Here is a 72,089-nt window from a genome sequence, read left to right as displayed (position 1 = left end):
GAAGCATTTTAAATCATCATATGAATAAGGAGGGGAAAAAATTGTTACTGGAAAGGGAGCAAAACCTTTCGTCTTTGACCCAGTGTCCCACAGAGTGGAAAACATTTACTTTGAGATTCCATACACAGGTCAATGCACCACAGAAGCCAAGAGTGGTTTTTAAAAACAATAACACTAACCATAAGCCACCCAAGAATCAGAGACACTTTTATATAGACCAGTTTCTTCCTTCACATACTCATTTTCAAGGCCACATGGACTGAGGAAAAATTGTGCATCCTGCTTAAGTGGTTTTCAGTGTGTATGTGAATGTGTTTTAGTCCTGACATATTTTCCTATCAGCAAGCATAAAAAAAAAAAAAAAAGAATGCCAAGGAGAAGAAAAGGTTTATTTGCTGCAATTTAAATGTATAAAGAAAAAATTTCTACCACCTTAAAGAAAAGTTTTCTTTTATTTTGCTATTTGCACTTTAAATCCTATTACCTAACTGAAGGGTATATTTAAAAAAACACACAAAAAATAGTCTTTCTATAAAAACATCCCAATATAAAAGATTAATTATGTACCCTACCTTTAATACTTGACAGCTTCTTAGCCAATGTATGGATTTCATTTTTCTCAAACTTTGACTCCAAGACTTCCCTGACCATCATAAGTCATTTGCTCTTGTTACATTGCTCCAATTTTTCAGTCTTATTTTCTAGGTGTTTGATTCTTTTTTTAAAAAAAAAAAATATGTTTTTGAGAGAAAGAGACAGAGACAGAGACAGAGTGTGATCAGGGGAGGGACAAAGAGAGACGGAGACAAAATCCAAAGCAGGCTCCAGGCTCTGTGCTGACAGTCTCAATGTGGGACTCAGATTTACAAATCATGAGATCATGACCTGATCCAAAGTCAGATGCTTAACCAACTGAGCCACCCAGACACCCCTCTAGTGCCCCAAGTCAACCTATCATTCAATCTTTTACTTTTACATATTTTAATATAGTAACATGAAAAAACCCAATGAATGAATGAGCACATGTATTGAGTAAAAATATGAATGAATAAGTAAATGAACCAAGTCTTTTACTTCCACAAATTCAGATAAATAGTTGTTTAGATTAATGTTACCCTTTGATTTAAGAACCACCTTAATATGAAGATAGAAATAAAATATCATAAGAAGAGTAAGTGACACAGTCAGTTTTGGGGATCATTAGTCTAATAGTTCTTCTCTAGGTACATATTAAAACATTTGGAAAGGTTTTGGAGACCAGTAAGTTACCATTTGGTACAATGACCTAGTCATTTACTAAATAATACCCTGTATGTGTGAAAAAGTCATGTAATTTGACTCTTTTATAATCAGAAGGCTATTAAAGCTCTGGAGAGTAAAAACTGCCTTTGAGAACTATGGTAATCACCAAAGAGCTTCTTTTCCAATTTTGCAGGTTCATAAGAGAAAAGAATTGTGTTTTGCAAAAAATATCAGTAATACCAAATGAACTTATGTAATTGGTACATTCAATGAAGCCTCCTTATTTATTCTCATTTTAATAAAATGCTATCTTTGAAGGAGATTGCATCAACAATTCCCTAATATTTTAAGTGATAGAAACTGCACTTAAATTCCACACTCTGTCTCTCTCTCCCTCAGAAATAAATAAACAATAAAAAAGGGTTTTTTTTTTTAAAGAGGTGCCTGGGTAGCTCAGTCGGTTGAACATCCGACTTCAACTCAGATCATAATCTCATGGTTTGTGAATTGGAGTCCCGCATCAGGCTCTGTGCTGACAGCTCAGAGCCTGGAGCCTGCTTTGGATTCTATGTCTCCCTCTTTCTCTCTGCCCTTCTTTTACTCACACTCTGTCTCTCTCTCCCTCAAAACTAAATAAAAAATAAAACTTTTTTAAATAAATAAAAATAAAAAATAAATTCTGGAATATTATTCATTTCATTCTCTTCCAAAAAAGCATTATCTCATTTAATACCCACAATAAACCTAATATGAAAGTATTATAATTATCCCTAACTTATACATGGGGAAAGTGAAGCATAGGGAGGAATAGTAACTCACCCAAGATAAGTGAAGTTAGAGCTGAAATGTGACCCCAATTCTGTCCTACTTCTGGACTCAAGCTTTTAGTCATTAGAATATATTTTTCTTCATCATGTATAACCAAAGAATGTAAGCTCCCAGAGGGCAGGTTTATTTATCTGTTTGGTATGCTGATATATCATAAGTGTTTAGTTCAATGCTTATCTCACGGAGTGGGATGAGACAATAGATGATAGACAATATAGATGATAGATAGATAGATAGATAGATAGATAGATAGATAGATAGATGATAGATAATAGATAGCTGATAGATAGGTAGATAGATAGATAGATGATTACCTTCCTATTATAGATAAAGGCATTTAAAGTAACAGAGGTACAAGCGTGCCTTCTTAACCAGTTTAGCTATGACAGGAGGTCTGTTTCCACAAGCCTTGAAGAATGTGCTAGATTTGAATGGACAGAAAACAGAAGAGGATTTTTATACAGGAGGAAAGTTATTTTAAAATTTCAGAAGGAGAAAACAGATGAAATTGGGTTAAGTACTGCTAGGAAGATCGATTACTAATAACAAAAGAAAAATAATATTAGGGTCATAAGGTACTACTTATTCTTTCTTGGATGAAAGAACTCCAAGGCCAAACAGATGACTTAGTACTCTGAGATTAGCTTTAAGACTCTGAGGTGCCTAATTATGGGAACAGCAGGGTGAAAAGGATGTTCATTTGTCAGCAGTATTCCCTTCTCATCTTTCCTCTCCATCTAAATTGTAACTTCTTTTCAAGGCAAAAACAAGACTACTTAGAGGCTATTTGCAAGAGTCATTTTGAAGACAAAAATTTCCAAGAAACCAACTCCAGCCAATAAAAATCTGAATTTAATTATATGAGGAAAAAATCAAAACTTGTGTAAAACAAAAATAAATGTTACAACTGGCACACAGTAATATAGAAAAACTCACTAATAAAAAAGCACATTTTTTTCAGGCAATAAAACTTAGCCAATACTTATGTGGTGGAAAATCCCAACCTACATCCACTTTGCCAGTATTATTGGATAGTTTTAATTATCAAGACTCCAGAGACTTCCCTCATGTAAGGAAAATATTACTTAGAGATATAGGATATCAACTTTCACCTTATATATTATAATATATAGATGTTATTTTCATGAGTTTTCACCATGGAAGAAAATCCTTTCAAACAAATTACTTTCCAGTTTAGAATATTTTCCTGTACATCAGGGGCCAACTCAATAGTTCTGAATGCTTTGAGAAGTAAAGCACAGGAAATTCTTTCATCTTTGAGTTGGCACGCTTCCTCTTCTACACCATAATATTGCACTTAGTACTGGTTGGATAAGCCCAAGCTGGCTGTCCCTCTGCCCTCCACAAACCACAACCATGATCATATTTATCTTATTTGAAAGGCCAAGTTCAAGTAAAAGGTTCTCGGATCAGGGTTAAAGGCACTAGCAGGTTGGCAAGATTGATTGCGGTAAAACAGAAATGCCCTTTGTAAAACAACAAAGAAGGAAAAATGTCCATTTATTTTGTGTTTTGGTTTAAAAATAATTTCCTATGGTATACCAATTCCTTATTAAATACCAATAGCACATTGTCACTAAATTCACCAAATCAAACATAATTTAAATCCCTTAACTGTTTTCCATATTCCATTTCATCACCGACACAATAACCGTTGCTTTATTGCATAGTCTCAGAATTTGAAAATCATATATTCTAAAAGTCTTTATGGATCTGAAGATGATTTTTGTCATAACTAATATTGAGATGGACTTCTCCCTAGATGGAACATTTTTGTTCTACTGATTAGTAAAATATTAAAATCTATTTAGACTTGCATGAGAGTACATACTACTTGCACTAAAGCTTAGTAATTAAGTACCAGAATGGCACCAAAAAAAAAAAAAAAAAAGTTTTATATTACATCATAGGGAACTGCACCTTACTTCATAGGATATAATTATTTATATATTTTTATATATATTACTTATTTTCAGGAATACTTATTTTTATTTCAGAAACATGAATGGAAATAGAAATTTCACTGTCCATGTTAAATGGATCAGTTATAAGTTCTGGATATACTAGAAACAAAAACATATAGATAAGTAAACAGGTTTGGCCTATATCTGTTGAACATTTTAGATAGATTTTTTCTTACTGCAATCGAAATTTATAGTTAACAATCAAAGATTATTATAGAATGTATTCTAAAAATAGACTTCCCAACTCAAAAATAATAATCTAGAAATAGAAATCCTCTTACTTTGACAAAAGCGATTACACGCATATCCCCATTTCACTTTCAAGTTAGCTACATATTTTGTGTAAGGATTAACACGTCTCCCTAGTATTCCTTGGGAGAATCATTAAATAAATAAATCTCAGGTGCAGTTGCTAAATCACCCTGGATATATTGGAGTTGTCCATTTGCAAAGCAGTTCATTTGCAAATCATTAGCTGCAAATCAGGGCATCTGTCCTTGACATGTTTCACTTAAGGCTCTGTTTGCTTGCTGTGTCTATCATACCTCCACGTAGGCCAGTCCCTTAAGATTTCTGTGGTACTTCAGTTTTAGCTGCCCTTATAGATTATAAGTACCACACAAACTTCACAGAAATATGCACATGAATCTTCTATTACATGTCCTTGAAGAAATCCCGAGAAAATTCTAGTGGAAACCACTGCTTTAGCATCTTCAATCAAAACCATTTGAACTAACGGTACGTTGAAAGCTATGAAAGAATATTATTTTTACAAAAAGTCTTCTAAACAGAGTGATATTAGCAAAGGAAATAGAAACATAATTTGTAGTCATTAAGAAATATCTAATACATTTAAAAATAAGTAGGAGGACAAGGTTTTCCAGAAGATGGGGGTCTATAAAATTTTTCAGCTGACAAGAATGGTTGAGTTGGATAAAGAGAGTCAGGGAGGGGGGAGTTAAATTTGCCAATGAGGGCAGCATTAATAACTTGAAAGAGAAACATTAGTAAAGATTTCTAAAAGAAAAAAAATCATCAGATCTTTTCTCCTATATATTATACTAGCTATCAGTGAATCTGCTAAAGAACCATTAGAAATTTGCAAGGTAATATATGTAAAAAATATTTGGTGATAGAATCACCAGATCGTCCCCTTACATTCTCCCTGGAACCATTAGATACCCAGTTATTGCAGCCAGATCCTCAGAATACATCCTAGAATCTTTCTTTCTCTCATCCTGTATATTTAATAATTCATCAATTTTTTCTAAATCTCTTGAATCTATCTCATATCCCACACCAACCTCCTACATCAAAGAATTCTCTCTGCCAACTGCCTACATCATTAGTATTTCTCATTGCCCCTTCTCCTTTTTCTCAATATGTCTCCTTTTCCCTCTAGAGTTTAATATTTTTTATATAAGATCTTTTCTCTCAGAAATCCATACCCTGAGGTGAGTTTGTGCCCCACTTTAAGTACGGAGATCACTTAAATGAATAAATAAACAAAAACTTTAAACAAAAAGAAATCCATGTCCTAAAGGATAAAGTCTTATCTCCTTACATTGGTGCCCTATGTTGTCTGTCCCTTTGCCTAAAGCAATCTCCTCCTCTGTATCCCTTCTAAACAATTAAGCCTACAGTGGCCTCTCAAAGACAATATTCCTTTGTAACTTTGAGAAAAAAGGAACACTTTTTTTCCCTTTCTTTTCTAATGGTCTGGTAAATTCCCCCTATAAGTATGTAGCTTGATTGTCACCTCCTTTCTGAAGCCTTCTGACCGTACCTCACGTCAGACTTCTTGCTGTTTCCTCTATCACAGCACAGATTACTTTGTAACGGCCGGTCATGAGTGCTTCCCTCACCAGAACCTCAATGCCTCAAAAGCAGGAATTATTTCTTACTTGGTTTTGTATGTGAATCCACAATGTCTGCAATAAGTGTTCTAGAATTGAAGGAGTGAAATCAATGTTGTCCCAGATCCAATGGCCTCAAGGCAGATGCTGGAATTGGTTTCCATGCAAGGAATTCACTGGGGCAGTGCTCTTGGAGAAACCTGTTGGACACTGAATAAACAGGCCAAGAAAGGAGCTGAGCGAAGGCGTGATTTTAATGGAGTCCAAGCCTCAGCCTGATGGCATCAGGAGCTCTGGAGCGTTGATGGCATATGAGAGTCGTATTCCTTTAAGCCAAAGGGCAAAACTTTGGGACTTCCGTGTTAGTAATTGGTTGCACTCTGCCAAGGGCTGGAGGGCAGTGATGGTGAGCATGAGAAACTCCCTCTCCATCTCTGGGAAGCAACTAGTGGCAGCCCAGGGGGTAAAACAAAATAACGGTGAGCCTCTAGCAGCCAGCACTTACTGCCTCTGAACCATGGGTACTTACACCTAGGAGGAATCTGGGTAAAACACCACCAGCTTCTACTACAAACATACCACAACTACATACCTCAGGTTATCTAGAGATTTTCTTTTTATTTCATACCTGATTGCTCTCCTATTCCTGTGAGTTCATAGCTCCACTCCTTGAGGCAGTGGCTTTTTAACCAGACATACTGGGGTGCTTTCCATTACCTGAAATATATATATATATATATATATATATATATATACACACACACATATTTCATTTATATATGAATCATGTATTTCCATTACCTGAAATATATATATTAAATATATTTATATATATATAAATTACATAAATTTATATATATATATTTAATATATATATATTTAAAAGTTAAATATATATAACTTTTAACTGTGCAAACATACCAAGGACATTAGTGAGCTACAGTAGCGGTGGTGTGGTAGTTCTTCCAAAGGAAATTTCTAAACAAGTCAAATAGGAGAAAGCTGTGTTTTAATATCTAGTGCGAAGTACAGATTAATATAATTGAAAAAGACACCAAGTCCCCAGCAAATACTATGAATATTTCTTTAAAACATTTACTTTTTCCATTTGCCATAGTTACTTTCTCTTTTTATTGATGTGTGGAAATCCTATATTTTTTCCCTCATTAACTTCACCATACATTAGAGTAAATAAATGATTGGCCACAGTACATACTCTTAAAGCCCTTCTTATAGGGCTGAGTCTGTGTGAGGCTTTATAATCTTTCCTAGACACTGGAAACTAAATAAATGGCATATCATCATATGCTGGGCATGTATCTCAGGATAGAAGCATTTGAAAGGTTTGCAGCCCACAAAAACATTAATGTGAATAGACATTTATTAATATTCATGCAACATTTATACATACCAACCCACACAGATAGACAAACAAAACAAATGGAAATTATCTTTCCACCACATTTTAATATCTTTTCAGAATTACTGTGTTATAGTAAACAATTATTCCAAATATTTTCTAAAATCAGCGGTATGGGGTATCAAAGGGCACTAGAGATAAAAGTAAGTCCCCAAAGGAAATACTTCTTCTAGATTATAAATAAACAGTGGAATTAAAAATGAGACAGAAAATTCCTGCTAATACACATGCCAGTTTTAATCACTAGTAATGCAAAGATGTGTGTAGCAATAAGAAGCTGCTGACCTTTTAAATGTTGATTTTGCACATTTTTTGTTTATTATACTGGATTCTGACCACACATTCCTATTAAGATCATCACATATTGATGAAAGAGAATTCTACTTGCTTAAAGCTAATTTGGAGAAATATTTGTAAAAGTACAATGGCATCTTGTGGCACATTAGCAATGGGTACAAAAGGTACCCAGCAAATGTCAATGGCAGTCATGTGTAACTGAGGGCAGAGAAGAGTGTGTATTAATTCAGGAAAATCTGGTCCCACTCCAAGGATTTCTGCAATCCCTAGACTATTTTTAAGAAATTCTCAAAATTGAATCACACATTTAAAATGGAAAAAACAACTTAACTGCATCCAATTCAGGTATGAAACTAAAGATAAGGAAATTCAGGCAGCCCTTGGTAGTGTGGCTGCAGCAGATAAAAATGGAAAATGTCCAAGTCCTCTGACTGCAGAAAAGTCTCAACATTTGCATTTTGTTTCATTTCATTCTTCAGGCAGTATATTAACACACAGGGGATCACTATTATAACTTCTCTGATGTGGTGGAATGCTCCAGATTTCAGTTAGACACATAATGTATCATTGAAATCTTGATTCCTAATTTTTAATAATTGCAAAAGCAAGTGATTGTATCCTTCTCCAGAACACTTTTTAAATGACGTTCTATTAAACCAGCTAGACAGAAAAGAATTACTTTAGTAATAAGAACCAAAATCAGGGTGTTTCTACCCAGACAAAATGAGGGGGTGGGTAAAATGCATCAATAAAATCAGTTATGTTAATTCAGACAAATACATTTTGACATTAAGACAAATACAGTAGTGAGGTGGATAGAGATTAGAAAAGCATTATTTGAATAAATTAAGTTTCAGACAAATGAAGCTTTGATATGTTAAGTTCTGGAACTTTCACTTTTCTTCATAAAAACATTTCTAAACTATATTACACTATTCCTCATTATTGTATTTAAAGAGATTGAGTGTACTGATCTTTCCTGAGTAGGTTAGGATTATTTTACAGATACTAAATATTTTCATGAATTAAGGGAATTTCTAAATTTGTCTCTAGACTGATCAAATTTTGCTGTAGCATTTAAAAGTGGCAAAGAGGGGCGCCTGGGTGACTTAGTCGGTTAAGCGTCCAACTTTCGCTTAGGTCGTGATCTCGCGGTTCGTGGGTTCAAGCCCCGCGTCGGGCTCTGTGCTGACTGCCAGCTCAGAGCCTGGAACCTATTTCAGAGTCTGTATCTCCCTCTTTCTCTGACCCTCCCCTGCTCACGCTGTCTCTCTCTCTCTCTCTCTCTCTCTCCTAGAAATAAATAAAAAAAATATTTTTAAAAAATAAAAGTGGCAAAGAAACATGTTCAAGATTCTTGAAGTTAAGTGTTAGACTTCTCTTCGGCGACATGTTTCCAGAGCTTGAAATTTTTCTGGTCCATTCTCCTTCCTCCTTCAGACACCGGCCGCTTTTGTATTCTTTGCTGTATTTTGCAGTGGCTCTCTGCTTCTTAGCTCTGCTGCCGTTTCTTTTGTCTGTCAGTTTCTTCCCTACTTCTACTCACATTGTTTGCTTTCTTAATTTCCTTTGTATTTCTTCAACGTTCTCAGGTCTTCACTTTTGTCTGATAAAACTGATTTTGAAAGCCTGCACCATACATGTGGATGCAGGATATTTTTTCTCCTGTAGTTTTTGCATCGGTAACTGTTTTGGCAACTTTTTTGATGTTACACTCAGTAGCATTACTTTCAAATTATTCCTGGGTTTTGAGTAAGACGGTTGAAAATGCCAAACACCAGAGGGGCTCTGTCTACAGTGACTGATTGCCTACCTTTTATAACACTGCTAATATGTGCTTCCCTCCAAGGGCTGTAAAGGGTTTCCCAACTTTTCCTCTAGGTAATTAAGTTTCCTCTTGTTTTTTTTTTTTTTTTCTTTATAAGTGTTTCCAATGCACTGATGTTTCATATCAAAATATAAAAATACTTATGGAAAATTCCTTTCCCTTAATTATATTGCTTGTGTCAGAAGAAAGTTATTCCTAAAAGACTTTGGGAGGTTTTGGTGTGAATAGGTCAGAAATATCATTTAAGTTAACGGAATTTATTACACATCAGTCACATCCTCAGAACTAAACTGGATGCCATTTAAAAGCAGGGAAACAAGGGCGCCTAGGTGGCTCAGTCAGTTAGCCATCCAGCTTTGGCTCAGGTCATGAGTTCACGGTTCTGGAGTTCGGGCCCCCTGTTGGGCTCTGTGCTGACAGCTCAGAGCCTGGAGCTTGCTTCGGATTCTGTGTCTCCCTGTCTCCCTCAATCCCTCACCTCCTCAAACTCTGTCTTTCTCTCTCTCTCAAGAATAAATAAAACACTGAGAAAAGTAAAAATAAAAAAGCAAGGAAACAATCTAGAACCATGTTAGAGATCTTAAGAAATGCCAAAATAAGATCATTTCCTTAGAAGCAGTTTTTGCTTTAAAAGAGTTGTATTCCGGGGCGCCTAGGTGGTTCAGTCAGGTGAGCATTCAACTCTTGATTTCGGTTCAGGTCATAGTGTCACGGATTCGTGGGATCGAGCCCTGAGTCAAGCTCTGTGCTGACAGTGCAAAGCCTGCTTGGGATTCTCTCTGCCCCTCAAAAATAAATAAACATTAAAAAAATTAAAATAATGGGGTGCCTGGGTGGCTCAGTCAGTTAGGCATCTGACTCTTGGTTTTGGCTCCGGTCATGATCACAACTTTATGCGTTCAAGCCCCGTATGAGGCTCTGTGCTGTCAGTGTGAGCCTGCTTGGGATTCTCTCTTTCTCCCTCTCTCTGCCCCTCCCCTACTCACGCTGTCTCTGTCTCTCTCAAAAATAAATAAAATTTACAAAAATAAATACATAAATTTTTAAAAATGAAAATAAAAAACCTATATTCCATCTATTGATATTGGCTGATTAACTTGTTGATTGAACTTCCAAAATGTTGTTAAAGACACTCATTTCCCATTAAAAGAAAATACAGCACTATACTCATATTATTGAGACTAAAATAATTTAGGGACTATTTAGGAACTATTAAAAGATAAACTGAGGCATATTAAAAATTCTAAAGACTTTATTTCAGTAAAAATTGATTGACATCAGGCAGCACCAAACCGAAAGTGGTAAGGAACATTCTACAAACAGGCTCTAGGGAAAAGACTTACACAGAGAGAAGAGTAGAAGCAAAAAAATAAAAAAGAAGAAGAGGAAGAAGAAAATTTATCGGATTGGACTGGCTATAGTTTAGAGTCTGGTTGGCTGTTTGTGATTGGTAGTCTTTGGTGTTTTGATTCTATAGCCTTGAGGCATTTACAGGCTTAGATTTTGGTTCACTTCTTTAGGCCACCAGAGCATTACAGCCACCTCAGCCTACTGGCCTCCCTGTTTAATTAATTTAACAACATTTAAATATGTTGGTGTGTTGTTTCCTTTCAGTGGTTCGTGCCATAAAATCCAACCCTATTAGCTAATTTAAAAGGACCTTTGAAGCTGGTTTCTGCTTACCTGTCCTTGTTGACCTCTACCCCTGTGCCCAGGATCGATTTCAGTTACCTCACCCTGACACATCACTTGATTTCTCTCTACAATCTTTCCCTTTATTTATTACCATTCTCCTACCTCCCACTCTCGTCCACTAACTTTGGCTCTTCAGGTCAATTCAGATGTTAATTCTCCAAGAAACCTTCCAGAGCTCCTCCTCCCCTGAAGCCCAGGCTTTAGGTCAGCATTATCTTAACTTTCTGTGCAGTTTCTGCATTTCATAGCCTGCAAAACCAATCAAAATTGACCCTTTCCTGAAAGGCACACTAATGACAATTCACTTAGGGTTAGATTTGGTTTCCTTAAAGAAAAGGCCAGACTAATATTTATATAAACTTCTATTTTATCATAAAAGCTAATGAAAAAAATAGATATAATTTTGAGCACAGGGCAGAAGCTAACATTTATCATTGAGGATCTTGCAAGAATAGGTATCAGAAAAAAAGATGGTAGGGATGTTAGCTGGGGAGGGGCAAGACAGATACAAGGGAAATATTACTAATGAGGTGGTTTTTGCCACATTCTGACTAAATGTAGTGGGAATACATTTCATTTTCAACTGAATCATTTATATGTTAATAAGGTATCTAGAGGAGTGATGTGGCTACCAATGGAATTAATCACATGTTTTCTACTTAATCCAAAGACACTATGGGATATGCAAATATTCAAATGTAATATTAATTGAAGCAAAATAATATGACCTTGGAAAAGTGGTTAACCAGAAATTAATGTTTATATATCCTAAAACTCCATTGCTTGGAAAGAATATAGCAATGAGGGGAAAGGCAGAGACTTGATTCTACAACACATTTGTGGATTAAAATCTGAGATTCTCTGAAGAAATACCCTGAAAAATACAATACTGTCAAAAATAAATGAAAAGTTGGAGCGTATATAAAAGAGTATATATGGACTCTGATTTCCTACTAATGACTTAGAAATATGTAAATGAAGCTGACGTGCATAGTGGATTCCCTAGAAATAAATAACATGAATAAAGAATGAAAATCTTCAGGGAAAATGAGTCATCACTTATGTCTAGTGAACAGCAATCGGAAAAATGAAGAACAATTAATAGATATGTTTCTTTCAGAAATATCCTAAAATATTTTTATTTTAAAGTTTATTTTTTTATTTGAGAGAGAGAGAGAGAGCAAGCAGGGGAGGGACAGAGGGAGAAAGATAGAATCCCAAGCAGGCTCCATGCTCTTAGCACAGAGCCCTATGTGGAGCTCGAACTCCCGAATTGTGAGATCATGACCTGTGCTGAAGTCAAGAGGGATGCTTAACCAACTGAGCCACCCAGGTGCCCCAGGCTATTTTTAAACTTTGGATTAGAATAAGTATGGCTATTTAATGGGGTGAGTATATGTGTATTTGCCTACATGTGAGTGTAGATTGACAGATTGATAAAGACAGATAGATAGATGATGCATAGATATTTTCATACACGCATGCATACACACATGCATCCCTCTTATACTTTCACAGATAACTTTTATTAGATATGGAGCAAACTTCTCAAGTCTCAATGAGATAACAAATCTATTCATGAAGTCACTGTTCAGATAAATTAATGTCTGTTCTGTGAACTCTTCATCCCAGTCATCTGTCTCTTTTGACTTCCAGAACTCACTAGTAGCCATTAGTGTATCTCAGATTCTTTGCTCTATATTCCTCTTGTCAATGTACTAAACTAATAGGAAGCACTATTATCCACAGTTCAGGTTTTTTAACCTCAATCTTTCTTCTAAATTGTTTATAACACCTGTCACTATTAGTCCTTTGAAGGTAAGAGTAATGGCTGACAGGGTATTGCATGCCTGCCAACCTAAGGACAGTTTTGAACCTATAACAAGTGATTTATAAATGCTTACTGACTGATGCAGCTTGAAATTCTTCCTTAAGAATCCAGCCCCAACAAATAAAAATGGTGACGATGATAAAATTTAGCTATGACTTTTGAGGTAACAATAAAATTCATAATCCCTAGGCAGAATATTTTCAGAATTTTATGTTGAATATGAAGCCAGTAAAACCTGAAGAGCATGCAGGGATTCTGGGGGTTGGAGCAAAAGGAAGGTAAGGCAGTGTGTGGGGGAGGGGAAGAGAAAACTGCATAATAATGCATTTTGGAGAGTCTAAATTGAACAATATCTTTGTGACAGTTATTTAGGAAATTCCAAGTTTTTCATGGTTTACTTAAGTATGGGGTCTGGCAATAAAAAATAATCTGGCATTTATCTTGTGGAGTTCAGGCAGCCACAGAAGTCCAAATAAATCTAATTTCCATGATTCCTGTGATTTTAATAGCCATTTGCAGCATGGAAACTGTGTGTTTGCTATTAAATTAAAACTATAAGTATCATACAATCTGTATACCATAAATATGTAATAATTCTGGAATGATCATGTGACTTCAATTCTTCCAAATGTAATCAAGGCTCTGCATTCTCACTAGATGGAGGAATCGAATTTCAAATGGGGCAAAGGAAGTGATTTCTTTACACCCTTCTCTCAAACCTCATCCACATGCTCTTTAAAACCAGATTAAAAATATATAAGAGTGTGACAAAATGTTACTTTCATTAAGCTTCATGTTATATATTAAGTTTATGTTCTACATCTAAGTTTTTTAAAAAAAATTAGTGGACAGAGAAGTGTGTCTAAAGTGGAAACACAGGGCACAAATCCTGAGGTTCCCCCCAAATGTAAAGCTCTAGAACTTCCTTGTTACTCAGTATCATGTAAACCTTGCCTACCAAATTCCTTACCCATAAACCAAACGCTGAATTCCTATGTCAGCAGTCACCATGTCCAGATAAAAACCAGTACTTTCTATAGCAGGCTTACAACGTCCCTGAAGGGAATAGATAGGATGAGAAACCCTGCCCTGATTCACAAATGCTGGGACTCATACAGAGCTCTCTGCTGATATAAGAAAACACAGGGATAGAAACTGGAGTCACTGATGTTTGGCATCATCAAGCAAAGAGAACTTCACCTCTCCTTATAAAAGGAGCTATATATCCTGTTCTCCTTACTTTATGTTCCCACTCCAGCTCAGAAAATGACACATTGTTTTGAAAAAGGCATTAGTATTTCTAAATTTTCATATTAAATTTTAATGTTTCAGTGCTAGAAGAGATCTTGGACATTGACTAGCCTAGGTCAACAGATTGTGAGCACATAGAAGGTTTCCATTCTGCACACTGACTCCAAGCTTCTTTCTCTTCCCAGAGATTAAACTGGCAGATTAGTGTGATAAGACTCCGAGGAAGAGAAATGATATCAGAGAAAGACCTTCATTCTTTCACTGATAGAAATTCAGGAATGTTTGGGCTCCTGGGTGTCTCAGTTGGTTAAGTGTCTGATTTTGTCTCAGGTCATGATCTCATGGTTTGTGAGTTCAAGCCCCTCATCGGGGTCTGTGTTGACAGCTGAGAGCCTGGAGCCTGCTTCAAATTCTGTCTTCCTCTCTTTCTGCCCTTCCCCCACTGGTGCTCTGTCTCTCTCTGTCTCTCAAAAATAAATAAAAACATTAAAGAATTTTAAAAAAAGAAATTCAGGAGTATTAACAAATGGCATTACCCAGATACCACAATGTCAAATCTGGGTTAGAGAGGCTAAAAAAAAAAAGAAAAGAAAAAAGAGGAGGAGGGGGTTCCTGGCTAGCTCAGTTGGTGGGGCATACAATTCTTGATCTCCAGGTTATGAATTCAAGTCCTAAGCTGGGTGTAGAGACTACTTAAAAATAAAAAATCTAAGCGCTCCTGGATGGCTCAGGACTCTTGATTAAGTGCCCAACTCTTGATTTTGGTTCAAATCATGATCTCACTGTTCACAAGTTCAAGCCCCACATCAGGCTCTCTGCTGACAGTGCAGAGTATACTTGGGATTCTATACCTCCCCCTCTCTCTGCCCTCCACTTGTGTTCTCTCTCTCTCTCTGTCTCTCTCTCTCTCAAAAATAAAGAAACATTAAAATAATAAAAATAAATAAATAAATACATATTTTTTTTAAAAAAACTTTTTCAATACTCTTAAAACACTTCTGCTATGGTCCAAATGTTTGGGTCTTCCCTAAATTCTTTGTGAAATCCTATCACTGGAGACCTCAACAAAGCTGGAAGGATTAGAGTTTTATACTACAAGTTACATTAAGTTATAAAATGAAGTTAATGACAGTTCTTTGTTCACCATCTTCAGAACCAAAATAGCATTTAGAGTTTTTTTTAAGCAGGCCACAAGCTTTTAGAGGGGAAAAGTAGGTTGTAAACAGAGAAAGATCAGAAAGCCCTGACATAATCTAACTCTCCAAATGAGGAAATACAGAAAGAGATTAAGTATCTTGCCCAAGGTCACAGTGCTAGTTAGTAACAGAGCAAAATCTAGAAGCTGGTCTTTCAGAAGTGAAAGCTTCATTTCCTAATCAAGTCTTCTAAATCTTATTTAATATATAGTTCAGTGATCAATTTCCCAGTTGAATCCTACAGAAATATATACAACTTAATCAAATGATTTTCTTACCTTGCCCACTGCACATAAAGCTATGAAAGGCAAGGTCAGAGTTGTCCTGGCTTTAGGCTAAAGCACAGTAATTTGCTGCCTGCTAATATTTATCTCCTATCTCATAACTCATATAAGGAGATATTAAAGCGATGATTCATACAGGTTTTCAGATTTCCTAAAAATTACTTTCCTTAGAACATTCCATGTATCTTCATTGAATCCAGCATCAACTTACTTGATAGTGGTAACTTTGACAGTAACTTGCCTGCCTTCCTCATTCACACAGCCACGCCGGAGGATCTGAAACGTGCTAAATGACCTCAGAGAACTAGCACACACTGGTGTGTCAAGCATAGAAACAAATACATATAGATAAGGCGTGCTCATCCCTAAGCACATTTCTCTGGAATTCTTACCCAGATTTCAAGGTCTAATTCACACGAAAACTATTTCATGAAATCTTTCCCAGCAAGTCTGACCACAGCGATTTTTCCCCACCAGGATGTTCTACAGGGTTCGGCTTAAGAACTACATATTCAGCATTTCATGCTCCCTGGCTTTAGGTCAGAAACACCTCGAGTATGCTTAGAGCTCCACCACTTCTCTCTAGCATTGGTCTGCTGGGCAATCGGGACCCTCACACTAATCCTTTTGTTCTCCAAATTTAGGCAGGGAGAAGAGGGAGAAATCTTTTTATCCCATAATTCAGTTGGGATAGTACTGGACTTTTCAAAAGGGGCTCTCATAAAATGCTAAAGGAAAAACAAAATTGGAATAACAACAATATACTAACAAAATTAAAGAAACAGTCATTTTCATGGTGCGCATTTTGTAACCATCACACAAATTGAGTCTAACCACAGACTGGCTTGGCTGGTTTAATTCTGGGCATGCAGGCCCTTGGTTCTTGTCCTCACAACTCTGTCCACCCCCAATGCCATAAAGCTAATTTGAACAGTATTCACACTGGAGCCCTTGTGCTGGTATTTTCTCTGGGTACCGGGTCACGAGTAGGTTCCTTTTGAGTTCAGACTGCCCTTTCATCTGGGCAACTACTCCCACGCAAAAACCCACGTTCTGACCTTCTGTGCCTTGAAGAAAACCCTTTTACAAACTTTCACCAAGGTATCATGACTCTAGCAACTTCCCACCGACCTCCATCCCCAAAGTCAAACGTATTCACTTACCAGATTCTCAGAGAAATGGGACACCTACACAGAGAACATTGCAAGCTCTATCCAGGCACTCACAGACCCTTGAAGCTCATGTTGAGAACCTATATTTTAGAGTCTAGTGATCTCATGGCCTCAGACAGGGAACACCAATTCCCAGAAGTCTCTTTCCTTATGTGATTCCCTGCTTGGTTCCCCCTGCCTCCCTGTTCTGCACCCATCACCGACAGCAGCAGATTTCTTAAACTCTCCACCCTCATCTGGCACGCTCACTGGTTTCCCCTATGGAAAGAATACTTTTAATTTTCTGTTAATTTGTAAAGCAGAAAAGATGGACACTCTCTAGCCCTTCTTTGAAGAGGTTGACAACTCTTCCCCCTTTTCGGATACTCCAAAAGGCCTCCTCCAGGGGCCTTACGAAAATCTACACTTTACAATTACACAGTGTTAAAATGCACTTACATACACACACACACACACACACACCCCACACACACACATGTCCATAAAGAAAAGGTCATTCTCCTATGCTTTCTCTTATTTTTTAGTTATTTATCAGATAAAGTTATTTAAAATATTAACTTTTTTCTCAATATATTTCTCTCTCTTCCCTCCAGTTAAAGACAATGCAGCCTCTGTGGCTCATTGCTTCAGGGGAGGCAGACTAAGAAGCATTTTGCATGCCTTCCTTACTTTGGAATTTCAGAAACCAAAACCCAGTGGACAACTTAGAGAATTCATGAACATAAACAGAATAGCTTTGAAGAAGCATGAAGGGAAAATGATTCACCCCAGACTAAGGATATATCCTGGACAAGGAGATCAAGGCAACAATGACAATTCTTCAGAGCCCAGAGGTCCCAGAAGGCACCTGGCAAAAACTCTAGAACCCAGATAGTGTTTCCCATGTGGGAGATGTCACACATTGGCACACAGCCTTGAAGAAGTTCCTCATGTCTCAAACATGACATGGAAGCAGTGGTCTGGGACAGGAGCTGAGGATGCCGTGCAGGGTGGAACCCTGAATTTCCTGACATTCACGTCTGACCTGCTAACTGCATACCAGAGTCCCCCCTAGCTGACCAGGTACAGGCCCCCACAGCTATACGTGGCACAACTCTGGAGAAGGGTAGGAAACCTCTAAAGTAACAGAGATAAAATTTTTCATATTAAACTGCTTTTTAGAAAACAAAAAGTTGCCTTATTCTTTGTACAGTTGAGTTGGTGGCATGGGATTTACCCTTTTTAATTTAGCCCTATACCTTGTTTTTCCAATGACTTTTATGACACTTGAATACAAAGATCAGTTTTAAACTTGTATCATGAGAATTTGTCGAGCGCCTTCAATTTGTTTAGCACTCACTGCTAATAAATTCTGTTTGACTAACATTATCAAATCATAAAATCTTTTAACTAGATGCATTAGAAAATCTTTTATTCCAATCTCTTTCTTTCACTGATAAGGAAACTAAAGTCCCAAGGTTTAAATTTTTGAGGTCATACATAAAGCCTCCTGTCTGTTTTCCTTTCAGAATAACTTTTATCTTCTAAAGTTGGAGGGCTGTATTGTTGGCTATCTTCCTGAAGACTGGGCCTTATTAACTGATACCTTAGTAAAGCTAACGGATAGTGCACATTTACGCTATCCACTCAAATCCCACCCTAGTGTTCAAACTCCTTTTTAGAAATACTAAGGGCATTGGTCCAGGTTATCTTCTGTACTTCCTACTGCTGTAAGAATGTCTCCTTCCTCTAGAATGCTGTCTGATGAGTTATTGTATGTGACCAGCTCTTTCAGCCTCCCTTCTCTTCAGAAAAACACCAAGAGCATCATTTTTGTCATGGTGTATTCCACTTGGGGATGTCCTCAGGGGACAGTAAAACTAGGAGAGTGAGAAAGGGCCCAGGCCTTGAGGGGGAAGATGTGGCTTTGCCAGATGGTGCTAAATAAAAGCCTGAATTGTTACACAACCCCTTTGACAGAGATCAAGTGCATAGACTCATCCCATTTTTTAACCAACATCACTTTGTGTTCTGAATGCTTGCTGTTTCTTTACATTCCCTTCTCTCAAGTCTATGTCTGGCTTCATTTTAATTTCATTTAACCTATATGAAATATCTGAGGAGACAAAAGACTAAAATGTCATGAACTGGGGACTCTATTCTCTCATCTTTTCCATTCTCCGCTTTCCTCTTGGGCTTATTCCTACTATAAGCAAGTTTCCCCTAAATCTTCAGTCTTTAATCATCTTCTTCTTCTTTCTTCTTCTTTTTTCTTTTTTTAATATCTGAAAAAAGATATTGAAACACCAAGAGCCTAGCACAGGGAGAAGGGGAAGAACTGACAGGTTGAGCACAGAGGACTTTCAGGATGGTGATGTCCCTGTAGGATATTATAATGATGGCTACCTGGCATTATAGTCTTGTCCAAACCCACAGGATGTACAACACTAAGAGTGAACCCTAAGAGACACTGCAGACTTTAGGTGATTGTGATCTCTCGGCATAGGTTCATCCTTGGTAACAAATGCTCCTCCGAGGTAGGTTTGCTGGGGAACCGCCAGGCATGTGCGGGGGTAGAGGGTGTATGAGAAATCTCTGTACTTGTCTCCCAATTCTGTTATAAATCTGAAACTGCTATCAAAATAAGTCTTTAAAATTAATTTAAAAAAAAAAACAAAATTATAAAACACTGAGTCCTATGAACATGCACACTACAGTGGAATACCCAGCATCTCTACAATATTCCTTAGACTACTGACTCCAGCTTCAAAGTTTTAGGCCAGATTTGGGTCTTACCTCCTACCCCACTGTCGTGCACGCCGCAGCTGCTGTCCTTGGTTCACAGCCCAGACAATGATAGAGCTTCTGCTCCAGCACTTCCAAGAGCACTGTTAACCCAAGGTTATTGTATCTACTCATCAAGGTATTGTATCTACTCGTCTAAAGGGAATAATTGAGGGAGATTATAGCCCAGGACCAAATAAGAAATTAAGATGACTATTTAGACATCATTTTTCTTTCAAAATTCCTTAATTATCACCACCATGGGCAATTTCTCCAGTCACTTGTGTTTTTGCCCTTGTCCAGCAAAATTTGCTACATCCCATTCCTACCTTCTGTCCCAATATCTGTCTCTTCTCTGCTGTCTACTTCTAGACCCCTTCAATCTATCACCCCTTCCAGAGACCATATTAGAATCTGCATCTTCCTCTTAACTTAATCATGCCGCACAATTTATATCACATTTGTTTAATTCTCTACTCCAGACCAAGTTCTAAGCCTACTTTCACGCAACAAAAAGTCCTTGTCATGAAATTTCCTAGACAAAAAAGCCACATCGCCCGCTCCCAGGTTAATTACCATATCCCTATGTGACGGAGAAACAGCAGTACTCATTTCTCTTTCTAATAGCAACTATTGTTTCCAAATGTGAACACTTTGAGCCTCTGTGTCTGAGAGAAACAGAATCATTCTAGAAGGATTTGCAAGTGGAAGTACCTTCCTTTGAACCTTCCTTTGAATATTTCTGTTTAAGAATGATGAAGCCATTCTGAAGATTTTCCACTGTGGTCTAGTCACAACTGGGCATCCTACATAAAGTCTTGCATGGTAGGCCATAGTTCAAAACAGATGTCTCGGATAACTTTAAAAGCATTAGTCTGAGGGGCGCCTAGGTGGCTCAGACAGCTAAGTGTCTGATTCGTGATTTCGACTCAACTCACAATCTCCCGGTTCCAGAAATCAAGCCCCACGTTGAGAGGGTTGGATTCTGCACTGACAGTGTGGAGCCTGCTTGAGATTCTGTCTCTCCCTCTCTCTCTGCCCCTCCCCTACTTGCTCATGCACTTTCTCAGAATAAAGAAATATTTAAAAAATAAATAAAAGCCATTATTTTGAATTACATTTTTTTCTCCATCTTAGAAGTTCTCAGATAAGGCTGGGGCAGCTTATCAAAACTCTACAAGTTAACCTTTAAAAAAGGTGGCCTCGCGCCAAAGTCTACAGTGGCAGGATAGTAGACAGTGATTAGCATGAGGCAGGCAATACTAGCTGCCCCTGGGAAACTAGCTGCTGACATTACTGGATGGGAGGCAGACAGAAGTTGCCCTAAAAAAATGGTTTTGTGTGATCAAAGGTGATGGTATCATTATACCCAAGGGCAGCCCCAGGCCTCGCTAGTTCCCTGCAGCAGTAATCTAAGGAACTCTTTGCATCAATGACATGCAGCCAACTCCCAGGCAATTTGAACGCTGTTCTGAGTGATCACAGACAAGTGCATTCGAGTCTGTTCTCCCTTCCAGTACTCCTTGTTGCAAAGGAAACTGTTTTCCCATTAAATTCACCTCTTTTATGAAATAATTTAGAGCATTGTATGCACATGGAAACCAAATAAGGAAGAGTGGGATTGTCTAGTGAGCTAGCTCTAAGGGTGATGCTTCCGGGTACATATGTATCGACACTTTTGTCTCTTCCCTTACCTTTCCTCAGGTCATCGGTGAAAGATTCCCTTCTCATTCCCTGGCACAATGTCTATCACCGAAAATTGTGTTTTTCCCAATAGAATGGATTGGATTTTCTTATCAATAGAATGATCACCAGGCAGCAGTTGTACTTGAGCTAGTTTACAGACCAAGTACATGGTTAGTTATAGAAATCATTTTAATGCTTTTCTTCATAGCAAAGTTATTTCATAGTTTACTTAATTGTTGAAAAGGTGCATCCATCATGAAAGAGAATTTCAATTCAAAAGACTAAGTCAGTTATTTTCAATATTCTTCTGTGTTTAAACTTACATCTAAATCAGAAAGAGGAGCCCTTTTTGTTGATTGTTGTTGGGAATACAAACTGGTGCAGCTACTCTGGAAAACAATACGGAGGTTCCTCACAAAGCTGAAAATAGAACTGCCCTACGACTCAGCAATTGTGCTACTATGTACTTACCAAAAGATACAAAAATACTGATTTGAAGGGGCACATGCACCCCAATGTTTATAGCAGCTCTATCAACAATAGCCAAATTATGGAAAGAGCCCAAATATCCATTGACAGACAAATGGATAAAGAAGATGTGGTATATATGTGTGTGTGCATATATGTATATGTATATATTTTATATAATGGAATATTACTCAGCCATCAAAAAGAATGAAATTTTGCCATTTGCAACAATGTGGATGGAGCTAGAGAATATTATGCTAAGCGAAATAAGTCAAATACAAATGAAATGAAGAAATAAGAAATGAAACAGATGAACATAGGGGAAAAAAAGAGAGGGAGGTAAAATATAAAAGATACTCTTAACTACAGAGAACAAACTGAGGGTTGTTGGAGGGGGGTTGGGTAGGGGGATGGGCTAAATGGGTGATGGGCATTAAGGAGGGCACTTGCTGTGATGAGCACTGGGTGTTATATATAAGTGATGAATCACTAAGTTCTATTCCTGAAACTAATATTACACTATATTAGTTAACTATATACACTATATCTAGTTAACTAGAATCTAAATAAAAACTTGAAATATTTATTTTATGTTTTGATGTTTATTTATCTTTGAGAGAAAGAGAGACAGAGTGTGAGTGGGGGAAGGGCAGAGAGAGAGAGGGAGACACAGAATCCAAAGCAGGCTCTTGGCTCTGAGCTGTCAGCACAGAGCCTGATGCAGGGCTCATAGTCATGAACCCCAAGATCATGACCTGAGCTGAAGTTGGATGCCTAACTTCACCACTTCACTACTGAGCCACCCAGGCACCTTAAAACTTGAAACTTTTAAAAAAAATAAACAAATCTAAATCAGTCATGAGTATCACTAAAACAATGTTTCAAAGCAGCTAATTTTTCTAAATTAAAATTTACTATAAGGTCCTTTCTAATAGAAAGATGAAGAAGAAAGAGAAAGAGAAAGAGGAGAAGAAGGAGAAGAAGGAGTTTTTCTTTTGATGTTAAAAAAAAATCCTGAAAGCTAACAGGTAACAAAGCCAGAAATCAATTCCAGGATCTCTGAGATGCTCTATTCGGTACCTTTCCATTCATCTGTTTGTTCACACCTTTGATATTTACTGAGGTCCTGCTACAAATAGGGTATATAACAAAGTGATTATGACAACTGAGTAGGACAATGTTCTTCTGCAGTGATTGGTCATTAGACTGTTCCTTCCAGATTTCAAAGAAACAATTTTCTTTGCCAAATCTAAGTTTCAATGCATTGATTACACTGATATGACTAGGGTCAATTATTGAATCAGAGCAGTGGGAAACCAAAGAAAGAAGGGGAAAAATTTGTTGCTTGCACTGACCTTATTGATATAAACTCAATAGTGATATTTCTAAACATTGAGAAATTTTCTTAATATTTTCATCTCACCTCCCACTGAACACCTGAGGAGTGAACTTTTTGCTAGTTGTTTATTTTTTGCCTAGGCAAGTGGAAACCAACATGGTGGCAAATTTACAAAGCAATGTATTTTAGTGCACTGATTTACAGAAACCAGAATTTAGAGAACATTATTCTAGAAGGGGAGCAGGGACCAGGGACAGAGAGAACCGAACATTAAAGTGATAAAAGCTAAAGTTTTCAAATGAGAGTTTTCACTGCTTCAGTTTGTTAGAGAAAATCGCAAATGTTTTTTTTAACACACTGGATATAAACACATGAGCAAAACTGCATAGTGAAGAAAGCTCACATCACTTACAAACCAGAACCGACTGTTTATACACTTGCATGAAAACATGATTTGGCACTACTGCCACTGAATGGCTTTACCCTATCTGTACTTGGATTTAGACGAGGACATGTGGTATAAGCATCACGGTCAAGTCAAGTTCTGCTTGAATTAATACTCAGTACGTCAAGCCTGGATTGTTACAACCTCCTGATTGACTTTCAGCCTCTCCACGGCAATAGATGCTCAGACCACTGCCAGATCCATCTAACAAAAACAATGCTTACTCCAAAGCATGCCTATTGGATGGCTCCCCGTTGTCTAATAAATAAAATAGGAAGTTTTCATTCTGGCATTTGAGGTTCTCCACAATATTACACCAATCTGACTGTCTATCTGATATGTGAGTCTCCCACTCCAGCTGAACTGGGATTTTCACTGTTCCCCAAATAAACAATGCCGATTCCCGTCTCCATGACCCTGTTTATGCTGCATTTCTCCAGATGTGACCACGTAAGAAGTTCATGGAAAAGCACAGTCCCTTGATGAAACTTTCCTATCTCTCCTTCCCACAGTGGTTTTCCCTCTGAATTTCTAGAGCCGTTTCTCAACCTCGAGACTACTAACATTTTGGTCCACGTAGGTTTTATGTGGGAAGCTGCCCCACACACTGCAGGAGGTGCAGCAGCATTCTTGGCTTCCACTCTATTGGTGACTCTATCAATAGGAGTCACTGCCCACTCCCACCCCCCAGTAGGGACAAGTAAAAGCGTCTCCAGACATGTCAAATGTCCCCTAGAGAAACAAAATCATTCCAGCTATTCTAGCTCATTATTGTCTGTATCGCTCATACTGGCATCTTTAAATATTTCATATGTTTTTTTTTTTTGCCTCCTAAACTAGATTTAGTACAAGGATTGCATATTACCTTATCTAGAATTCCTAGTAGAGCACTGTAGTGAATATTCAGTAAATATTTAAAATTTGAATTTAGTACCTAAAACTTAGAAGGAATATGAAAGAGCATTTGACTGAACTACAGGTTTTTAAATGAGGAAAATGGGGGCGCTGGGTGGCTTAGTCGGTTAAGCGTCCGACTTTTGCTTAGGTCATGATCTCGCGGTTTGTGGGTTCGAGCCCCGCGTCAGGCTCTGTGCTGACTGCCAGCTCAGAGCCTGGAGCCTGTTTCAGTCTGTGACTCCCTCTCTCTCTCTCTGACCCTCCCCTGCTCACGCTGTCTCTCTCTCTCCTAGAAATAAATAAAACATTAAAAAATAAATAAATAAATGAGGAAAATGAAAACCAGAAAATAAAGTTATTTTCCCAAAATGAGTATGTGTTGGTAGAATAGTGCCCCTCTTCCCATCGGTAGTATTAACACTATAGCACATCTTTTTTTTTGAATATATAAAGACTTAGTTAATTTCCTATCAGCATGAGCAAATTACAGTCTTAGTTTTATTGAGGGTTCTTTATTTGACTCAGCTTTAATAATGTGCATACACTGTATTGATACTTAAATATTTTTATATTTAATGAAAAAAATTCTAAGGTGTTAATGCTGTAAGAAAGAGATCATAAATTGTGGCTGAAAGATTAGGATTTAGCATGTGCAGGTATGTGATCTTCAGTGAACCACTTAACTTCATTTTGTCTCCACAGCTCATCTTTTATATTTAATGTTTATTCATTTTTGAGAGACAGAGTTCGAGCTGGGGGAGGGGCAGGGAGAGAGAGGGAGACACAGAATCCGAAACAGTCTCCAGGCTCTGAGCTGTCAGCACAGAGACCGACATGGGACTAAAACTCACGAACTGTGAGATCATGACCTGAGCTGAAGTCAGATGCTCAACTGACTGAGCCACCCACCCAGGCACCTCTCCACACCATATCTTTAAAATTCTTATTCCAATAAAAATAAAACAAAATAAACTCCTTGACAGAGGGATTATTGTTTCTTTGTTAGCATACCCCCAGTACCCGGCATAAAGTATAGCATTCAGCAAATATTTGCTAAATGACTACCTACTCAACTGGGGATATATTAAAGGTTTGTTTCAACTTAACCTGAGAATAAAATGCAGTAAAAAAAAAATTTTTTTAATCATAAAAAATGTAAAGTGTTAAACAAATTCAAGGTATCACTGTACTATGAAGGATGTGGGTGGCTCAGTTGGTTGAGTGCCCAACTTCAGTTCAGGTCATAATCTCACTGGTCATGAGTTTGAGCCCCACATCAGTCTCACTGCTTTGGATCCTCTGTCCCCCTCTCTTGCCCTTCTCCCACTCTCTCGCTCTCTCAAAAATAAACATTTAAGAGAAAGATATTATTGTGCTTTAAAATGTCTTAAGTAACTTAAATGATTAAAAAATAGTGAAATGGGAAATCAAATTAAAATTTGTGATCTGTCTCTAAAAACTTGGGGGGAAATTTTCAGCATTAAATGCCTCCATTAGAAAACAAGAAGGATCTTGAATCAATGAACCCAGCTTCCACCTTAAGAACCTAAAAAAAGAACAACAAACAAAATCCGAATTAAGAAGAAAGGAAATAATAAAGATCAGAGCAGAAATCAGTCAATTAAAAAACAAAAGAAAATTAAACAAACAAAACCCCAGAAAATTAATGAAATCAAAAGCTGGTTCTTAGAAAGATGCTTGACATCATATGGCATTAAGACAAAGTACAAAACAATGAGATACCACTAGACATTTATTAGAATGACCCAGATATAGAACACTGACAACAGCAAATGCTGTCGAGGATATGAAACAACAGAAACTCATTTATTATTGATAGGAATGAAAAATGGTACAGTCACTTTGGAAGACAGTTTTTCAGTTTCTTAAAAATACTAAACATAATCATATCATATAATTAAGCAGTTGTACTTTGGTATGTACTCAAAGAAGGTGAAAAGTTATGCCCACACAAAAACTGCACATGAATGTTTATAGTAGCTATAGTAGCTTTATTCCTAATTGCCAAGATTGGCAGGAACCAATAGGTCCTTCAGAAGGTAAATGGATAAAATGTGGTATATCCAGATAATGGAATAGTGTTTAGCAGTAAAAAGAAATAAGCTATTAAATCATGAAAAGACATGGAAGAAGCTTCAATGCATTTTATCAAAAGAAAGAAGGCAATCAGAAAATACTATGAAATGTGTAATTCTAACCATATGATATTCTGGAAAAGACAAAACTATAGAGACAATAAAAAGATCGGTGGTCGTGAGGGATGGAGCAGGGGGAGGAACAGGCAGAGCACAGAAGATTTTAGGGCAGTGAATGAGGCATCTATGTGATTATTCCCGAGGCACCGATGTCAAACCCACAGAATGTACAACACTCAGAGTGAACTCTAAGGTAAACTGTGAACTTTGGGTGAGTTTCATTAGCCAATGCAGGTTCATCCTTGGTAATAAATGTGTTGCTCTGGTGAGTGATGTTGATAGTAGGGGAGGTTATGCATGGTGGATGGGGGGAGGGGTATATAGAAAATTTCTGTACCTTCCTCTCAATTTTGTTATAAACCCAAAAGTGCTATAAAAAAGACATCCTTAGAGGGGAAAAAAAGCTGGTTCATTGAAGTAATCAGTAAAATCAACAAAACTCTAGCTACCTTGGGGGGAAAAAGAAAGAATACATAAATTACCAATATCAAAATGGAACAGATATCACCATAATTTCAATATCTATTGATATTTAAAATATAATAGGAAGTATTATAAATATACTATTAATAGATTTAGGCCTATAAATTCAACAACTTAAATGAAAGTAACAGTTTTTTTAATAGTCAAAACTATAAAAGCTCACTCAAGAAGAAGCAGATAACCAGGAAGGGGTACCTGATTGGCTCAGTCAGTGGATTATGGGACTCTTGGTCTCAGAGTTGTGAGTCGAACCTCATGTTGGGTATAGAGATTACTTAAAATTAGTTCTTAAAAAATAAACATATAACTAGAATAATCTTTTATCTATTAAAGAAACTGAATTCATAGTTAAAACCCTTTCCACAAAGAAAATTTCAGCCTCTAATGGCTTTACTGGAGATATTCAAACATTAAAGAAGAAATAATTTCAATTCTATACAATTTTTTCCAGAAAAGTGAAAAGAAAGGAATGCTTCCTAATCCAAGCTGTGAGGCCAGTATTACTCTGATATCAAGTCAAGACAAATACGTTATGGAAAAAGAAAGCTACAAATCAATATCCCTCATGAAAATATATGCACTTTCTAAACAAAAATTTAATAAGTAGTTTGCAACAAGATATATACACACACACCTCTGTGTGTGTGTGTGTGTGTGTGTGTATGATAAAAAGTGGATTTATCCCTGGAATATAAAGCAGTTTAAAAAAAATGTTTTATTTATTTCTGAGAGAGAGAGAGAGAGACAGCGGGAGCAGGGGAGGGTCAGAGAGAGAGGGAGACACAGAATCCAAAACAGGCTCCAGGCTCTGAGCTAGCTGTCAGCAGAGAGCCCGACGCGGGGCTTGAACCCATGAACCATGAGATCCTGACCTGAGCTGAAGTTGGACGCTTAACCGACTGAGCCACCCAGGCGCCCCACAAAGCGGTTTTAAAATTTGAAAATTAACTTAATTTACCAGCTAACAAACTAAAAAAGGAAAACCATATGATCAATTCTATTACCACAAAAATAGCATTTGACTAACATTCATTTCTGACTAAAATTTTTAACTCTTATAAAACTCATAGCTGGGGCACCTGGGTGGCTCAGTCGGTTGAGCTTCCGACTTTAGCTCAGGTCATGATCTCACGGCTTGTGGGTTCACGTTGGTCAGGCTCAGGACTTACAACTCAGAGCCTGGAGCCCGCTTCAGATTCTGTGTCTCCCTCTCTCTCTGCCCCTCACCCGCTCATGCCCTGTCTGTCTGTCTGTCTCTTTCTCTCTCTCTCTCAAAATAAATGAATAAATTAAAAAAAAAAAAACAACAACCTCATAAGTAAAGGAAATCCTCTCAATTTGATACAGTGCAGCTGTGAAAAGCCTGTAGCTAACATAGGTAAGGTTGAAAGGCCTTCGTTTTTAGACAAGGAGCAAGAGGGACGCCTGGGTGGCTCAACTGGTTAGGTGTCCAACTCTTGATGTCAGCTCAGGTCATGATCTCACAGTTCATGAGTTTGAGCCCCACATCTGGCTCTGCACTGACAGTGTGAAACCTGCTTGGGATTCTCCCTCTCCCGCTTTCTCTGCCCCTCCATGTCTGTGCCTCTCAAAATAAATAAATAAATCTTTAAAAAAAGGAGGGGGGCAAGATAAGAATGTCTGCTCTCACCACTGCATTCAGTGTTGAGTTGGAGGTTCTGACCAATGTAAAAGAGGCAAGATAAAGAAATAACAGGTATCCAGATTGGGGGAAAAGGAAGTAATATTGTTTTAACGTTTATCTATTTATTTTTGTGAGAGAGAGACAGTGTGTGAGTGAAGTAGGGGCAGAGAGAGAGGGAGACACAGATTCTGAAACAGGCTCCAGGCTCTGGGCTGTCAGCACAGAGCCCCATGTGGGGCTGGAAGCCACAAACCATGAGATCATGACTTGAGCTGAAATCTCAGCTTAACCAACTAAGCCACCCAGGCTCCCCAGAGGTAAATCTGTCTTTATTCACAAACAATATAAACTTCTATACAGGAAATCCTATGGAATACACACAAAAAAATACAAGAATAAATGAGTTTAGCAATATTGTGGGCTACATCATCAAAATAGAAAATCAATTCTATTTCTATATACTAGAAATGAACAATAAGAAATTGAAATTTTTTTGAAATCACTTACAATACTATAAGTAAATATGATATAAATAGGGATAAACCTGACCCACAAAAATGTGCAAGTTTATACACTGCAAACTTCAAAACATTACTGAGGAAAATTTTCAAACACCTAAATAAATGGAGAGATATGCCTTGCTCAAGGGTCAAATGACACGATATTGTTAAGATGTCAGTTCTCCCCCATAAGATCTATAGATACGGTACACTAAGGATACAAGGAAACTATTGGGTGGTTGGATATTTTTATTATTTTAATTATAATGATCATTTCACACACATATACATATACAAATATACATATTTGTATATACAAATACATATCCAAATACAAAAACAGTGAAACTGAGCACTTTATGTGCAGCTCGATATATATCGATGACACTTCAATGAAGCTGTTAAAATAATTTTTAAAATGTTTAAATGTCAATATGTATCAATAACCTTAAATGTATTCATGCATCTGCCACAGACATTGTATTTTGGGGATGCATTCTAGTAAAACATGGCTGACTGAAGACACATTTACTCTATTCGTTAGCCACACTTAACTGAAAGTACAGTCATGACATTTTAAGAGCGTGGCAGAGAAGGGGAGATCCCAAGGAAAAGAGAACTGGAGAAAAGACAACCAGTGAAATTTTGAAATCAGGAAATGGTTGACTTGTGGGTGATATAGCATATCTGAAAAGGAAAAGAGTTGCCAAGGACTGCAGGAAGGTGGTCTTAGAATGCCAGCTGATTGACTGAACAGAACCCCAGGAACTCCCAGAGTTTGGAGATCCTGGTGGCTCAAAGAAGAGATGGGTACACTGAACCCATAAGATCGCTGAATCCCTTTCCTTATACCAACTGCATGAGCTGAGTGACTGATCTTGCAGCTTCTTCCACCATAAAAGTCACAGAAGTATTCTATGGAGAAGCTGAAGCAGATACTCTGGGACACTCAGCACAGCTGAGGGTATGCTATGGACTGAATCCTGTATTACCACCACATTCATATGGTGAAGCCTAATCTTCCATGTGATAGTATTTGTAGGTGGGGCCTTTGGGAGGTAATAGATCATTAGAGTAGAGCCCTCATGAATGGGATTAGTGTCCCTTTAAGAAGAGATAAGAGAAGATACATCACCTCTCCCTCCCTCCTCTCTCTCCCCATTCTTCGCCCTTGCTTTCTTCTTCCCTCTCTCATTCTCTTTCCCTGCTTCTCTATCTCCTTCACCCTCCCTCACCCACCCCACCCCCAATAGGAGGATATAGTGAGAAGGCAGGTCAGAAAATGAGCTCTCACCAGACACTGGACCTGCCACTGCTTTGATCTTGGCCTTGCCAGCCTCCAGAACTTAAATAACTGTTTGTTATTTAAGCCACCTACTCTATGGTATTTTTGCTATAGCAGCCTGAATGGACCAAGACAAGGTGGGATACCACATGAAAACTGGGGTGATTAAGTCAAAATCTACATATGAAGGAATGATTTGCAAACCCCTGTCTCTTACTTTGCACTAAGAACAATGAAAGCCAGGCTTATATTCCTCAGATATCACACTAGAGGATTTCTCTCTAAGAATAGTGATTACCTCAAAGAACAAAAACCAAAAATCTTCTGATAATAAAATAAGTTCAGGGAAACAGTCCAAACTGAGCCCACTATATTGAAGCCCAATGCTCAATAAACTATACCTTTGATACAACACACACACACACACACACACACAGCACACACAGCTTCCAATCAGCGTTTCACTACTTTACTCTCAAATATGAACAGATAGCCAAAGATCACTTGACATTGAAGAAAACCCTATAACAAATAAAAGGAGAAATTGAAGAGAAGAAAAAGCAGAGAAAAGTTAAACTATACTAAATACTCTTAGAGATTGGAGAGAAGATCCCTAAGGAAAAAAAAATAGAAAAAAAAAAAAGAAATAAAACTAAATTTAAGAAAAACTGTCGTTGAAATAATAGGATGTTAGAGAGGCCCCTGGGAAGCTCAATTGGTGAGGCATCTGACTCTTGGTTTTGGCTCAGGTCATGATCTTACAGTCTGTGAGTTCGAGCCCCATGTCAGGCTCTGCATTGTCAATGTGGAGACTGCTTGGGATTCTCAATCTCTCCCCTTCTCACTATCCCTCCCCGACTCATGCTGTCTCTGTCTCTCAAAATAAATAAATAAGCTTTAAAATAAACTTAAAAAAAAGAAATAAGAAGTTGTTAGAAATAAAATATTCAAAAATAAAGTGTAAGAAGTCTCTCAAAATGATTGCATCTGGATGGTGGCTCAGTTGGTTGAGCGAGTGGTTTCTGCTCAGATCATGATATCAAGGATTTCAGCCCTGGGTCGGGCTCTGTGCTGACAGCTCAGAGCCTGGACTCTGCTTCAGATTCTGTGTCTCCCTTTCTCTCTGCACCTACCCCATTTCACTCTGTCTCTCTCTCTCTCTCTCTCAAAAATAAGTAAACATTTTTTAAAAATTAAATAAAAGAAGGCCCTCAAAAAATGTGGGGGGGGGGTGATGGAAATAAGGAAAAGGAGATACAAATAATAGAATATGAATATGGGGATTCAACAAAGAGTAATGGTTACAGAAAGAAAAGACAAAAATCTGAAGACAATGAGATTTAAAAAAATGATTCAGCAAATTTCCCAACCTGAAGGATGTGAGCTGGAAATTGGAAGGGCTACCTAGTGATCAAACTGAGTGAAATAAAAGGCTGACACTTAACAATTGTCCACTTTCATGATAAAAGAAGACAGTAACGGAAAGAATAAATTTAACGTACTTGACCAAGTATTTATAACACAAGGCATCATACTAGGTACTATCGGACCTATCGGACATACAAAAGCAAAGTAAAGGTCATCCCCCTCTCCAAAGGTCAAGAAGAATTTGAATAATACAGGTGGGTGAAAATCTCATTATAATCATAGGACATCACCTACTACATTTTCCTCTTATTTTGGTTCCTATCTTTAGATTTTATCTATCTATCTATCTATCTATCTATCTATCTATCTATCTATCTATCTATTTTTAAATAAGAGCCACTTTGGAGTGTCTCAGGCTATGTATTCAGCATGTGCGCTGGGTGAGGAAAGCCAGCCCTTTTTTCTTCTGATCTGTCCTCACTGGTACACACATACTTACACGACTCATGTATACAAATACCTGTACACACTCATACACATACATGCATACAGATACATAGCACACATACTTTCACACCCTCACACGTTATACACACACACACACACACACACACACACACACACACGGCTTGGTTCCTGGAAAACAACCCTTCCAGGCTGTCAAAGACAAGGACTTAGTTCACTGGCTTTCAGAGTCAAAGATGACCTGGCCACCTGAGATTAGAAATGAGGTATGTAATTTGAACTCTAACTTCCTGTCTCCTCCTATATTTTGCTACAATTTCAAACTTTTACAGGATATTCTACTTGTTTTCACACGCCGCCTCTTTGACAGTTTGCATGTTTTCCCCAGAGCTCCCATTCGTAGCTTTTCAGCCACCAGCCAGTTGGTGTTTCTTGAGAAGGCAGCTGGGCGTTGTGGACAGAGGCCCTGATTTGGGCATGAACATAGCTGGGTTCCAGGCCTGTGTTAGCTACTCGGTTGTTGATTATAAGCCTCAGTTTCCCCAGATGCATTTCCCTATCCATAAGAACCTGTATTCACTGACCTCTAAGATTCTGTCCCATCTTGAAATTCAATAATTCTATATTCTGAGCATAATATAAACTCTGACACCTCTGCCACCAAGAACAAGAATAAATATTGTATTTTAAATGTCCATACAACATATCCACATATATAATTTCAAAAAAATGCAAATAATTTCAGCCGGTTAAATTTAGAATGCTTCTATTAAAACCAATTCAACAATACGTTCTGGCATTATTCCCAGAACATTTTCATTTGATTGGGAATTGTTTAAATTTTAATCCGTTTTAAACCCTTCTCTCTCCCAATTGTGTGCCTCTTAGAATGTCACATTTGAGATATTGCCTGCATGTGTTCCGACTCTCTTATTAAATCATGTATCTCCACAGTGTTAGTGCTACCCATTTGGATGTTTTTCAGGCCACATGAAGAATGGGTGTCAGGGTGGTGAGGATGCACTTATGTGATTATGCGTATGTTTCTGTGAATGCTCTTTTCCTTCCAAGAGCACCTGCCAGAGGCCACCTTCTCTCCCATATTAGTAACGATACTATCTACTGCTGTGTTCTTATTTCTCTTGTCTTCCCCCTTTCCTTGTAAAACATTTAAGATAATAGCAAAACTGTCCTCTTAAAACACATCTGCCAGCACAAACTCTAGAAAAACAGACCAAAAGCCAAATGAAGTTGTGAAGAGTCCCTATTCAAACAAATTCATCTCCCAAAAATTCATAATTGCACTGCTTTTCCTCTCCTCACTAGTGCTTCGCTGCTATCTCCAAATTTTATGCAGGCTGGATCTTAATCTTCATTGGCCTTTGGGAGACAAAATGGAAACGAGGCTGTGGAGGGTAAGAGAAGGGATTCAGGCAGGATCCTCCAGTGGATGACCAAGCCTCATCTAGAGTACTGAACCCTCCCGGGTCTTTACATCCAGCTTTTACACTCTATGCAACTGTTTCTCTCCTTCCACCTAACCCAATCACTGCTGGAGACTGAGCCCTGCCCTTTCATAAGAAGAGCTATCATACTTTAAGCAACAACTTCATATCAGGCACTGAGTTCCCCATTTCATATAAATTGTATCACTTAATCCTTACACACTCTTACAAATCAGGAATGAGTTTGTTTTAAAACTTAAGGAATCATGGGGTGCCTGGGTGGCTCAGTTGGTTAAGCATCTGACTTCAGCTCAGGTCATGATCTCACATTTCGTGGGTTCGAGCCCCACATCAGACTCTGCTGACAGCTCAGAGCCTGGAGCCTGCTCCAGATTCTGTGTCTCCCTCTCTCTGTGTCCTTCCCCTGCTTGCACTGTCTCACTCTCAAAAATAAAACATAACATAAATTTTAAAAATAAATAAATAAATAAATAAAGCAAGCAAGCTTAAGGAATCAGAGGCTCAGAGAGGTTAAATAACTTGCACAGTATCCATAGACAGTAATGAGGGGAGCCTCAATGTGTACTCAGGTCTGCCTCACTGCTTAAAATACATATTTGTTTAAAAAGGATCATAACCAGAAGGTGTTGCTGGATGGGCACAAGAGTGGTAAAGCCTATACAGGTATGCCCTGCTTTTCTAAAGTTGGCATTAGACCACTTTGCTTAACAAGCTACCTACTAGTATCTATTTTTGCTAACCACTAACCAGAAAAAATCTAGAGAAGATTTTCACTTTTGTGAAAAGAGGTGAAAGCATTTGTTTTGCAGCAAGTGACCAGAGCAGCCGGCCCAGGTTCCTTCCCTGGGAACCACACTCAGCATCCCAGCTGCCATAGCTGTGAACTGTGTCTGTGAGCTTTTGTGCTTTATCTCAGTTTATGTTGTGTACCCTCTAGCAAGATGTGTTCTAAAGTATTTATTTTGGAACTCTGGGAATGCTCAAAAATGTTCTATAAATATCAATTAATGGTAGTTGCTTCATTGCTTCATGCCATTTTGGCTTACAAAACGCTTCACAGGTTTTGCTCTATTTTCAGATACTAGAGGAAACCTGTACTGTGGTTTGATCAAAACTATATCATCTGTAAATGTGTAGGAAAGAATTAACCAATGACTTCTACAATCCCTTCACTCAGTGATTGCCAATGGCATTTAGTAGCAGCAAGGAAAGCTTTCAGACATAAGTAATAGTCAATGCAACATTTACTGGCCTAAACATCACTTTCTCACACACAAAAATGTCTAGAGCAGTGCTTTCCAATATATATATAATGTAAGAGGGGCGCCTGGGTGGCTCAGTCAGTTAGGTGTCCAACTTCAGGTTACGATCTCATGGGTTCGTGGCTTTGAGCCCCATATCCAGCTCTGTGCTGACAGTTCAGAGCCTGCAACCTGCATCAGATTCTGTGTCTCCCTTTCTCTCTGTCCCTCCCCTGCTTGCACTCTTGTCTCTCTCTCAAAAATTAATAAACATTAATATTTAAAAAAAATAACTATAATGCAAGAAACAAATTCAGGTCACGTATGTAATAGCACAAGTTTTAGTAGCCACATTAAAAAAAAAAAAAAAGAAACAGGTAAAGTTAATTTTAATAACATTTTTTATTTAACCCAATATATCCAATGCATTTCATCACACAATAAATATTTACAAATATTAACTTACTTTTCTCAGGCACCTGCCAGCTCAATGGGTGGAACGTGAGATTCTTGATCTCAGAGTTGTAAGTTCTAGCCTCAAGATGGGTGTACAGATAAAAATAAAAATCTTTTGAAAATCTTTTTACTTTAAAAATAAAATCTTTAGAAAAATATATATATACGTTGACTTAATTTCCTTTTTTTAAAGTACTGTCTTTGAAATCCAATGAGCATTTTACACTAACAGTATATTTCAGTTTAGACTAGCTACATTTCAAGTGCTCGTTACCCAGGGATGGCTACTGACTACCATGTTAAATCACACAGGTCAGAAGAGTGGCTGCTGGGATCAGATACATAGTTTACAGGGCTTTTAACACCAGACATTATATCAGTATTGAGAGCAAGAATGGGGAAAGGTACCACCAGTAAAGACTTTCTCAGAATACCTCTACTCACACCTATGAACTGTGTCCCAAAATGGCCCTTTATCACAAGAGGGAAGAGGAAAGTGAAAAATTAGGTTCTGATTTCCAGTGGAAAAAGAAGAAGCTGATTGGATATAGAAATCTATTTGCTAACTGGCTAGGTGAGCCACAGCTATTGTTTAAAAAAAATGGGAAAAAAATATTTGATTAAAAACTCATGAAAGCCTAATTATAAACCAATGAAAATTCCAGGAATCACAGACACATGCCCTACTTTATTTTATAATATTTATATTTTAACTAAACAATAAATAGATTTTTCTTTCAGAGTATTTATTTAGCTCACTCATGCCATTTGCCGACAAACATATTTGAAAGGAGAGAGATCAATGGAATATCAGGAACGAAGATTCTAAGGAGAAACATGGTTCTAAGCCAAGGTCTCAGCCTCACTTTCTCCCCAGATTTTTCCATGGTGAGCCGTCCATGAATATGTGAGTAAATAAACTCAACACCAAACTTGACACTATTTGCTCAAATTCCTATTAAGCTAATGCCAATGTTCATTTTAATATATCACAAGGTCCACATATGCTTTACTTTGACAATTTATAATTCTTCCTGTCTCTTCGCAGAACTAAATTATAGCAATAAATAGATCTAAAATGATGCAATCTTATCAACAAAATTCTGTAGTTACCTTAATGGAAAGGGAAAAGATTTTTAGCTTCAGAAAAATGAGTAATAGATAGCTTTGACATAATAAACATTGGAATTCAATTAGCAAAATGGAAATAAATTATCTAATAATTTATACTGTAGATAGTTTGAATCCCTCTGTATAATTGTACCTACACTAAATGTTACGGTGAACTTAAATGTTATATTCTCAGGTATTTTTGTATCTTATATTTGCTCACAAAAATCCTAAAACTATTTTCAATTATCTTAAACCATTATATAACATGGTATATTTTATTTAATAGTAGAAAGCTAATCTATAATGAAGTCATTCCATACAATGTAAATTAAATTTTTTTAAATGTTTTATTTATTTCTGAGAGAGAGAGAGAGAGAGAGACAGTGTGAACAGGGGAGGGTCAAGAGAGAGGGAGATACAAAATCTGAAGCAAGCTCCAGGCTCTGAGCTAGCTGTCAGCACAGAGTCCGACGCGGGGCTCGAACCCACGAACTGTGGGATCATGACCTGAGCCAAGTCGAACGCTTAACCTACTGAGCCACCCAGGCACCCCATACACACAATGCAAATTAAAGCTGGCATTTTGTTAGCTCAATTTTAAATGGGTGTACATGCATGTATAGGCAGGCATTCATATAACTCGAGCTGGAATTATTCAAACTGCTCCACAGTTCATTTAATGGGATTGTGTAAAGCAAAGTTGCCATGAACTAGAGGGCACTGTGAATGAACTACAATTACAAGCATAAAATTCGTCAGATGAAAACATGAATGAATTTAAACTATCAGAGAAATTAGGTCAATAACATAGTCTTAACTATAATCTCCTGTGATTTGCATTTTGAAAAGGAGTAGAAATCCTTGGATTCTGCATGAGAAAGAGTAATCCGATTATAAGTTCACTACCCAGTGATTGAGATGAACTTTGTACCACATCCTATGAAGGCTACTTGTTGACCTCACCACAACCAAGTCCCAGTTTCAAGAGATTTTGATTGTTGCTTAATACATTAAAAACCAAATGAAAGAAGAGTTTGTGCAACTAATATTACCACTAATACTGCTAATATCCTTTGGAATCCTTGATTTCTTTTTAAATGCATAAAAAGCATTCTTTTTAAATGCTTGATGCCATATCAAATGGCGACATAGTCCCTATACGAATATGGATGCCTGACTTCTATATTCTGTGACACTGAATAGGAATAGTGCACACTATAAATCAGTTGGTGACTCATTAGTGACATAAACTCAGTGCATGAATTGCCAATGGATCATACTTTCCTGTCAGTAGAGCACGAAGTAAACATGCACTCAGGGCTGTTAACACCACTCTGGACTCTGACACACACACCACCATGCAGGGTGCTAATGACTAGCTATGTGAACACTGTATACTGATCTACTACACTGTCATGGCCATGCATTCCTTAGAGATCTTAAAACGAAGCTTGGGTCACTTGAAAATGACATAAGATCACAGTGTTCTGTTTGGGAATACAGTTAAATTGATAATTATTTTAAAACTTAAAAGATAAAAAATGAGAATACTTTAATTCTAATTAATTAAAAAGAATGAGAGAACCAAATTAAATTCAAACAATAACTATGACTTCACCTCTGGCACCTCTCCTTCATTTATACACACAAGCTAAGGATCATGAGTGTTGCAGACTTTGACGAAAACTTGGAGGAAAGGGAGAAGTTACACTCTGAAGCATCAAAAAATTTTAATCTGATATTAGATCAATGTACCCCATCATTTGACTCAACAATCTTCTGTATTGTCTGTTCTTCCCCCTTACCCTCTCTGCTCTTCCCTTTGACCACCCTTTCAGAAGAAGAAAAATTCTCCTATCTTCTTACAGAGTAATTCAGCCATCACCAACCCTATATGGAAACCCAACAAAGTAATACCTTTTGCATATCCAAAGTCATAAAATGAGATATGCTCATTTTCCCTTTGTATGAATATTTGCTGTATTAAAGTATGACAATTTTATATCCTCACTGATACGATTTATAACCTCATCTCTTAGAAAGCAGATATTGATGGGAATTTTTTTGTTGCAATATATTTTTCTATTATAAATGGATTGAATGTTTAAACAATCTAAAATGTGACTTTTTGTAATTTAGAGTTGTGTTCATTAGAGTATATACTGGTTTAAATGTAAATCAAAATTGTGTCACTTAAAAACAAATCTAGGGGCGCCTGGCGGCTCAGTTGGTTAAGCGTCTGACTTCAGCTCAGGTCATGATATCACAGTTCACGGGTTTGAGCCCTACATCTGGTTCTGTGCTGAGAGCTCAGAGCCTGAAGCCTGCTCCAGATTCTATGTCTTCTTCTTTCTCTGCTCCTCCCTTGCTAGCACTGTCTCTCAAAATAAATAAACGTTAAAAAAATATTTTATTCTAAACAAGTATGAAAAGTAAATATAATGTCTATAATCTGAGATATTTTTAAAAGTCAGAATTAAAGTACAGCTACTGATTTCTATATGTCAATCTACAGAAACAATTTTCTCAGTCCTTCTCCAACAATTGGGATGTCAAATTGGAATAATACTTAGGAACCTATGAGGATCCTGGAGATCTATGGAAACTTCAAAACCCAAACTATGTATACTTCAGGGTCTACATTGAGTTTATTATATAGAAGTAGATAATTTTGTAATTAGCTCCATGATCCAGACTCTGATAGAATTTAAAAATTATTAGCCAAATGAATGTTTCAACTAACATGTATCTCTAGTGACTTCTAGCTTCTGTCTGTAAAGACCTTGTACTTTTTGATCCAAGACATGTCCACAAGTTTCATTATTGCTTTATAGGAGAAATAAAAATAAATCACATAATAGAATTTCACTTCCTCTGATTCCTAAAATACTGAGAACTAAATTAATCACATGGGAAATAAGTCATTTTGGGGTAGGTCGTACTTATGACAACCATTTGTGAATTGGTCACTTTTCTGTAAAGACATACAAGGTATGAAGAATAATATTTAATTTAAAACACACATATATATGACAAACAGAAGGAAATGTTGAAATCAAAAGGAAATGCAACATGCATAAATTTGATAATCTACAACAGATAAAATCCATTTACAAACAAAAAATTTCTATTTATAGAAGTGGCTAAATCTTATTGTTAAAAATTATGAATAAACATTATATGCAGCAGGAGACAATAAGTTTTCTTGGGATTTAGAAACTATAAGGTCATTATCAATTAATACTTCAAGCCAAGTTTAGCAAGCTACCTAAAATGGAGATTATTCTAGCAATCTAATAATGCTACTGATTTCTTTTCAGAGCTTTAGGAATGTCAAATCACTTAATTGCTTCAAACTCTAATGTGTTCTAGATATTTTTAAAGACCTAACTAGCAATCCATAAAAAGAATAATGCATATATTACAAGCAATTGAACAATCACATCAATCCAATTTTCATATTTCTGTACACTGGAGTACCTGTTTTGAAAGTTGAAAGAATTTTACATTTAATTTTGTGACTTGAACGAAGGTAAGTTAAAATACATCTAACAACTAATGAAACTGCAACAACAAGGTCAAGTATTAAAAGAGAGCCATTGAGGATAAATTCATAAATAATGAAGTAAAAGTATATTCTTTATTTATTACTAATTTTAGTTAAGAAATTTAGCAATTACTCTGTTATAGGCAACTACGTATCATTTTATTTAATTATTAAAAAAGCCCCATATGTTAATTATCCTTATCTCCATGAGGTTACTGAAACTCAGAAAGTTTAGGCAAGTTTCCCACATTCATGTAGCATGCCACAGTTGGAAGTCAGGAGATTGATTCCAATACTGATGTTCTTAGTCACCCTTCTAGAATCCTTCCTGTAAGATTTTCAGAAATAGAATCTTAAAATAGCTGCTCTAAAATAAAACTGTCTGAATACATATATGCAACAATAGCAGTCCACGCTCCCAGTAACTTCCTATCACCTAAAGAAATGCATATGATAAGTTATGAATTGATAAACTAGATCAATCAGATATCTTTGATTCTACAACATAGGCTTTTGAGTTCCAGCATTTTCTGAGTTTTGACTTGTGATCAAAGTCAAAGAAAACTTCTCATTTCTAGGCAGAGTATTTCAAGAGCTTTTTAGAACTTATTCAATTAAAGAGGCATCTATTCATCTGATTAGTGTCTTAATCGCACAACTTGTGGTTCCATTTTAACTAAAATTTGCATTACTAACTATGTGGTTAACTATCCCAAGAATATTTCATTTTCATTAAAATGCAGCATTGAAATAAGAATCGTCTCAGGTTCCTCACCTGTAAAAAGGTTATAGGGCAGTTTTCCTCAGATTGCTGTAAAGATTAAGTGTGAAGTCTTAGACAGGTGTTGGGCCTTCAATAGGTATTCAATAAATGTTTGCCATCCACAGTGCTAACTGTGAATAAGAGGAAGATGCAGAAGAGCATGGAAAACAGTTGCAAGATATATATAAACTTATGAAAGAGAAGAAAGTACATTTCAACAGAGAAACAACCTATTTAATTTCTTGCATGACAATAACCACAAGCTTTTACAGGACCTAGAAATGGGTGATATTTTCATGGAAATAAAGTTGTTTCATACTGTCATCGAAACCTATCAAAAATGTCACTTCAAACACATGTAGCTTAAAGTACAATTCACTGTTTCTCCTTCCAAAGATCTCCCATTTATTCCTTTTTTCTCAAAGAGCATGATACTTACACAGTCCCTGTGCTCTTACCACTTACAGTATCTGTCCACCAGAGAGTGTGACCTTATTGGAAAGAGAGTCTCCGCAGATGTAATAAGTGAAGATGAGGCCATGCTAGATTTTCAGGGGCCCTAAATCCAGTGACTGGTGCCTTTATAAGAGGAAAGGATGCACAGAGGCACAACAAAGAAGGTCATGTGAAGATGGACACAGAGGCTTGAGAGATGCAGCTACAAGCCAAGGAATATCAAAAACACCAGAAAAAAGCCACCAGAAGCTAGGAAAAAGGCAAGGAAGGATTTCCCTAGAGGCTTCAGAAGGAACGTGACCCTGCCCACACCTTGATTTCAGACATTCAGTCTCTAGACATTCAGTGAAAGAATAAATTTCTATTATTTTAAGTCACCAAGTTTGTGGTATTTTGTTATAGTGTCCCTAGAAAACTGATATACCACCTCTTCCTCTTCACTTTAATTGGTAAGCTGTCTGAAGATTTGCTCTCTTTTACCCCGGCTGATCTATCCAGTTCCTCTTGGAATCTCAGTGCAGACTTCACTGAGTCCTCCTGATCTCATCAGTCATCTCTCTTCCCAGCAGTTCAAAACCTATGAATTCATGTCTCACAACTTAGCCACATACTGTCAGATTTTTAAGGGTAGAGCCATGGCTTTCATTTGTCTGGCTCCAGAGTGTCCAGACCTTAGTGAGATGCTCAGCAGAAGTGCCTAAGTGACTACGTCCAGGACACAGGTTCTCAATAATCTCTGGAACTAGTGAGAGTTCCAATCTCAGCTTTGCTGATTACAAGTCTATAATGTGGAACATTGTAGAGGCCCCTTTAAGCAAAATAGGCTTGAAGGACTGAGTGTAAAAAGGGCCCAAGGTGATCACCTGGGAGAATATAGGCAGGCCCATCAGGCAACCCACCTCAAAATAATATCCAGAGCCCCTAACTAACCAATGGGCTACTTACAACTAGGCACAGTTACCAAAAAAGGGAAACTTCATATGTCGTCATACCTCCTCACCTTCCCCCTTTTAAAAAAGCCCCCACCCACTGCCTGGTGGCACACAGACTCTCCTCTGCTGTTTTGCCCACTGGTCCCTTATGGTATATACCACACCCATGGCATCATGGCAAACAGTCTCTCCTTTGCTGTCCTGTCCACCACTCCCTCGCAATGTACGCAATAAACTTCTGTCTTCTTTGTCCTTCTTTAGGTGAATCCTTTAACTTCCTATGCCACTGGCTTCTACTCGATCATTGCCCCACATTTGGGGGCCCTCATATGATCAGTCAGACACCCCATTTAGACACCCCCAAACATCTCATGTATCTCTCTGTGCCTCACTTTCCTTACGTATAAACGTAGATAATAGTAGTACTTAAGTTGTAAGGTTGTTCTAAGAGAGTGAGTTAACAGCTATAAAACGTTTAGAACAGCTCCCAGCACCTAGTGAGTACTTGAAGCTGTTGTCACTTTTATTTTAATTATTACTATATCCAGAGAAAATACATATTAAAGTACATCTGTTTAAGACTGGATATGGACAGATGGCTAGAAAGGAGCCAAAAATGAATAAAGAATTAGTTGAGTGCTTTGCTCTCCAAAACTCCCAATTATTTCCTGTATAATAATCAGAAAAGGCATTGCTTTTTGGAAGAATCAACTAAATGTTGTTTTTCTAGGAGTGTGATGGTTAAATGCAGGCGTGAACTTGACAAGGTTAAAGGGTTGCCCACATATCTGGTAAAACATTATTTTGGGATCTGTCTGTAAGGGTGTTTTTGGAAAATATTAGCATTTGAATTGGTAGACAGAGTAAAGACCCCTCACCAATGAAGGTAAGTTTCATCCAACTGAACAAAATTTGTTCTCTGTGCTTGAGCCAGGATATCTATTTTCCCTTGCCCACATCGGCACTCCTACTTCTTCTGGGCCTCGAGTTTGGGACCAGAATTTACATCACTGGCACCCTGTGTCTTAGGGCTTTCAACTCAAACTGAATTACACCAATGGTGTAAATTTTTCTAGTTTGCCACCTTGCATACAGCAGAGAGTGGCACTTCTCAGCCTCCATAATCACATGAAACAATTCCTGGAATAAATGTTCTGATAGATAGATAGATAGATAAATAGATAGATAGATAATAGACAGATAGATGCATACTATGGGTTCCATTCCTCTGGAGAAAACTGATTAATATAAGGAATAAGCCTGCCTTTCTCAGAAGATAGCAGCCAAAATTTCAACTATGCGAATATGGTTTGTTAATCCCAAGGTCCCTTGTCTCCATCCAGAAATTTCCCTTTTCTTCGATATCTTTTCTTTTCTGCAGTGCAAATCCTACTCATCCTTTTCATCCCAAACTCCCACCTGGGGCATGTTTCTGTCTCAATTACTGACGCCCACCCTAATCCTGTCTTTCTGCGAAGACCTTTAACACTTCATAACACATAATTCAGCACACAAAGACTGATAACCTATCATTGGTCACATATTATCTTCCTGCTAGACTGTAACTTTCACAGGAAAATCAGCAATTTTAGCAACACACTGACTCCAAGGTCTATTCTCTTGATTATACTTACATGTTTAAATCTGTATTTCTTACCTAGTTGCAAACCCTTTAACATAGTCCGAACATCCTAGACATTTTAATACCCCTCCATTTAAGTAAAACTTAACAACAACAACAAAAAAGTGGAGGTATAATTTATCTGCTGTTTTTGGCCCAAATAAAATTGTTTTATAATTAGACAGGGTGATATTTTGCTATTAGATTGTTACATATATAGACAGGCAATGAGAGAGAAAATTGAGGAAAAAAGCCCAAAAGGAAAGCTTCAGAGAAAAAAAATTATTTAGACTAAAATAAGGAAGTCAGATGGATGATATAAATGTTATAGTTGATGAAAACTTGAGCTTAGATTTCTGCAGAAAAGAGCCAGATTATATGTAAGAAAAAATTTTACAGAGGTGTAAATTTTAAAACAGAAAGCCAACAGTAAAAGAGGCAAAGATTTTAAAACTACTGAAGGGAATAACTATCTATCTGAACAAGATTGTTTCCTGTTCTGCCGAAAAGCCTGGGGATGAGTAAGAAGGTCTATTTCATAAATCATGAAATCTGCTTAAAAGAAATATATATTAAACTTGTTTGGTTTTTTTAAAAAGCCATCATCTGTAATTTTATTCCTGCTGCTTTTCCTCAGAGGGTGATGATTACAATCAGTTCTCTAACCTTTTTAATTATAGGAAAATGGGCAGCTTTAATTACACATCATGGGGTAAAGTGCGGTGGGAAAGTGGCTGTAGTGGCTGGAATTTAGGTAAAAGGGCAATAAAGACATTGTAAAGAAAAAACAGTATTCATCAAAGCAAATAAATAAGCCAAAAGACATCAGACAAGTGGAAAAGAATAATACCCATCTATATTTGTCGAATTTGATATTTTAATCAATTAAAAAACTTAGGGAAAGACTCAAAATGTCTCAAAATCTGTCAACTAAATTTTGAATAGAATAAAGCTTCATTTCACTAGAAGGTAAACTTTGGCACAACAGAGACATTGCCAGGTTACCTGTTTGATCTTCATCCCCTAGCACAGCCCTGGGAACTTTTGTTTAAACCAGAGTTGAGAAGAAAAGCTAGTAAAACTAAGGTAAAAGGGGCCAGCCAGATGTGCGAGGCTGGTACAGCCCTGGCATACTTTTGGCTTCTGTGATCTTGCTTGCATCCTGCGGCCACCAACTGCCAGAGTAACACCACTGGCAAGTGCCCCCTCCCCTTTTTTCTTTTGTCTCTCAATCCCCTACCATCCTAGCCACAAAAGGAGGCCGATGCCAAGGTTGGGGGCTCAGCCTTTGGAGGTGACTCCTTTGGGCTGACACCAGTGCACAAAAAAGTGTTTTCCCAATTCCCCCAGTGCATGTGGCTTGTCTCATCCCGGGCACCTGAGTATTTTGTGTAACAAAGTGAATTCACGTATATGGCAGCCACATCTAACCTGAACCCAGAGAAGACACACAGATGCCTCATCACAGTGATATAGAGGTCAAGAAAACAACACTTTCACATTCAGTCTTTTACTCACGGGACAGACCTTGAATCCATTTCAACCAAGGAAAGAGTGGCATTGGTTTATAACTAGTTATTGCAAACCTGTTATGTGCCAAGCACAGCACTAAGTACCAGGGATACAATGGCGCACAAGTGGAAGATCTGGCCTTGGGTAGGAGCACAAAGCTTTAGTCCATATTGAGGCCAGGGACAGCAGAGTTTATGGACACAGATGCCAGAGGGCTGGTTGATTTGATGGGGAAGAGATGAGGACTATCTCTTTAACTTGCCTCTGTTGTCCCAGTGAAAGAGAAGACAGACTCATCAGCTGAAAGAACAAGAGACAGGAAGTACGGGGCGGCTGGGGGGGGGGGGGGGAAGGGGGGGGGGGGTGTTGAGGAAAGAGGAGAAAGTGTGAAATAGGCGTATCAGAGTGGGAGAATCAATGCCAAGGAATGGAAGTCCAGCTGCAGGCAGAGCAGAATGTCTGTGTGGTCATGAATTAATGAGAAATCATTGAGCACAGTTGGGTACTTTCCTCCAGACATATTCAGATGTTCAGGGCAGGCACAGAGAACCAAACAGTCAGGTTTCACCAGAATTTTGGTTTTACCAGACAAGTACCACAGCTGGAGAGAGGAGTAAGCAGTCTTTGTATAACAAAAGTGCCCCTTACATAGAAAGAGGTAACTCCCAATTGTGTGAATTCACTCAACAAATATTTTAAAATCAATTTATTTTTATGTTTATTGGCTTATATTACTTTAACATTATATGTAGTTGGCTCTTGACACCTTCTAGTGTATGAGGGAACTATATCTATTCAAAAAAAAAAAAAAAAACTTAAGCCATTTGAGGAGGAACGCAGGTACAGAAGAAATAAAATACTCAGCTTGGAAACCAAAGAGGAATTTGGAGACAAAGAAAAGAGCAGGGCTGAACTGAATGGGAGGAGGTTAAAGAAACTACTGTTTCACAGAGATACTAAGAAAAATTTAAGTCCTGTGTGATCAAGGAGCACACATGTGGGAGGGCAAGTTGACCTCTCATCAAGGTTAGTATAGGCAGGAAGTCAGGGCCAGAAGTGACTTCGATAATTTACACAAACCTTGGGCACACCAATGGTCTTTCTACAAAGAGTGAAAAAGCAGCTTATGTGAATCTTATATAAATCCTAACATCCAGGAATGACATTCTTTTTCCCTGAAATTACATGCTGAACATTTATGAAACTGTTTTTTTTTTTTTACCATAAAAAGCACATAAATTAATCCTTGCCCCCTTACCCTCAACATAAAAGCGACAAACTGAATGTAACCCAACTTGACTTTATTGCTACATCCTTAACTGCTCCCTGTTCCCACTGGGATATATGTCTTAATGGAGAAAGGGCAAGTCTCCATCTGTCCCCATAAGCTTGTTTAAAGTGATTATCACTGAATGAAAGGGGCATCAGGAGGCAATCACATGGATGGTGGCTCTCCAAAAGACAGGGATCACTGAATAGTCACATGCCCATGTGAACACTACTCCCCGCTGGCCCTAACCAGTTATTTCTGCCTGGTAAGTATAATTTTCATGACTTGAGTAATTAAATGAATATGAACACTATGTTCTAAAAGGTTGATTATATGGTACAGCAGTAAACACTATATCCCTGGTTCTTTGTTTATCTTGGAATTTTAACACCATTTCTTAAAAATGTAATGCTACATATTTTCCATTACTAATTAACAAAGGAGTTGATTAAGAGTTATGCTTTTCATCTACTAGATGCAGCATCTGGGTGAAGGATTTAAGAATTAAAATAGTTTCCAGGTGAAATAAAACAGATTCTTTAAGGGAAGGAATCTTATACAGCTACAATATTTACAACACTTTTATCAAGACATTAAAACAGAAGCAGATGCTTCTCTATAATTCTAAAATATTAGTTACACATGGGATAATGCATTGCAGAAAACATAATAATAATGGATGATAGTAGAAGGACAGAGCAGTTTTCTTTTGGAGTTGGATATAGAACAGATCCCAAATATTTTTGAAGTTAAACTTAATGCAGATGGGATGGTCCTAAATGCATTACAAAGTAAATATCACACTAGAGAGATAAGAGAAAGTATCAATTCTTTTATAAATATCAATATTGAGGGGGATGGTATAACACATAATAGTTATTCTTAATAAGGATGAATTATTTAAGGCATCAATCATGTAACTCCGCTTAAAATATTCTTGGTGATATGATTATAGTACTTATACTTAAAAGCCTATTCTAAATCTGTTTTGTGGGTTCATGTAATGGAATAGCCTTAGAGCATGATCAGATTGAGTAAGAGGAGGCTCAATATTCTAAGCACTTGTCCTGAGTGTTATTATCCGTGCAACACAAATTGAAAAGCTGTTCTATGTTGAACACTGTGCTAAATAAAAGGAATACAAACACACAACAAACTTTTGTCCTGTGCCCCTGTGTAACTCAGGAGAGAACATATGAGAGGGCAAGGTGATCTTTCATCAAGTTGAGCAATCGGGGCCAGAAATGAACTTGAGAATTTATAGAATTCTCGGCCACACCAACAGTCTTTCCATAAAAAATGAAATGGCAATTTGTGATATGAATTGTCTAGTGGAGAAAATAGCTGTAGATACGAATAAGCACACAGTAATGTGACAAGGACCTTGTTTTAGGTCTGTGTAAGGCACTGTGGGAGCAGAGACAAAGCAATTAAGCACTATGGGAGAGAAATACAGCTTTAAGTAGGAAGGGAGAGACATTCAAAGTGTATTTGGAAGGACGAAAAAGGAGGACATCCTAGGAAAAGGGAACAGCATCATAAGCCAAAGCACAGATTAAAAGAGTAGGACATCATCTACCTCATAATACCTTCCAAAGCTATAACTTACCCATCTAAAGCAAAGCAACAAGAGGGAAAGAATTAAAAAAAAAAAAAAAGGCTTGACATGCACATAGCATTTCTAATACATGTCAAATATCATGCCGAATTTACAAAGAATATGTAAGATTGTTTCAGGATACTGTCATCTCCTTGGAAAAAATCTGCCAACTCAGCTTCTGCATAATTAATTTTTGTTCTAGAAAATGTAAATATCTTTGTTTTCTGACTCAGAAAACAAGAATTGGGGCTCCCGGGTGGCTCTGTCAGTTAAGCATCTGACTCCGGCTCAGGTCATGATCTCACAGTGGTTCGTGGGATCGTGTTCCGCGTTAGGCCCTGCGCTGAGGCATGGAACGTCTTTGGATTCTCTCTCTTTCTCTGTCTGCTCCTCCCCTGCTTGCATGCACGCATGCTCTCTCCTTCTCTCAAAAGTAAATAAATAAACATTAAGAAAAAACAAAACAAGAAACATTTTTGTAAAAAATATTCATGAGACACAGAAAAATATAAAGAAGAAAATTAAATCCAACCTCCCAAAAACAAACACTATTTACATACTGGTATATAATGTTTTAATATTCTTTTTTTAATGTTTATTTATTTTTGTGAGAGAGAGAGAGAGAGAGACATAGTGTGAGCAGCAGAGGGCAGAGAAAGAAGGAGACACAGAATCTGAAGCAGGCTCCAGTCTCTGAGTTGTCAGCGCAGAGCCCAACGTGGGGCTTGAACTCACAAACTGAGAGATCATGACCTGAGCTGAAGTCGGACACAACCGACTGAGCCACCCGGGCATCCCTCTTTTGATATTCTTAGGTGTATGTGTGAATGCATGTGCATTCTGAGTATAGCCTCAAACCTGCACTCAAAAACACTGTTTAGAGTAATCTATATTTGGGAAAAGGTGGTCTCTTGAGTGTAGTCTTTGACTCCACTGGTCCTCATGAGAATGAACATTGGGCCTGGGACACCTCCTTGTCAAGAGATGAGTCCTCACAACCTCTGCTGATAACCTTGTGTGGACATAGCTTTCCCAAATGTAAGCTCGACATTTATGCCTCTTTGTTCTGCTTAAGTGTCGAATCATATTCCACGTGGCCAACCTGACTGCTACATCTGTCCTCCACAGGGAGGAGACAGGTCAAGAAGGGTGCATGTAGGTAAACTGCCCGCATCAGCTCCCTGGAGAGACCCACAGGCCTTGGGGAATGATGTCCACCACTGGAACTGACCTTCCTTAGTCTCTTCTCTCTGTAATTAAAGTGTTGTTCTAGCCAGTGCTCCATAGCAGTGTATTTCTCCACAACTCCAGTAACAAGACGTAATGGGTAGAAGTGTTTGAACTTCTATTCCTGGTGGCTGGCACAGCGATTATCTTTGCTGTCTTCCATGTAGTTGGGAGTCTGCCCCTGGCAATGATAACTGGAGCAGACAGCACTGCCTGTTCAACACTATATATCACAGGTGGCGGCAGCTAATGCTTCCTTGCCCACATAAGATCTAAATAACATTGCTGAAAACCTTAAATCCACACCCTGTAGCTGAGCCTTTTATGGAACCTTCCCTGGAGTTCCCAATTGTTCTGAGTACCTCTGATTCCTGCCTCCAGTCTTTGTACATTCTTTTCCAGGTCTCCTATCAAACTCAGACCATTCTTTGATTTCCGCAAAATCAAAAGCCAACTTTACACAAGCATCCGGGAGTAGACTTTACTGAAGATTTAGCAGAAGCACAAAAACAAACAAAACAAAACCATAAGTTTGCATCAGAGTAATGCCAACATTTAAATCACACATCAGACATCCAAGTTCCCAAATGGACCTTAGGTAAACCCACTGACACAGAGAATTTGCACTCGCCCTGAATTGTGAGCAACCCTTTCCCATAACTCTCTGCACCCTGTGTCTTCCTGACTCCCTTCAATGTCTCTATTCCCATGACTCCATGCAGGGCACATGGAATAGGTCTTGATTCCTTAGTTCTCTCCATTCATGCACCCAGTTCTCATTTTCTAAACTAAATACACTTTCCAAACAGAACAACCGATATGAATTATGAGTACATGTTAATTTCATATATAGGTTGGATTAATGTCACATCATGTCATGGATAGAGATCCACATTTCATTTTCAATGACTGTAGAATTCCACAATTATATTTTTAACCAGACACTTATAATAGCTACATAATTTGTCTTCAATCTGTCGCTACTTCAATTAACACCTTTGCAAAAATACGGCAAGTATTCTCTTAGGCTATTTGGAAAGTAGATGAAAATTCTTACTTGATAAATCCTTGTCCCAAAATAGAGTAGACAGAGGTTTATTCCTCCAAATAAAAGTATCCAATCCCTTCTGCATGCTGATTTTAAAATGAACACCTCCCTCCTCCTTCTCTCCAGTTTTAGTTTGTTTATTGACACCCAAGGCCAGATCAACAACCTGCGAAATTACCTGATGTGACAATACTGCCAAATACTACCAATAATTGCCTTGAATCATTGGTGATACAGATTTCTACAACTCTTCAACTTATTTTTTTTCCTTTGAAAATGTGAAACTTTAATGCAAACATTTAAATATCAACCATTAAATTTGTTCAAATGAAATGGAACTGCTTCTACTCAGAATGGTAATTAATCTTCTTTAAATACCAACCATTGTCAATCACTGTGTAATCTAGGCTTGGGTTTTCCAAGGTCTAAGCTGTAAACTTGTCTTTACTCTTTTCCAAAAACACAGAACTTTCAGGGCCAATCTTAGCATTTTTATTAAATAATCTGAATTAGAGTTCTCTAGAAAAACAGAACGAATAGGAGATGGATGGGTGGATGGATAGATAGATGATAGATAGATAGATAGATAGATAGATAGATAGATAGATAGATAGAACATAGGACCCTATGTGTATATGATCTGACTTCTTCAGAACTTGTTATAGACCCCATGTCCACTTCTCCATATCTATTTTTATTATTTGTTAAGAGTGCTCACTTTTCACATTCCTCTTTAAATACAGAGTATAAATTTAAAATAGTCAAAACTCATCATGGTTAATAAATACTGATTATACTTGTTTCTTTAATTCCAATACAAAAACTTTAGAGAAAGCTAAAGTTTGATAGATTTAATAAAAGTTCATTCCTTTCTCTTACATTTTAGGTATCAGTTGAGTTTGACATTAATATTATCCCAGCCAGCCTCTCAATTCTTTCTGATTTTGAAACATGCCAATTTCACAACGATGCTTTGCAGGAAAGCATTGAATCTGTTCTAAATCTTTGCAATATTTGTAAACCAAATGTCTCAAATAAGTTTGCTCAAAACTGTTTATGTACATATGATTTTCTGAGTTACCACACCCCAAAAGTCAAAAGAAGCATCCCTTTGCCAATTACTCATAATTAGTTCCAGGATCCACAATAATCTCAAACATAACATTGCTGAAATTGAATCAACCTCTCCCCTCCTCATCCCAGGTTCTTTTGTCTATGAAATTTACCACTACTTATGTTTGACCAAGACAGAAAACTAGAAATTTCCCTGGATTCTTCCTCTTCCTTACCACCATATTCAATCACAAGCCAATATATACTGATTACAAAACACTGGGGTCTGCATTATGTTTTGACTGTTTTTTAACACTAGTCTCCATGCCTCTAATACTGAAGCACTTTACCTATCCTATTTCCTAACCATTCTCCATCCAAAAGCAAAGGCTATTTTTCAAAACAAACAAACAAACAAAAACAAATCAGAAACAAAAGAACAAATGATGCAGTCATATCATGCAATTTTATTCAAAATTCTTGAATTGTTCTCCATTTTCCTCAGTATAAAGTCCAAATTCCTCAGTACAGTAATTCCCTTATAACTTAGCCACTATGACATTTTCAGTCTCAACATTTTAGGGAAATCTGTGGCCAAAGATCAGAAATGACTCTACCCTTTCAGACTCTAAAATAGTCAACTGAGGGATGCCTGGGTGGGTTGGTTAAGCAGCCAACTTTGGCTCAGGTCACGAGTTCGAGTCCAGCATCTGCTGTCAGTGCAGAGCCCACTTCAGATTCTCCCTTTCCCTCTCATTCAGTCCCTCCCCCACTCTCAAAAATAAACTTTTAGGGTTGTCTGGGTGGCTCAGTCATTTAAGCTTTCAACTCTTAGTTTCAGCTCAGATCAGGATCTTGCTCGTGAGTTCAAGCCCCACATCAGGCTCTGTGCTGACAGTGCAGAGTCTGCTTGGATTCTCTCTCTCCCTCTCTCTCTGCCCCTCCCCTGCTCACATTCTCCCTCTCTCAAAATATATAAACTTTAAAAATAAACAAATAAACATTTAAAAAATAAAAGTCAACTGATCCCATTTATTTGTAAAAAAAAATTTAAACATGTGTATCAGTAAAAAGATTTGCCACCTAAGCCCCTTTTATTTTATATGCAAGATAGCCTTAAGTCCTAGGTTTCATGTTACTGCATTCTCAGCCTATTAATTCAGTAATGTTTCTTTCCTTAAATTATTTCAAAAGTCAAAAGTGAAATTATTATCCTCTCTTTCATAATCTTCAAAGAGATGAACCAAGAGTGTAGGTTCACAACTGCCTAGTTTCCCCGTGTGGGATCTGCAATCGGCCCTTACTGAGAGGGAGAGGAGAGAATGAGGAAAGAGCAGGGCTGCTCCACACTGGGAGGGGGCAGTTTCAGCCAGCAAGGAAACTTGCTTTCTAGGCTTCTCTTCAACAGCTGCATTAACCAGATTCAGCCCTATGTACATAATGCAGGTGTTCTCAGCAGCATGTGGCTGAGTCCTTGCAAACGGTGGCGCACACTATGGAAGTGGTGGGCGGAACAGAGTTCATGGACAGGGAGCGGGGAGCAGCCTCCGATTGTCCGGATCCAGCTCCGTCCACCTGTGGTCAGGTCCTTGGATGACCTCCTCCCACTGAGAGATATGCTTAAAAGCATAAAGTTGAACAAAAATCAAAATGGCTGCACTAATGCTTCAGTGGAATTCGGCTTTAAACTAAGTAACCTTTTTCCTTGCCTCTTCTGCAAACTCCCCTCCATTCATAGCCTTTTGTTTCAGGAACCTGATACCACCCGGAAGACAGGACAAAGGAAGCTGGCGGCATGGTCCACAATTCCTGTCAAAACCAGCTAGGTCCTGTATTTCCCTACAATCCACCCCGCCCTTTCCTCCAGGTGGGCTTGCAGTTTTAAGAGCCCATAGCCTGCTGCAGATTCTTTTGCCCCACAAAACAGTAAAGCTATTATTCATTGTTATCCCAAGCTCTGTCTTTGCGTTATGTTTTGGCTCTGAAACATAGAGGTCAGTTTTCAACAACAATTCTTCACCTGGGCATTGCTCCCAAAAACATCTTAAATGATCTTCTCTTTGTAATATTCCAGTTCTCTTGAGCCGGTATGTCCCCAGTGAGTGTTGTGTGAATGGAGGTCTCTGTCTCCATCCATGGATTCCCGAGAGAAAATTTACGTGGGGATCCACACTCAGAATAAAGACAGCCAGAAGGAAGGTAGCAAGCACAGAGCAGTTTATTAAAGCTAACTGCTTTACAGTACATTCTCAAGGTGGGAGAGCAGGCAGATGCCCTCAGGAGGAACCAGCCCCTAAGTTGTTTGGGGATTGGATACTGGGTCTCTGCAGGCTGGGAGTAGCTGTGACACTCGGTGGGGAGGTCTGGAGTGGAGAACTGCTTCCAGTCACTTGGGGAACTCCTCCCTCAGTTTGGGAGGGGGAGTTTTTGACTCTATGCGGTTTATACCAGCCATTCTGGCAGCCTTTCTCTCTGGGCGGGGCTGTCTCCGCAATGGAAATGTATTATAATGAGTCTAGGGGTTACCCTGGAGGGAAGAGGTGGAGAAAGGAGCGCAAGCTTCCCACCTGTGGCTCGTGGTATGCCAACCCCGATGTCTTGGAAGCCACAAGGTCAGGATGTTGAGCTCCCAGACTTATAAAGTGTAGCTTTTTTTTTTTTTTTTTTTACCCTCCTCACCTCCAGCTGATGTGTCTATCATTCCCCTTCAAGGACTGGGGACTCTGCCCCAGGGCATTCTTCCACTGGTCTGTTCTAGCTTCTACCTAACAGGTATATGGCCCCAGAACTTAGGTGGAAAAAAAGAATTTCTTTGAGGCTCTCTCTGGGAAGAAGTATTAAATTAGAATTATTAAATCCTATTTATAAAAACATTTAATTTACACTTGAGAATTAGAGAGAGGACCATTGATATTTAGAAACTTTTATAGCAAGTTGATAGGGTATTTTATGCCTGTTGAATAGAATTTTTTAAGTGGAGGTTTATATTTATATTTATATTTCAACTAATTGGGGTGCCTGGGTGGCTCAGTCGGTTAAGCATCTGACTTCAGCTCAGGTCATGATCTCACAGTTCATGGGCTTGACTCCCGCATCCGGCTCTGTGCTGACAGCTAGCTCAGAGCCTGGAGCCTGTCTTCAGATTCTGTGTTTCCCTGTGTCTCTGACTCCCCCCTTCTCATGCTGTCTCTATCTCTCTCTCAAAAATAAATAGAACATTAAAAAAATAAATTTTCTACTAATTAATTTATATTGTATTTTACAAAAGTATCAGCCCATGCCAGAATTTTTTAAAGGCGGTGGGGGCAGTATGAGAGGAGGGAAGGAGGTAAAAGATCTGGGCTCCACCAAAGGTAGTTTGAGAAGCTCAGTTCTAGCAGACTTTTTAACCACACCAACTCACTAAACACCTAGAGCTTGCTTTATATCTAATTATCATTAGCATTTGTTTCAAACTACTGATAAACTTCTGCAGGCGAATGCAATCCCATATGGCCCAGTGTCTGCCATGTATACTATCCAACTATCTTAGTAATTGCTATGAATTACAGACAGAATCCAATCCTGATCACCAGGTACAGCCCATCTCAGAAGGGCTGATCAGTGTTGTTCAGTTTGTAACTCTAGCCCTGAAAAGCAATCATCATCATTGCCAATAATAGGATAAGGGGATCTATTCTTAAAAAGAAAACAACAAAAAAAGTTAAAGTTAATTCTAAATAACTGCAAAATGTTGTCATTCTCACCCACTCAACTCCTTTTCCATACCGCTGTGGTCTTGTACTGCTCCCTTTTCTGGCTTTATTCTCAGGTAGCTAAACCTCTCAATTAGAATACCGGCCATTTTTATTCTTACTAAATCTTTCTGGGGATGCTTCCAGGATGGCAACAGAGGAGCCTCCTGAATTTCCCTCCTTCCAGGGATACATTGCTACACATGGATCAATTCCCTCTAGAGAAATCCAGAAACTAGTTGAGGGCTCATACACATCAGGGGCTGAGAAAATACATCAAAATGGGTAGGGTAGGAAAGGCTGAAAGCCACGTTCACTGTAAGCCCTACCCCTGGCTCAGTGCCTTACAGTCAGAAGGGAACCTCCTACTCCCAACTTGTCCCTAAGGGGTGAAGAGTTTGGACCCCACCTCTAGTGCCCCAACTTTTAAGTTTGCCTCTAAGACACAGGCCCCAAATCCTCTCCCAGATCATCAGTTCGAGTCCCACTTGGGGCGAGCATGTGCCCTGCCTCGGGTGGGCCCCACTTCAGGTGAACACGAACCCCACTTCGGGTGAGCCCCACTTTGGGTGAGCCCCAGCCCCACTTCAGATAAAACCAGAAACCCTGCTTCAGGTAAAAACATTTCTTTCTCTCACCCTCTCTCTCTGCCCCTCACTCAGTTGCACTCTCTCTCTCTCTCAAAAAATAAAAAACATAAATGAAAATCGTTACAAAATACATATTGACTATACAACATAACAGAATAATGAAATAATGTAGTTATGCCAAATCTATTGCTTTTAACAAAAAAAATAAAATGTCTTTTTAAATGAATAGACCAACATCTTGAAGAAGTTCTATAGAGATCTGTTGCATGCCTTAATTTTAATTAAAAAAAAATGAATAGCATAATCGAAGCAAAGAATCAACATTAATCTTTAAATCAAAAGGATTTACAATGAGATTATAATTAATTACATGCCAAAAAATATCTTATTGAATAGGGTGGTGACCTCAGTTACTTTGTTTAATCACTAGAACAATTCAATCTCCAAATAAGAATTTGGATTGATTCCAAATATATCCAATTAAGATTATCAATTCACTAAGAACAGTGACAATAAACCTCAAAAATAAACTCTAAAAACTTTTCTTTTTGATTAATGTTTCTGCTCCCAATTTTTACTAGTACTTAGGTCCTTGAGAAAAAAACATCTTGGCAAGAGGACCCTGCTGTCCCCAGAATGCCTGGGGGCAAACATTTACATAAATAATTGTGTTGATCGTCTACGATCACTGAGCATATCAGTTGTCACCCATTAGATCCATTTACAACATAATGCTGTTCTTGTTATATTGAATGCATTCTGGAAAGTGACAGATTTTTCTCCTGTGGATTTAGAAAAGGGCTTTAGAACATTTACCAACATGCATGATTACATGCTTCTAACTCAGTGTTTATCTCCCAGGTTCCACAACAAGAGCCTGAGTGTCCTAGACAATACATGTATTGCCAAAAGATTATAATTCCTTTCTCTGAATACCCACAGAACAATTACATAGAGATTCTTCAGAACATGAAAATAAAAATGAATCGTTCCTGGTACCTTATATATGAAAATGTGTTTTCATTTACCACATTTAGCAACTTTCCACTTAACATTTTAGTGACCTTGAAACTATGAGAAGACATTTTATTTTTTCAAACGTCTATCTTTTTTCACATGAAATGACAAGTGCTTCCTTAGTATTCTAATTGCTACAAAATGCTGAATTGACTATGAAGGTTTCCAAGGAACTCCTTTCAATGCACTTCAGAGGAAAACTAAAAAATGCCTTCTCTGAAGAAGACTGGGGGGAAGGAAGCCAGTCTATTTTCCTTATCTTTTCTACTTGTGGGTACATATTATATACCTCTGAGTCTGCATCTGCTTTTTGTAAATCATAATTAATGTCATCAACTAGTTGGAAAGTGAATATTTCTTGAGATTCCCCCCCCAATGCACAATGATCTCAAGATGCACTGACATTCAGCTTCTCCCCAGAATTCTGCCAAAATCTTCTCTTTGACTTTAGCTTCAGCCTTTGTATTCGGATCATCATAGAACTAAAGAACCATTGGTCTTCCTGAAGTTGTGCATAATCAATGACAGGTACTTGATAAGTTACCAACATATTTAATCAGTATAATGATGTCAGTAATATAAATAAGACGTGTCATTCAGATTTATTGTCATGCTCTGAAAATTTACATTCGAATATAGATAAAAGCATACTAGGTATAGCCTGAACAAAAAAATTTCACGCACCCTGTGTGTTGAAATTCTGCCACTCAGCTGAAGTACAATCTGTTATTATTACCAAAATTAATTGCAGAAATAATAAGCAGTGTTAGCAGATGATAAATTTGTTTTAAACGGGTTAGGAAATATCCAGTGGTTGAGTAAAAATAAACTGAGAAGTACATCAGTATTAAGAGAGAGTCCATTAATGAGATAAATTGTAGGAAAAAATGCATTCTTTTGGAGACAAGATATGCTTATAAAAATATAAGTAATAATACAAAGATTATTAATAAAGATTAGAATCACATTCTATTAGTCTGAGTTTGATCATAAAGGGGAGTCACTATAAGAATATGAAAATAGGGATGCCTGGGTTGGTTAAGTGTCCACCTTTGGCTCAGGTCATGATCTCATGGTTTGAAGGTTTGAGTCCCGCAACAGGCTCTGTGCTGACAGCTCAGAGCCTGAAGCCTGCTTCGGATTCTGTCTCCCTCACTCTCTGTCGCTCCCCTGCTTGCTCTCTCGCTCTCTCTCTCTCTCTTAAAAATGAATAAGAACATTGAAAAATTGTTTTAAAAATGAATATGAAAGTGATAAGTGTGATAAAGGAGTGATGGCTTATATGATTGAAGTAAAGGTCTACAAACATGAAGCCAAGAGATCAAGAGCAGTTACTAATGATGGCAGCCTGGACCACTGGTATATGGAGAAGCTGCAGCTTGCAGGGAATTTGAGAAACCACTGTCACTGGGACCATAAGAGAGCCCCTAAATCAGTCTACAAAGTCACCATGGCTTAACACCACAGTTTCTCAAGTACAGGGCTCCCCCTCACCTTCATCTTCCACATCCCACACAAATTACTCTCAACGGGAAACTCTGACCAGAACCTTATAGCAAAGAGGATTTGGAAAAGCTTGGTTCTCAGACTTAGGTGGGAGAGTCTTGGTCACAGGTGAAGAACAGACAACCCACCACTATCACACTCCAATCATAGTAGAATTGGTTATAGTGTAAGCAGTTAAAACATGAAAGAAAATAACCCATAAGAGTTATATTTAGTTTTCAGTTACTTAACCCCATAGAAATTTTAAAACTTTGAAGACAAAGATTCTGCAATGGAATTTTCATAGTTTATGAGGATAAGTTAAAATCAGAATGTCAATTTTGCCACACTGACATGTTACAAAGAGGAAAATATCCCAAATCCTACATAACATCATAATAAATCATCTACCAGCTAGACATAATGAAGAATGTAAGTATAAACAAAAGAAGAAAGTGTTAAAGAAAAATGCGTTTCCCGGGACACCTGGGGGGCTCAGTCAGCTGAGTGTCCAGCTTTCAAAATCGGCTCAGGTCATGATCTGATGGGTTCATGAGATGAAGCCCCACATCATGGAGCCTGTTTGGGATTCTCTCTCTCCATCTCTTTCTGCCCCATCCCTGCTTGCTTGCTTTCTCTCTTTCTCAAAAATAAATAAACATTAAAAATAGAAAAATAGTTTTCCCAAATTACATTTTCTTCTCACTAATCAAACCTCAAAATAATAATTTTGTGAGAATGCTCTTAAAGCATTTGTCTCTGAGGTTAAAAATTAACCAAAAACTAATTCCAGTGATTTTTATACACTTACTGAAGATAAAGGCTATTATAGATTTGTCCCAAGTTGTAAAATGTAACTAAAAAACACTTTCCTGAGTTATATGCTGCTGAATATAAAATTACTAATGATCTTACTAAATATACCAGTTGAAAGCAAATATGCATTAAGTACCCAGAGTGACTAAAGGGGCATCCGGTAGATGAGCGGTTAGAGAAATCAGCATTCCAGGTCCATGGTGCCAACCTCTTTTTTTTAAGATTTTATTTTTTAAGTAATCTCTACACTCAACATGTGGGCTTGAATTTAGTAACCCGAGATCAAAAGTCTCATGCTCTACTGACTGAGTCAGTCAGGGACCCTCACAATGTCAAATGTTTAATATTTGACTCCCCCAAATTCAAATAATCATGATATTAAACAATTTTAAATAAAATTTCAGATCTAGTCTTATATTTTATAAGTTCATTCTATTATGGTGATATTTACATTGGACTTGGCTTTGGGTAATTATTGATCTAATCACTCCACTATTGAACATTTGGCAAATAAAATTTGATTTTATGTTTTATCTCTATAATCATATCAACACAGTTCAATTAGTTTTTTTTGGTGTTTTATGTAGATATAAATGTCATACACTCTTTTTAAAACAGAGTTATTTCTTCAAGGCCACTACCTTCATAACACCTTGCCCTTGAACACACAGCCAGAACTTCCTACTTTCATAATTCTCTATTGTTGTAATTATTTATGCCTATCTTCTCATTTCTCCTACTAATCTGATGGTTATTTAATGGCTAGAACATGTGTTTTTGTCCTTTTATCATCCCCAACAGGAGTCATGAATCGGCAACTTTCATGACAAATTCACTCTGCAAATACATTTGGTATGGTTGACACATTGTGTTTGTGTGCACACACCCATGTGTGTGTGTATGTTCATGTTCCCCACAGAGTTATTCTTTATGTATATTCAAGGTATTGTGTAACCATCATCATGATCTAATTTTAGAACAATTTTATCACACCAACCCTCCTTCCCCCCAAAAAACTTCTGCACCCATCAACGGATATTCTCCGTCCCTCCTGTTTGCCCTAGGCAAACATGAATCTATTTTCAATGTCTGTAGAATTGACTATGCTGGCTATTTCATAAAATGGAATTCTACCATATGGGTTCATCTGTTACTGACTTCTTTCACTGAGCATAATGTTTTCAAGATCCACCCATGTTGTATCATACTTCAATACTTTACTATTTTATATTGCAAAATAATGTTCTGCTTATTAATACACCACATTTTATTTATCTATTCATGATTAATGGACATTTGGGTTATTTCCACTTTTTGGCTATTATCAATAATGTTGCTATATATATCTGTGTACAAATCCTTGTCTGGACAGGTTTTCATTTCTCTTGGATATGCACCTAAGAGTGAAACAGCTGAGTCATAGGGTATGTCTATGCTTAACCTTTTAAGAAACTGCCAGACTGTTTTACAAAGTGGTTCCACCATTTGACATTCCCACTACCAGTGTTTGAACGGTCCAATTTCTCCAAGTCTTCACCAACTTTTGTTATTGTCTGACTTCTTTTTTATCCTAGCTATCCTAGTGTGTGTGAAGTGGTATCTTCTCGTAATTTTGATTTTCATCTCCCTAAGGATTAATAATAAGCATTTTTAGGGGCGCCTGGGTGGCTTAGCCGGTTAAGTGTCCGACTTTCGCTTAGGTCATGATCTCGCGGTTCGTGGGTTCGGGCCCCGCGTCGGGCTCTGTGCTAACTGCCAGCTCAGAGCCTGGAGCCTGTTTCAGAGTCTGTGTCTCCCTCTCTCTCTGACCCTCCCCTGCTCATGCTGTCTCTCTCTCTTTCTCTCCTAGAAATAAATAAAAATATTAAAAAAAACCTCTTTAATAATAAGCATTTTTGTGCTAATTGGCCATTTACATATTTTCTTTGGAAAAAAATGTCTATTCCAGTTCTCTGTCTGATTTTTTCTTTTTATTCCCCCTTTGATTTTTAATTGGATTTTCTATCTTTTTTTAATGCTAAGTTGTAACAATTCTGTATATATTTTGGATACATGTTCCTTGCTCAATACATTATTTGCAACTCTTTTCTCCTATTCTGTGGGTTGTCCTTTCATTTTCTTGGTATTGTTGACAACACAATTTTTTTTTTTAAGTTTTGATGAGATCCAATGTATCTATTTTTTTCTTTTGTCATTTATGCTTTTGGTGTAACACCTAAGAAAAAATTGCCTAACCCAAGACCACAAAGATTTACTCTTATATTTCCTCCTAAGAGTTTTAAAAGTTTTAACTCTTTCATTTAGGTCTATGATCCATTTAGACCAATTTTTGTGTATTATGTGAGACAGGAGTCTAACGTCATTTTTTTTTGCATGTAAATATCTAATTAATTGTCCCCAGCTCCATTTGTTGAAAGATTACTCTTTCTCTATTGAATTGTCTCGGCACTTTTGTCAAAAATCAATTGACCAAAATGTGAGGGTTTATTTCTGTACTTATGCCAGTATGAATGACATTGTCCTGGGTACCATACCTTTGTAGTAGGTTTTAAAAGCAGAAATGGGTGTTGTCAAACTTTGTTACTCTTTCTCAAGACTGTTTGGGTTATTCTGGTTACTTTGCATTAACATAGGAATTGTAGGATTAGCTTGTCATGTTTGCAAAGAGGTCAGCTGGAATTTGGGGGAGTATTACCATCTGAGAATATTAAGTCTTCCCGTACATTAACATGTGATATCTATCCATTCTTTAGGACTTCTTTTCTTTCTTTCAATGATGTTTTTTAGTTCTCATGTATAAGTCTTGAATTTCTCTTGTTAAATTTATTCCTACATATTTATTCTTTTGGATGGTATTGTAAATATAATCATTCTCTTAATTTCATTTTGATTGTCGATTACGAAATGTATATAAAAATTGATTTTTGCATATTTATTTGACATTCTGTAACCTTGCTGGAGACTCATTTGTTAGTTTTAATAGTTTTATTTTCAGCAGACTCCTTAGGGTTTTCTATGTGAAAGACTGTATCATTCGCAAATAGAGATAGTTTTACTTCTTTCCAATCTGGCTGAGTTTTCTTTCTTTTCCGTGCCTAATTACCCTGGCTCAAACCACCAATATAATGTAGAATGAAATGACATGCTATTCTAAAATCAAGAAATTATTGAATTTCCTAAAATATCTGAAACTTCATATTCCTTTGAACACCTGGAAAATACTGGACTTAACAGGAGCTGAGTAGTGGCTGTCCAGTTAGGTGAGACATGTGCTTTCCACCTGACAAGTCCCCACCACTCTCTATTACCTAATACTTGGCCAACTTCACTAGCCTGTTCACAGCCTTATCCTGCAGGCATATGAGTTTGTTAATCCCACTTTGTAAAGATTAACATGGTACCTCATTGATAACAAACATTTAGTGTATATTTACTAACTGATGCACAGGAAGACCATCATGAATGAATGAGCAAATGAACAAATGAATTCTTTCATCAGAGCATGAGAAGTCCTCCTTCTTTTTTTTTTTTAAGTTATTTATTTATTTTGAGAGAGAGGGAGCACACAAGAGCACTAGGGAGGGGCAGAAAGAGAGAGGGAGAGAGAGAGAATCCCAAGTAGTCTCCACAACAGTGTAGAGCCCTACTCAGGGCTTGAACTCACCAACTGTGACGTCATGAACGGAGCCAAATCAAGAGTTAGATGCTTAACCAACTGAGCCACCCAGGTGCCCCAAGAATTCCTGCTTTTAGCTACTAGATCTCCAGTTCTCATTCTACCATACATTCCTTATTGGATTCATAAATTAGCATCAGTCCATTATTATAGTTTTCATTGTTATCTTCTCTTTGTTTATATCTTAGTATATGTTATAAGAGATAGTTTTTTAAAATAAGCTTTCTTTTATTTTGAAATTGAAATAGTAGAATGAAGTGGTTTGTACCTGAAATGACCTTCCTGGGAACGAAAACTGAGTGCTCACTCATCAAAAGCATAAACTCCAAAAGTCTGAGCCAGCTGCCCTATTGCCCCAGAACTAAACAAAGAACAGATTAAAATGTGGGAGGAAACGTCCAATCAAAATCAGGATGCTGACTGCTGGTAAGTGTTCAGTAAAGTACAATTTTCAAAGTTGTACAATTACAAAATAGTTTATCATTTAGTTTTAAAAACAATCACAACCAGGAGTATCCCCTTCTGCCCTTACCCCAATTCCCACTTTTAATAAATGTTTCACTCTTCTGAATAAATGACATATCAGGACTGAATACTAATACATTTTGCTTCAGGAGAGGGGGCTCCTTTGACTTATTCTGGTTTCTTGGGATCAGGATTGAGAAAAAAGAGCAATTCAAATGGTGGTACAGGGTGTTTATTTGTTATGCTAACTCATTACTTGCTGAAATTCATTTCAAACATCTTGACATAGCAGTGCGTTTTATAAAATTTGCACAGACATGTTACAAATGGTCCCTTAATCCGCAAAGGGGAAAATGGTGAGGCAAAATTTAAGCAATCCCAGCACACAAAGCCTTGGATGACTGAAGCCACTGGCTGGGAGGGTAGAGGGGCCAGAAGCACAGGTAGGACTCATTGACAAGAATGGAGTTGAAGGTGAGGCAAAGATGAGGGACAGACTCTAAAAGTTGTACCTATTAGAATAGTGCATTACCTCAAATGAGTGGAGAAAATCGTCAGTAAGTGAAATGTATTTACAGGGAGGATAAGGAGAAATTTACCAACTGGGGAGGGGAGGGTAAGGAGAAAGTAAAACAAGGGGCCTCTGGGTGGCTCAGTCACCTAAGTGACCAGCTCTTGATTTTGACTCAGGTCATGATCTCACAGTTCATGAGTTTGAGCCCCACATCCAGCTCCACACTGGTGGTGCAAAGCCTGCTTGGGACTCTGTCTCCCTCTCTCTCTGCCCCTCCCTCGTACACTTGCTCTCTCTCTTTCTTGGTCTCTCAAAAATAAATAAAAAACTTTAAAAAAAAAGTAAAACAATCTAGCAGTCACTGAAAAATGTCTCCCTTCTTTAAAAAAAAATCCAAAACTTTGAAGGTAATTTACTTTTTTCCTTTTGGAAAAAGCAATCCATTCCTATCCCCTGCCCCCAGCCTAAGCAAGGGAAGCTGCCACTACCTAATGTTTCCATTGTTTCACTAAAAGGTAGATAAATGTGTAATAGGGCTTCTATGAGAAGGCCCATTAGAGGTTGGGGACAGGCAGAGCTCCCCCGGCTAGTTCCCCAAGGACAAAGGTGGCCTGAGTGAGTCCATAGGACCCACATCTTAGACTCTCAGGCAGAGTCCTGCTCTGCCTCTTCTTCCAGAGCCACTGTCCTCTTGGAAACTGAGAAGGGGATACAGTGGAGGTGGAACATTTCAAAGACAGTCTTAGCTCTGGCCTCCCCAGGCTACCTGACTTTGTAGTTGAGTAGTGAGTCCCAGGCCAAACTCCAGATTTCACCTCCAGCCAACACCTTTTGGTAAAAGAAAGCAGGAAACTCCTTTCCTCATCTTTTGGTCCAACAAAGCTATAGTAGAAGAGAGAGGGACAAGTCGGAGGGGAAGAGGTAAAGCATGGAACCCTAGGACAAGGAAGCCAGAAAGAGAGGATCTAAGGCCCGCCCAGCCCAGCTAATATGAGCAGGACTATCAGGACTGCTGATTCTCTACAGACAAACTTGTAGTGGCAGGAGCCTTAATCATGTCTCCTCCTGGCTGGGATTCACATCTCCATGCAGGAGTTCCTGCCCTTGGTTCTAACCTTACTGTAAAGTTTGAGCATTTACACTAGGGGCATCCATCACCTGCGGTGATCCAAAACACAAGGCTCAGAAAGAGCTTCCAGCTGTTTCCCTGAATGAAAAAAAAAAATCTTTTCTTTTTTCCTGCAAGTCCAGATTCAACCACATTAGGTTGCCAGTAATGGCTCCATCACCCTGTGCACCAAGGAGGTGCACAAGCTCAAGAAAGACTCGGGCATTTGCCCTTGGTCTCTAAATCTGTATTTAGCCATTACCCACTCCCTCTCCTGTACCCTATCGGAGAAGCCTTATGCATCCAGAGGAAAGAAACTGAAGTTTTCAGCTACTGTTCCTCTAAGTCTAAATATAAGAGAAGTGTTTTATATCTCAATCATCAAGATATTTGGAAGGGAAATAGCTTTTATGTCCCCTGGCATTGGTACAGATTTCTTTCCCAATCGTCCTATAATTATTGTGTCAGGCTGTGCTGTTTTCCTTCTACCAGTTTTCAACAAATAGGCAAACAGTTGCATGGTTTCAATGTCAAAGCTACTAGGATTTTTCCTCATAAACACTCCACGGGAAAGAAAGGAGATTCCCCCATCCCTAGATGAGAGATGGGAAGAGACAGTTAACTCCAGGCACCAGCTTCTTTCGTGAATCAGGAGGCCCAGGTTGTCCCTTTGGGGCTCTGGGAGGTGGTCAGAGAGCACTGCTGGATCCTAGTTCTGGCAGAGGGTAGTCCGGGGTGGGGGGAAGGAAGGCATCCTTGAGAGCTACCCAATGTCTCTCCTCACTGGTGTGCCATTTTACCACTTGAGTAGACCCTTGCTGGTAAGATTTCAAATGAATACTGTTTTCTTAAACAAGCTACTATGACAATCTTCATATTGTCTTTACTGTCCAGTTTCCCAAACATGTGTTTGAAATTATCGTTTCATTCCTTAGGGATAGGACAAATTGTTCACTGTAGATTAGATACTTGAAACACATTTGTTTTACCTGAGTCACATCTTTATGGAAATTTTCCCAGGACTGAATTTGCAAGAATCCATGACTGGCATTTATCATAGTTATTAAGCATAATGAAATCCAAACCAATATGAGTTCATCTCTGATATCAGCCTCTGAAGGTCCAGGTTGTGAATACTGCTTATAGCTGCAAAACAGTTACTATCTGAGATTCCAGTTGAGGGAAGTCAGTTAAGTTTATTTCAAAGCATTTTAAGTTCAGTTGGTCAGTTTCCACTTCATTTAAAATATCTCCAAAACCATTTAATTTTAGATCTTTAAAGATTTTACTTTCAGGAAAAGAAAATGATCAATGCTATATTTAATTTAAAAAAGTCATCATTCCAAAACATATTACAGAATTATATTTCAGATGGGGAATTGAATGAAAGTGGTCAAAAGGTACAAACTTCCAGTTTTGTTTATTTATTTTTTTAATGTTTATTTATTTTTGTGTGTGAGAGAGAGACAGAGCATGAGTTGAGGAGACAGAGGGAGACACAGAATCCAAAGCAGGCCCTGGGCTCCGAGCTGTCAACACAGAACCTGATGAGGGGCTCCAACTCTCAAACTGCAAGATCATGACCTGAGATGAAGTCAAACGCTTAACCAACTGAGCCACCCAGGCACCCCCAAACTTCCAGTTATAAGACAAAGTACTAGGTGTAATGTACAACGTGATGACTAGAATTACCACTACTTTATGGTATATTTGAAAATTGTTAAGAGAGTACATCCTAAGAGATTTTATCACAAGAAAAAATCCTCTTCTGTTTTGTATCTATAAAAAAATAATGGATATTAACTGAACTTACTGTAGTAACCATTTCATAATATATGTAAGTCATATGCTGTACACCTTAAACACATACAGTTCTGTATATCAAGTATATGTCAATAAAAATAGGGGAGATGGTGGGAGAATTATACTACAATATTTAAGCAAAATCCTATAAAGGAATGGAAATCCAAAATTCTGAGCCTGGCCAAAACAGGCACACTGTAAAGCAGGGTTTCTTCTTGACATTGTGTTATTGACATTTGGGACCAAAGGATTCTGTGTTGTGAGGGACTGCCATGTGCACCATAGATAGCTAGCAGCATCACTGGCCTCTACCCGTGAATGCTAATTACCCCCTCTCTGCAGTGTGACAATAATACTTCCAAACTTTGGCAAATGTCCATGGAGGGTCAAAATCAACCACAATGGAGACCTCTGTCTAAAGAAAGAATAATACCAAGATTATCTCAGAGTGGAAGTCAAATCATATGTATGAATGACATCCCAGTTTAAAGGTCTATCCTGCAAAAATTCCTACAGCAGGCACATCCAACAGAGATGTCCCTTGTCAAACATGGACTGTCCCTCTCGAGTCTAACTTCATCTTCCATGAACTATCCCCTAAGTATGAACTTAGGAAGAGGATGCCATTCCAGATCCTCACCTCCAAGGGAATCAGCAGACGTTTGGAAAATTAGAGAATATTGACCAAGATAAGTACACTCGTTTTGTCTGATGGATAAAAGCTATTCCCCAGACCAGCAGTTGTTCTCACCCTTAGTCTTCATGGGCAAAAAAGTGTATATTCATTATGTGACCTAAAACTGGGTACCACATTATGAATCTTTCTCATTCATCCTACAGATATAGTCATTCACATTTTTTTAGGTGTCCTACACTGTACAATGTGCTCACGGCCACAAGAAAAAAACATAGAAAAATTGTCACTACCTGCAAGGAGCTAATAATCAACAGATGAACTAGTTTAGTTTCCTTTCAGCACCACAGAAGCTAACTTCCATCTTCTATGATCCTTCTGTGACAGATCCTGGCTTCACCCGGGGGAGCATATATATTCCCACGACAGTTGTCTGTTTACTCTGAAAGATGAAGTTTGTTTTTCCAAAATATGAGTCTTGCTTGAATTGACCCCACAGGTTCCTTAATCCTATTAAGCTATTCTGATCATGTGCTTATTTCAACTCTTTTCACCATTAATGAGTGATTCCCTTACTTTGTATCAACTTTTTGGTTCATATTCTTATGTAATAGTAAGCATAGACAACATTTAGGAAAAGTTACAAAAGGAAGTATTCATAATATTCAGAATCAAGCCTTAGATTGTAAATTCATGTATTGAACAGTTAAATATTAGTATCTCCCTAGAGTATTGTATTGAAAAGGATTCTCTGGTGGAATGAAATATGGGTTAAGTTTCTGACATGTACGGAACCCTATGGGAGCTCAGATGAATGAGTTCTTATCTCTGCAGGAGATGTAAAGGACAGTCTTCTAAAAATAAGACATTTCATAACGTTCCAGTTCCCTATTTGTGACTGGAGAACATTCCAGGCAGGAGGAAGTGCATTTCCAAAAAGTTCCAGCAGGTTCAAGCAGGAATTCAAGGCATGTGGGTTGGGTTTAGGTGCAGGCTGAAAATATTGCGGAAAATAAGGCTGGAAAGTTAGAAGTTAAAATGGAGAAAATCCAGACTTTTTGTATTTATCACCCTGGTAGCAGGCATTGTCAAGAATAAACTGGATAAAATTTTTTTCCCTGTAATGACCATGTCACTCACCTTAAAGAAAGTCCTCCTGGGAGAATATTGCAAAGACTCAGAGGCTGAAGATCAGAATTTCAACAGCATCTAAACTGATATAATTTCTCATTTTCTTATAAAAGAAAAAACCACACAAAACCAGCTTTAATGGCAAGAAATGAGACTGAGGGTGGTGCTAATTACGGACATGATGAACGCTGCAGGTAAAATTTATTTGAACTCTCACTAAATGCCATCACTGACCCAAAGCACTTGATCTAGGCACTACTGCCCTCTCATCCTCATCTGGCAGACTGCAAAAAGGCCGCAAATCCACCCATCCTTGAACAATGCTCCTCTGTGATATGAATTTCACTCTTCCCATCAAGGTACGGAGCCTATATCTCTACACCTTCAATCTGGGCTTGACCAATGTGACTCGCTTTAGTAAAGAGCATTAGCAAATATGATGCAAGTGGAGCCTTGAAAACAGACCTGCTCTTTTTTGCTGTCCTGACAGCACCATGTGAAGAAGCATGAGTTAGCCTGTTGGATGGTGAGTGACACATTGCCCATCTGGCAGATGATATCCCCCATCTGAGGTGAGGTCTCCCCAGACCAACTAGCCTGCCAACCAGTGACATGTAAATAAAATCATCCTAAACAACCCTTTGCTAGTCTCTCCAGATCAAAAGATCTCTGTAGCCAATCCATAGGGTTATAGAAATAATACTGTTTATTGTATTGAGCCACTATGTTTGGGTGGTTTTTTATATACCAAAAGCTTATAGTGCAATCTTAGGAGATGGATACTAATATTATTTCCAAAATGGGAAAATAATGAGATATTTAAGACTTGTCCATAGTTACAGAGCTAACAAATGATAAAGATCAGAATTTGAACCCAGCTTCCAGATTAATGCTTTTTTTGGGGGGAGGGGGTGTTTTGGTGTGTTTGTCTACTTAGCCAGAAGAATCTACACAGAGTTTTTTTGATTAAGGAAAGTAAAATTTTGCTAATACTTTAAAAGAAAATGAGGGTGGAGAAGACATATGAGAACAAGAAATCCTGGGGAAAAAAATAGTTCACCAAGTTTGTCATCAAGGAAGACACAAGTTAAAGAGAAAAATGATAATTGTATTTTGCAATGATTGTCAAAAACAGTAACTCACAGCCCATCAAGTCAGCTACAAGACTTGGTGGTCCACAGGGGCCCACCTGTAGGTGGTCTACCTGCTGGCCCATGGACCTATTAACATGGATGATATTACAATCAGGCATGGATGTACTTATTATACACCTCCATGAAATTTTATCGAAATGCCTCATGGTTTTTGTTTCATTCTTTCTTTCTTACTTGGTTGTGGCAAGTGTGAGGGATTTATTACCATGCTGCGGTCCCTAGACCCAAAATGTTTGAGACCCACTGCAATCAAGCATACAGCAAAGCTCTCCCCAAAAATTCCTAACCTGGTGTAACAGGAAGGTAGAAGTTCCATGATAATTAAAAAGATAGTGGTGGGAATGCTGTGACACATAGACACCGCATAGAATGCAGAGTTATATTGTAAAGGTAAAAGGGAGAAAATTTTGATTTATTGAGCTATAATTCCACTGAGGGTTTCTGGTGACTCCACCTTCACACTCGTGGTTGTCATATTCCTAGAACCCCTCAATGGAGTGATTTCTTGAAATCCTCAGCTGCCTCTTATTTATTTTATTAACTTTACATAAAAACCATGGGAGCACAGCTTTTACAGTATTTGACTATGATTGGCCTTGTCTTTTCAAGTTTGGGATGGAAGGGGAAAAAAACATAAAATGAAATGAGAACGCTATTTAAAAACAAAACTTTCAAAGGAGTGATAAGTAGACACTTTTTGCTTGGGGTTATAATTTAACAATAAAATTTCCTCAGACTAATATATGATAATTGATTATATTTCAAAACATATCAAAATCCAGATTTGATATCATAAAGGATGGTTGTGTAATATGCAAATGCCAGTCCAAAAGACAGGAAAATTGCTGAACTTCTTGATTATAACTTTTTATTAATAAGAAATAAGGCAATGTAATTTGTTGTAGGATCCATTATGATCCATTTTTAATTTTCTTCAATTGTCTAGATCCCATCTAAAAAGATCCTTTGAAGGAATCACCATTACTCAAAAATGTCATTGCAAAGACTATTATCTTTAAAACATAAGCAATTAGAGTCTGATTCAAGACTCTAGAGCTAAAATAAGACACTAGAATGGAAAAATCAGTTCACTGAGTAAAAAAAAGTGTTTTTTAATTTAAAAATATATAAGTTCACTAAACTAATGACACTTTTTAACAATTTGGGGATAGATTTTTATTTTTTAATATATTTCTAACAAAGCTCTTTTGTATGAGTTCTTTAGCCATTCAGTATAACTTTAAAATATTAAGTGCAAATAAACCACGACATAGTGTTAATGCCAAAGCATTTTCTTACTTAACTGAACAAGGGGATAATCAGAAATTCTTCAGAAAGTCCAACATATGGGGCTTATAGCTCTTCAATTATGTCAACATTTATTAGTTAAATAGAAATCACAAATCTTCTTTAAGGAAATGAGCCCAGATGCCTCCAATTAATATTTCTCAGCCCCACAAAAGATACTATAACTTAATTCCCAGTGTCTTTACTTCAAGGGCTAAAGGCTCACAAATTATGTCACAAGAAACAGCAATGGATAACCAGAGGTTTGCTGTAATGTATTTTCGTTAGCTGAAGCTAATTGGAGCCAAATGAGTAGAGCAATGTTGTAAAAGCATGTAGAGAAATCCTGAATCTTTAGGAACTGAAATAAATGAGGGTAATCACCAGTGTATGCAGAATACACTGCGTTCAATTAATATAAATAGGATGGCAGTCAGCTGGGAAGTGCCACAGATCATGATGGGATCTGGTGGGTAGCAGATGTCTTATTACACTCTATAAACACAAGCAACATGCCAGACTGAACCAGATCAAATAACGGGGAATTGGGGAACAAGGAGCTTAACTGGGGATCTTTCCAAATTTCTGTGGTACAATTTCTGGAGCATAGTCTGGTCTAGGTTGTCAATTTGTGTGTGTTGGGTGGAAGGATGTAGGTATGATGCAGAGAGGGTCTCTTTGCAAAGACAAAAAATGTAGTTCAAGCAAGATAAAAGCTACTACTGTATTCCATCCATGGCAACAATTATTTTTACCCACACATCAGTCATAATAACCACAAAAATTATTTTAAGCTTGTATCTGATTTTTTTAATAAATTTTGGTCTAAAATGTAACAACTGCTAAGAAGAATCTCTTGAAATTTTGACATTCCATTCTTACAAGATAAAGGTTATAGCTTGAGTGGTGTTAGCATAGTATCTTC

This window comes from Hyaena hyaena, unplaced genomic scaffold (assembly GCF_003009895.1).
Source record: "Hyaena hyaena isolate Hyena2069 unplaced genomic scaffold, ASM300989v1 scaffold_534, whole genome shotgun sequence".
Lineage (NCBI taxonomy): Eukaryota > Metazoa > Chordata > Mammalia > Carnivora > Hyaenidae > Hyaena > Hyaena hyaena.
This window is presented reverse-complemented; position numbering follows the sequence as displayed.